The sequence below is a fragment of the Phaethon aethereus genome (genome assembly GCF_964289735.1).
Source record: "Phaethon aethereus genome assembly, chromosome: 6".
Classification (NCBI taxonomy): Eukaryota; Metazoa; Chordata; class Aves; order Phaethontiformes; family Phaethontidae; genus Phaethon; species Phaethon aethereus.
The window spans coordinates 3,227,678-3,299,766 of NC_138580.1; the positions used below are offsets into that span (position 1 = coordinate 3,227,678).

Consider the following 72,089-nt stretch of genomic DNA (forward strand, 5'->3'; position numbering starts at 1 on the left):
AATCAATCACTTCACGTGAGCTTGCATGGAGGACGGTGGCGTTACAGAAAAGACAAACGAACCTACCCCGCGGAAGGACGGGCTCCTGCCTCCAGGCCCCTGCAGCCAGCGTAGCCATCGCGGTCCCTCGGGCTGGGGGAAGGAGGGGGGAGAGCCGTTTTGCCAGACATGAGAGAGCCCAGGGGCGAGCCCAGAGGTAGTGCGGCGTGCGCTGGCACGCGAGAGCCCCGGCTGGGACAGCCGCCGGGTCCCGTCGTCCTCGGGGACGGCTGGTCTCGGTCATGTCCTTCAGAGAGAGGAGGCTGGGACTCGGGCAAGGCGGATGGGAAGAGGAGCAATGACCGGTGATCCCGGCGCCGAGCGCCGGCGCTCTGGAGCGCGGCGCTACCGCCGGCCTCCCGGGATGCTGATCGCTGCCAGTCCTTCGCTAGAGAGTGCGATTTGGGAACTCGGGGAGCGGGGGGAAAGGAAATCTGAGGTAAGTGGTGATCCCGGACGAAGAGGTAGGGGTTACAGGCTCCACCCCGGGACTGGGAATGGTGAACTGAGAGTTATTTCGGGAAGCTTTGAAGACAGAGGATGTCGTTGCTTCCATCACCATCACCACTATCCGTGTTAAAAAGAAAAATGAAATAGAATGGAAATAATGTTGTGCTACACTTCCGTTCGTTAGTTTTATAATGGCTCATAGCTTTAGACTTTTAAATCTGTAGTGTATTAATTTTTTCTACATATGTTTCACATTTCTCACTTAATATAACATAAATAATTTGGTTAATAGATTTAACCTGCACATTTCAGCCACATTAATATATATAAGAATCTGTTAATGGTATAAATAATTCTTTTTAAATAAAATAAATCTGATATGTTACATAATACTGATAAAAATTACTGTTGCTAATAGTTTTGTAAGCCACCCTTAATTTTTTTGTTTTATCACTGCGAGATGGATACTGGAATTACTTTTACGAACGCTGCGGAGCATGCCCTTTCATTCTACTGCAAAACCAAACCGTAATCAATACTGATCGCATTATTAAAGCAGGGCCTCTGCCCCCTTAAAAGTAAACACGATGGTTAATGACGTTAGATAATTTAAGCTAATAAATCTAGGGGGTTTGAGGGGTCAACGTTACGGGGAGTATAAACTGTTTAGTTTATCAGGTGGCTATGAAACTTTAACTACAGAAATGGCTGACTAAAATAGTCCATCTACTTTTTTTTCTTTTTAATAAAATCTACAGCATCCTACTTTAAAAGCTACGTAAATAAAAACGCAACCGATAGTTGCAGCCTTTGAATTATTAATTAGAGCTGTGATCCCACATCCCGTTAGGAATCTGCAAGGTTGCACTCTCCTACAGAGACCTGAAATGGAGTACAGTACTTCCAGGCAAGGTTCATTCCAAACAGACAGTATCAATGAACACTCAGTGGCGTGAAGTGTATGTCATAATTAAGGTATTACATAATCATGCCTTCTCTCTGCTGTTAAATACAAAAACAGCATCTTTTACATTATCATATAAAAGCATTTAGGCTGTATTTTTATTTATCACTTTACACTGGTAGTCTCTTGTATGTGTACTCAATAGAAACCAAAGAATTTTGTACACTATTTTTTGTACAATAAAAGATAAAGTGTGCATTAGGTACGCTTGTACATGACAATATTGTACAATATTTACATTTCAGATATCACCATGAAATTCTGTATTATCTATATACACAATGAAAATTTCTCAGAAACATTTGGACTATCTCTTATAATCACAACTTTAGTATTATAGAAAAAAATTTCCGTAATCATCTGACATTGTTACTGCAACCTTTCAAGATTTCTGATTGGCTTATCCAGCAACCGCTACCCCTCCTAATCATCAAAAATATTGTACCACTAATCCGCGTAGCACCCTGTGATGGTATCTATCTGTCTTCATATAAATATTGATATAACCGCGTCTATATCAATACCTACATATAGACTTATGTGCACGTTCATTTTGATAAGTACTGGACCAGTAACAAAGACATTCAATGTTATCTAGAGATCTTCCTCCTCTTGGGTTTTGGAGGCTTCACTTGTCTGTCTCCCTGGGGGATTTGGTGGACCTAAAAATAAGTATATTTAGAAGTTAGCAAAGAATATTGGTCAAAGTAACCAGCCAGTAATAAATAAGCTACAGGAGTGCTTGAGGTGCTCTTATGAAACCATTCTTATCAGTTCATGTCTACATGGAGTCTGAATTAAAAGGATCTTCGAGAACTTTAAGGCACCGGGGAGAAAAAGGCTGGTGCCGCACCCTGTGCGGCTCAGAGCTCTGCTACCTGGGAGAGAGGTACCAGCTACAGCAACTGTGAGACCCCATAATCGGGAAATGACCCCAAAACTGCGATGGTGTCAAATTCTCAGAGACGAACCTTTATACATCATCGTGAGCAATAACGTAGGAATTAGGTGGTGAGAAAATATTGCTAACAGGGCAAAAAAAAAAAAGTCAAATTCAGGTCTGCGGTAGCATTGTTAAGGAATAAGCTAAGTTTAGCAAACTCTGCCTTCGTTTATTTAAAAAAAAATTTTTTAAAAAAAATTTTTAAATATTTATTTTCCATCACCGACTGCTCAGGAAAAAACGCAGCAAAACTGGAGGAAGAGACGCGGCGGAAGGCGCTCGTGCCGAGCATGGAATGCCACCACCATCTGCCGGCGGAGGCTCGCTGCTGCTCTGGGGAGAGCAGCCGGCAGCCTCCGAGCAGCAGCCAGGCAGCTGCAACAAATCCTTCAGCAACGTGCGAAATTATTTCCTTGGGTCCTTCCCGAATTCCTTCAGACCGCTAACATTTACTGCGGATTTACTGGCTCTCACCAGCAGAAATAATTCTCTGAGCTAATTATCTTGTTTGCACATGCTTTTCATTTAACATGTAACTGATGTCTGAACAGTAGTAGCTGAAAAAAAACGCAAGTCACTAAAGAGAGAACTCTTGATTCCCTGTGAGTGTTTCCAGGAATCATAATCTTCATGGAAACAAACCCTGATCACAAATTTTGTGATCAGATCATTAGAAGATAAATCAAGACTAGGAAATGACACGCAGGCTGGGGCATCAGCTTGTCTGCGTTACAAAACAACCAGATCAGCAAATCCAAATCACAGCAGCTTCCCTTGAGCCAGTTGGCATCACGGTTCAAATGCACACAGTATACAGTTTTTAGTATTACTGGATTTAAAAATGAAGAAAAGGTATCAGCAGAATGGCCCAGCCCAAACATCTAAGTGGTGCTGTAACCGACACAGAAGATGTGTGTGCCAAACACATATTCCGTATTTATTCGTAACAGACCTACAATCAGATCCTGCTTTCCTTTTTTTTTCCAGAGACAGAGGAAAACACACATCGTTTTAAATCAAAACTCAATCTCCTTTTATAAAATTCAGAAGCTTAAACGAAAGATTTGATTTTGCAATAACTTGCAGCAGCCATTAAAAGCTCCTGAATAACTTGTTTAATATTTCTTGGTGGTTCTGAAATCAACTCTGAGCCTGCAGTTCTGTATACATTTCCTTTTATATACTCCAGAAGCTCCCCTGAAGTTTTACTGCTACTTCTAAATATGCACATGTACACGCATCTTCAGCACCGAATATCACGAAAAAGACTTTTTTTCTGTATTCAAATGTTTTATAACTAATAATTTGAATAATTACCAATGATAAGACATGGGAGGTTACATGTGCTGTGATTCGCATTCTGCATTCCTAAGTGTGCTCCAATGAAACTACAGCCACGTTTTAAATAAGAAGATGAATACATTATATAAAGCAAATTTTATATTAGAAAGATCCTGGGCTAACATCATAACAGTGTAATTATTTTAGAAAGAACACTGTTAGATTGGGTATTAGGAATACTCTTTTTTTTTAACTTACCTTTTGCAATAGTATCTTTCATTTGACATAAGGAAAACTTTTTCAATAAAGTTTTACATTCAAAAGAATGATGCTTTTAAATGTGGTTTCAATATCTTGCTACTCAAACCGGAAAACAAACGAGCCCGATTTTGTCAGAGAAAACCCACAGAATCTGAGCGGGACTGGAAGTGATCCAAAAATTATCAGGCTGCATGTGTAAAAGTATGTCCAGGAATCTCTCTTTATAAAAAATAATATAATTGGCAATGCAACTAAAATTCTACAACTTTTCACATTTTTCAGAATGATGTAACATTTGCAAACAGTGTTTAAAGCATGAGAAAAATTGAAAATTCCACAGTATTTAAGAAAATAGAAACAAAATTTATATTAGAAAGCAACCCAAACCAACACTCCCAGTCTTCACTTGACATACATGCAGAAACGTAGGAAAAGGAGAATATTATTGTGAACGTGAAAATTAACTTACATTCCCAGACATTTTGTCTAGTTCACTCATGGCCTCGTGTATAGCAGCTTCTAAATGGTTATTTAGCTTTCCACTTCTAGGAAGAAAAAAATTAATGGCATCAGTAAGTCTTAGTAACAGAAAAAAAACCTTAAAAAAAATTAATAATGAACATGTTAACTCATTGGACATATCCTACTGACTGTAGAGCTTCTCAGGTTGTTAGAGCACAAAGAGCAAGATCAGACCTATACGCAATATTATGCAAACTAAAGGCTGGTGTTATAATTACAGAAAAAAAATGAAAGGCAGCACTTTGGTTAGTTACAATATCCACAAGACAGATGACATCCATGAATAAAAAGCAAGAGACTTCATGGTAACACAGCATTTCGTGCAGCATAGCATTTTGTGCAATCTTTTTTCAAATCGTTAGCAGTTAAATATTCCTTCTACCTTCAAATAGCCAGAGGAAAAAAGTCATACTAATCCTCTAAAATGTTGCTAGTTTTACCCTGGAATGACAGCCCACCAAGGGCTATGGTAAAGGTAGGGTGAAGACTTTCTTCTTCCAAACCAAAAGTTACCCCAAGTCATTGGGTAGCCCCGTACACATCTAATTTTACAGTGACATTTTTCATTTCTGTATATTTCTTCTGTAAAGAAGTTCCCACTCGAACAGCGTGCTCTGCGTGACGGGTTGTACTTCTGTGGTTCCGTGTTCGCACCTCAAGAGTTTCAAGCGAGCAAGTCGTACTTGAGCACAAGTTACTACTGTATGTCGACGGCTTGTTGAGGGTCTGTACTTAAAGCGGGGGTATATATATATATATATATTTAGGTAGGCTGGTTCATTCGTGACTCCAACTGAACAGGTACATTTAGAAGAGTAATGAACCTGAAGACACATGGCTGAATATGAGATCAGAGAGAGATCACCCTGGAGATGAGAGGCAGCGTTATGAGCATCCATCACAATATCCTCAGGAAGTAAGAAAGTACTGTTATCCCCGCTCTGGAGATGGAGCAGTGAGGGGGGAGGAACAGAGCTGTCTGCTTCATGAGGGAGGATTACGGCAGAGACAAGTTACAGAGCACCTCGTCCCAAGCTGGCAGGGGTGGTGGGGTTGCTAGGACCATCCCTCACAGAAGGAGACACTTTCTAAAAAAACCCTTCCCTTTTAAGAAAGCAAGCAAGCTCATCATGTCAGCTGGGACGTTCTTCCCTGGGACTTAAAAGATTTATAGCAACTAAAAGCATTGGCAAAAGGCTGACAAGGAAGTAGCACAGATGGACCATATGACCAGCGTTGCTGGTCATTCCATCCCTCTACCTCAGCAAAATCATCTTCATACCCATCAGTACAGCAGGAGAGCGAATATAGGAGATCAGAGGGTCTGTAATTCATTATTCTAATCAGATCTTCCCTACCACCATTGTGCATCGGTCATCTGAGCTATACCAGGGCAGGAACTGCACAAAAAATTAAAAAAGCTAGAAACCTTACTGACCTGATTGCACAAAAGTAAAGTATAATAGGACCTCATGAATAGGACATGAAGTTTAATTAAGGCTTTGAATGAATTAGTTAAAAGTGGTAAAGGAGTTTTGTGCAACTTCAAAATTATGTATCCTGATGTGGTTTAAATCAACCAAAGAAATGGGAGGATAAACTGAAATAAACATTAGCATACGAAGCCTGACACATGCACCTGGGTTTTTGAACTGCTTGAGCTAGACTGCTTGCAAAAACAAATTTAAGTGATGCACCTTGGGCAAGTGAAGGCACCCTTAGATATTACAAATGACAAACAGAATATTGTTCAGTGGCAACATAACTTCCTATAAAGGTAATATGACTCTATTTATAATGCAGGTATCTTAATAACTGAGAACATTGCTGACTTGCACGTCACCTAGAAGCAGATTTCAGATGTCAAGTTACCTATAGGCGATGTAAAGTTATTTAATCAACATTATGCTCTATCAGCAACCCACCCTTATTACAGTATCTACGAAATTATTGCTCTTAGTCAAAACAAGCATTTGAAAGTATTTAAAATACAAATGATCATTTGAATTGTAGTCTTAAGAGATGGTTGTTATGTTCATTTTACTGTGAAGATGATCACAGAATCACAGAATCACTAGGTTGGAAAGGACCTTTAAGATCATCAAGTCCAACCATTAATCCAGTGCCACCATGTTCCCTAAACCATGTCCTGAAGCGCCACATCCACACGTTTTTTGAACACTTCCAGGGATGGCGACTCCACCACCTCCCTGGGCAGCCTGTTCCAATGCCTGACCACCCTCTCAGTGAAGAAATTTTTCCTAATATCCAATCTAAACCTCCCCTGGCGCAACTTGAGGCCATTTCCTCTTGTCCTATCACTAGTTACTTGGGAGAAGAGACCAACACCCTCATCGCCACAACCCCCTTTCAGGTAGTTGTAGAGAGCGATAAGGGCTCCCCTCAGCCTCCTCTTCTCCAGACTAAACAACCCCAGTTCCCTCAGCCGCTCCTCATCAGACTTGTGCTCCAGACCCCTCACCAGCTTCGTTGCCCTTCTCTGGACACGCTCCAGCACCTCAACATCCTTCTTGTAGTGAGGGGCCCAAAACTGAACACAGTATTCAAGGTGCGGCCTCACCAGTGCCGAGTACAGGGGCACAATCACTTCCCTACTCCTGCTGGCCACACTATTCCTGATACAGGCCAGGACGCTGTTGGCCACCTTGGCCACCTGGGCACACTGCCGGCTCATATTCAGCCGGCTGTCAACCAGCACCCCCAGGTCCCTTTCCGCCGGGCTGCTCTCCAGCCACTCCTCCCCAAGCCTGTAGCGTTGCGTGGGGTTGTTGTGGCCAAAGTGCAGGACCCTGCACTTGGCCTTATTAAACCTCATACAGTTGGCCTCTGCCCATCGATCCAGCCTGTCCAGATCCCTCTGCAGAGCTCTCCTACCCTCCAGCAGATCAACACTCCCACCCAGCTTGGTGTCATCTGCAAACTTACTGAAGGAGCACTCAATTCCCTCATCCAGATCATCAATAAAGATATTGAATAAGACCGGTCCCAGAACCGAGCCCTGGGGAACACCACTCGTGACCGGCCGCCAGCCGGATTTAACGCCGTTCACCACAACTCTCTGGGCTCGGCCATCCAGCCAGTTCCTTACCCAGCGAAGAGTAAACCCGTCTAAGCCACGAGCCGCCAGTTTCTCCAGGAGAATGCTGTGGGAGACGCTGTCAAAGGCTTTACTAAAGTCCAGGTAGACAACGTCCACTGCCTTTCCCTCATCCACTAGGCGGGTCACCTGGTCATAGAAGGAGATCAGGTTGGTCAAGCAGGACCTGCCTTTCATGAACCCATGATGGCTGGGCCTGATCCTTTGGCTGTCCTGCAGATGCCCTGTGAGCACTCTCAAGACCAACCGCTCCATAATCTTCCCTGGAACAGAGGTCAGGCTGACAGGCCTGTAGTTCCCAGGATCCTCCTTCCGGCCCTGAGCAAATCAAAGCCTCAGAAGTGCCCATCACCGAAATATCCATCCACTGCCGACAAAACTCTGCAGCTAAAAATCTGAGAATTTGAGATCAGATAAACATATGCATCAGGTCTCTAGTGATGCAAATCAACCTGTAGACATCACAATTTTTGTCAAATTACATTTAAAAGATTCTAGCAACAGTTTGATCCCCTCATTAAAAAGCAGCACATCATCTCTTGAAAAACCTTTCATGGCCAACAGCTTTGGAGAAGGATTTAAATTCCTTCCCTCGGGAAGGGAGGATAACCTTTTTGTCAGAAGCGTTCTTTTAATGCTCCTCCTCCCTGCTAGGGCCCATTAAAATTTTACCAAATTGTATCACCAAAATGAAGTCTGAGCATGTTTTGCGTTGAAGTTCCCTGCTATAGTGGACATATTCCAGTTTTCACCTGCAATAGCTGCCGCTTGTAGCGGTAATAGGGATGTCTGAGTGCGCCCACCTTGCTTGCCTCTAACAGTACGGGGCAAGCGGCTACTAGACTCGCACCTAGAGAAGACAAAGAGCCTGAGCCTGTGTGAGGATGGAGACCGATTGGAGCTGGACGGTGGAAGGGTGGTGGAAGAGATGCATTAGTTCTTCCCTTACTGGAGTCCTGAACACAGCACCTAGCCACTTGGACATCAGAGACGTAACTGTTCAACTCTAAGAAGCTGCTGCTCAAACTTCATTTCAAAATAACTCAGTATGGATGGTAGAGATGGTAATGGTAGGGATGGTAAACGGCACATTCCTGACAAAAGAGAAGCCTGGCGTGGGAAACACAACACAGTGGAACAAGAAACCACATGAGGAGACAACACTAGTATTGGGTGATGACCCTTGGAAGATGCTTTGTATGCGGTGGGACAGCAGAACGCTAGTGGACAGAGGAATACAGATAACTACAAAGCTTGGGAAGAACAAAGATTGGATCAGACAAGGCTTTGATAAGGGAAGACTGGGCCTCCAGCAGATAGTCTTCTGGAGACTACAACCAGAGAGGAACTTCTGTGAGGAAGCTGCTACATCATGACCTGCTGGAAACTAGAAGGGACATGGCTCAAATAAGAATGGAACAGCTGAGCCGAGTTGGAACTGAGAAAGGTTGGGATGCTCAACGATTTGTACTACAGTGCATCTTCCTACAAGGCCCGGAATAAATATGGCGGTTTAGGAGTCACACCATGCCTCTGAGATATCCCCAAGCAAACCACTTTTTTGCTACAGAAAATATTATTAGTTGAAGTTACAAAGCTATGTGCAGCAGAGCTAACACATCTGACGATGCTGATGAAATGTGCTACAATGACATTTTTTCCCGCTGTCTTGTTTAGAAACCTAAGAAACTGAACACATAACACATTTCCATTTGAAAAGCTAATACTAAGATTTACAATTGTAAGATTTACAATTCACAAATACTGGATTTAAGGTGTAACTTGAATTGCATCCTACTACATCCCTATTATAATACATTGTTTAGCTTTGCAGACATTTTTCATCTTTAATTTAGTTTCAATAATTTTATATTTATATATAATATCAATATATATCATTGGAGATTGAGTCAAGACTGCGCAGTGAAGGAAAAAATTGGAAAACACACTAGAGCTGAAACAAGAACTGTAGAAACATGAAGAACAATTTATGGAGTTAAGGTATCTGAATGTCCTTTTGAGGACCTGGATGCTAACCCCACTCTGCTAAACACACTGGACCTATGTGATGTTAGCCTGTGTTCTTTCAACACAGATTTATCCTGGGTTCCTTTACCTATGTCTTCTTTACTATAGAAGTGTTCAACTTGATACCAGTACGTGATATGCGTAAGTGCTGAGTAGTTACACAGGTAGGAAATAGAAATAGGATTATTCTATATGTAGCAATTATACAGCAAATAAAAAATCTGGACCTGTGTATAACAAGATACTACAGAGACATATACCAGAAAGAAGACCGTAAAGAGATGAATAACACTTTCATATAAATTTACAACAGTAAACATGAAAAAGAGGAAGGGTCCATGAAGAAATACCAAACGATTTGAACTATGAAATAAGTACAAACAGAAATACGTAGAAAAAACCTGTAAGGGCTGTAAAGCAACCCGATGAAAAGGGCAACCATGTGCCCCGGACTGGCTGGGATATTTGATACCTCCTGTTTCCTTCTGGGCAAGCAATGGGGCAGAACCAGACAACTGGTGGCCACAAAAGTGGCCACTGGATTCAGTGGAACTGCAGACAATCCCTGCAGTCTGCTAAATATACAAATGCAAATCAGAAGATGGGAGCTTTTCTTAAAATTCTACTGTTTATTTCGACTTTAACACCTCTTTAAATTTGCTCCTGGTGTCACCTTACTTGAGTCACGTATTTCGCTTCAGGGACATGAGCAAATAACTGGGGAGTTGCCAAAACCCCTTCTATGTTCTCACCACAAACTCACTTAAACTCCAGTAAGATATTTTGAGGATGATCTTGGAAAAAACAACCACTGACATTGTCTCATTGGCATAAAAACCATTTCTCTTAAGCACCGCGTGACATATAAATAGAAGAAAAGCTTACACCTTAAAAGGAGCTGAAGACAAATAATTATTTAATTCCTTCAAGCCTACGTGTATTGTGCTGAAGACAAGGATTGCAAACTGACTTTAAATTCTCACACAGATTCAAGGTAATATATTTTCACTGCAACAGTAAATAAGCAACAGCATCCTAGAACAAATCCAATCATAGTACAATTTCTGCTCTTCTTTTTATAGCTGTCTAGATTTTTTTTTCTTCTAAGTCAACCATTTTCCTCTTTCTGCCTATACTGACACTTCATGTCCTAGTACATATGTTTCATGGTCTTTCTATCCTTGTATATTTGTAAATAAAAGCTAAAAGGCAAGATAAAATCAAACAGCTCACACGTGTCTGACACGGAGCATAAGGAAAGCTCTGCACTGCGCCCCTTGCCTGGTTAAATACAGCCAGACCTCACAAATTCTGAAACGCTTCTCAGCAATGGGAAATAAACTGAATTTATCTGAATAAACCTGTGCCCTACCCGCAGCGGCAGCTGCCAGAGGGAGAGGGAAGAGATAAGAAGGACAGAGCTTGTTAAAAAGCGTATTTGGTCAGAACCGTTTTGATGTAGTAACTTTTTTTTTGCTGTAAATTAGAAATCCTACACATGAAAGCTCAAACAAGTAGGCTGACATTTTACAAAGGCTACTGTAAATATCAGAAGATGCAATAAAAACGCAGGTATCAAAGATCTCGGATGATTATCATAACCAACACAAGGAATTCAGAAAATTAACTCTTCAGTTTGGCCGATCTGCTAAGCTCCCCAAAATGAGTCTCAGGAAGCAAAAGAATTTAATTATTCCATTTCACTAGTAAATAAATGAGCATTTACTTACTTTCTGTTTCTTTTTCTGGCTCGGTTGTAAGCTTCTAGACCTTCTGTTAGTGTCTTCAACTTCTCTGGCTCCACCTGAGTGAAGGTATGAACACCAAACCACATTACCCAGACCTGCAATTATTAAACATCGCTTTTACTTTACTGCTAGACATGCATTATTATGGAGCCTAATTTTCACCGCATCCGTAAGACCAGTGTCTTCCCAGCAAAGAATAAATGAATGTCTGGCTTCTATACACCCCCTCATACATATATGTATATACTATAATTTCTCTAGATGTCCACACCACGAGCAACAGAAATACAAAAACCAAACCCACAATGCTTAGGAAAACAAAACTAAGAAGGAAAAGAATATTTTAAAAACCTTGTTTGTCTTTGTATTACCACTATGAACATCGTTGTTAAAGCCTCCTGTTCTGTACTCACATTTTACAAATGTATTTTACACCTTTGAGACCAGCCGGAACGCATTAAAATACCCGGTCGTCTAATACACACGATACCATTTTTACAGATGCCATCACCACAGAAGCGTTTCACCTCACCTCAGGCTCCTGGATAAAGTCTTTATGGCCTCAGTTCAACAACGCTGCTAACGGCACGGCCAAATTCAGTCCTATTTCAGAAGAGCCACACCACGCGCTTAAGTCAAAAGGCTTAAGACCGTAAAAGGGGGGCGGGCAGGGTGACAAGCTTTATTTGTGCATTGAGAATCTGTGAGTCTTAACTTTAAGTTAACTTAACTCGCTTTAGCCAGCTGATTTACTGGTCCTGAGAAACTTTTTTTACTTAAGCACATACGTCAGCGATCTGCTGAGTCAGGACTGAATCTGAGCACGTGCGCAAGAGGGCTGCTGAGCTGGTATTTACTGTAACTGGAAATTTAAGTTCTCCTGAAATCAGCCAGAATTATAATCTTTTAAGCAATCTGTATAGAAACCACTGCGGCTAATCACTGGAACCACTGCGCAGGTCCCAGTTAGTACTAGTATAAACAGTACAAACACTAAAGAAAATTAATTATATCATCTGTATCGTTTTATCATTTGCATTCTCAAAACATTAGTCCGCTTAACTGTGCATATTATTTTGATTTGGCTCAGTCATTTCTGCTTGTAAAAACAAAAAAAGGCATTTAAACACATCAATTTAAAGAAAATGAATGGATAAATCCCTTTTTGTCAGTATTGCTACATTTTGCTTGACTTATTTTTTAATCTTTGCGTAACTTAACAAGAACCTTATACAGCATGTTTCATTAAAAAGTACAGCTTGTATTCTGACACAAGGAAAATTAATTCTATAAATACAAATTTATTAAGCATGCCTATATACAATCCCAAAAAGAAATTAAAATGCAAATTCCCTCTCAACCCAGCCTTTCAATTACTGAATAATTTATATCCACAATGCAACTGAATTTTAGACGTGACAATGTGAAGTTAATGAGTGAGCAAGTTGTCAAAATCTCTAGAAATAAGGCCCAATATAATACATGTTTAGACCAAATTTCACACGTCTTGAATTTATGCATCTGATAATGAAATTGGGGAATACTGCCATTTCGGGAACTGACAAGACAAGAGTCATTATTGGTGGAATCTGCACGCGGGGAGGCAAGATTTTCATGAAACAGATTCAATTATGCCACAGATTGTAGCGCTTAAAACTCAGAACTCTGCTTACTTTTAACGTAAGACGACAAATACTTCAAATAATTCCTCCCCTCATCAGACTTTGGAAAGATACAAACACATACATGAGAAATAATATCCATTTCAAACCTGCGGAGCTTTTCTAAGGGTAAACACGAGAAGAAAAGGCACACAAGACTCAAGAACGAGCACGCCGGCTTCGCAAGCTTATACATTACATCTCCTACATTAAAACGGTGTTATTGGAGGCAGTGTTACTCTGTCTGCAAGACACTATAGCTCAAGCCTTCATTTATAGAATGTTTGAAAAACAGCTAAAGAAGAAACTTAAATTTTTCAAACTGAACAGAATTAAAGGGCAATAATATAATCACCTTGATCCTTTACCTTGGACACTTTACTATGTGACAGATTTCTCATGAATGCTAAATTGTACATTATCCATATCTATGATATATATGTGTATATAAGGAACAAACTCTGCACAGGGTTGTATACGTCTGCCATTAGATATATAAGAAAATTCAACGGTAAATAGGAATTCATCAATTCATGTAAATTTTCATGAAGAGCCAATATCGCGTTTGAGTCACAAGGGACTTAAGTAACAAAAAAAAATCAGTATCTTCATTATTGGTATTTTGTGATGGTAGAACAGTGAAAAACCTGCTAGCACTTTTTTGAAGAAGTAGTATCAAAGTGCTAACATAATACAGTATTGGAAGCAACTACAACAGATATATTTGAATTAATAGTATCATATGCCTTCATATACAACAAGCCGTTACAACACTAAATAATACATACAAATGGGATTTTCAGGACACTGATACATCACACCTATTATTATCTGCAGAACTATAAAAGCTGTTTAAAAAACCCTACTTTCACTGATGGAAAGTCCTACTAAGAATAATACTTGCCCCGTAAGAACCACTACGAAATGCACTTCCAACAAGCAACTACTGCTCACACAAACGCTTTGACTTTCACATTGTTGCTCTTGAAGCCTCGTTCTTGTTTAGGTGATTTGATTTGGATTATAATCAAATTAATTACTTAATGAAATACACATCCTCTGTTTTAGGATGCGTGTAGCTTCAGGCTTGCTTCTTTGCTTTTCAGGAACTTCTGCTGCTACTGCTGCACTTCCCTTGGGTTCCTCTCTAATTTTCAAATAGCCAAAAAGCAAGTGTTCATTAGGAAACACCGGTGCAACATTCCTCCCTTCTCCTGCTAGGGAAACACCATTCTAGCTGCTCTTCAAAGAGAAGCATTATTACATTTAATACCCGAAGCCTTTTAAATGGAAACAAAAATCTAATTATGTGTGATACAAAGAACAGAGAATATACAAAGTACCATGAAACCCCAACAGCATAAAAAACCTAATGTTACAATATAGGAGGTTAACATTTGATTATACAAATACTTTAAATGATGTTTTAAGAAAGCTCTGCAGGAAACACAATTTTCAGAACTGCTACTAGTGACTCCCACCATGAATTGTAACCTTTCAGGTTTTTCTGAAGCACAGAATTTCTGGAGACTATTTGATTTTTGAAGTTATTTCTTTTTGTTTTCAAGAAAGTTTTTTTTGGTTTGGTGCGGGGTTTTTTAATCTTTTTTTTTTTTTGTCTTCAGACCAGGCTGCCCAAACATCTGAAGAATGTAGCTGTACAACATGTTATGTTTGAACATGTGTACAGATTGCCACTGTGCACGGAGTTCCTGTCTTTTTTCAACTAGAACCAGAACTATTATACAGCACATGCACATTTTCACCTCTTTCATATTCCCCTGTATCCCACCTTGCAACCCCGACTTCTGACCTCTGGAATGGTCACTCACTCTGTACTTCTTGTTGGAGAAAATTAGACTTGCTTTTTTTTTTTTTTTTTTAAATTTAAAATTATTATTATTGCATTAAAGACCTTCTGATGTGAGAGGTGATCCATCGCGTGGGACTTCCTGATGAAGAACGTGAAACTGCCTCTCTTGCTGCCTCCACAAGTACCTCGGCAGTACTGCATGAGCAGCAATGTATGCATTTCCACAGTTTGCTTCCCTGTTGTTTGTGTTTCAGTATACTATAAAATCTGTGCCACTGAATATAATATTACACAATGCATATATAATGTACATAAGACACAAAATGAAGGAAGGCGGGTTTGTGCAAAAGCAACTGTACATTCTGGTATCCACAAACTGGGGAGCAAACTTATAAAATTGCTAAGGTATGCAAATGAAAAAAAATTTCACTTCTTTACAAAAGTTATAAAAAATAAGCTCTTCAAATATATCAAAACAGTCATAGACATATGGATACACAGTCATGGGAAGTTAATACATAAATGCATACGAGGAACAGTGTAATTGCTGTATTTGTAATTCATATGGGACAGTGTCGTTGGACACCTCCTAATTTTTCCAGTTTTGCTTAATCTTTTACAGTTTCTGGTCTGTCTCACTTGTCTATACTTTATGAACTGACCTGTAGCTTGGGCATCTAACTTTTATAAAGAACAAGCTCTTCAGCATTCAAATATTGTTTGTTTTCTCTACAAAGATTTATAAAAATCAACAAATATGTTGATTTCTCTATAAAGTAAATACTTTTGTTCAGCATACTCAGACGGGAGCTCTTTGAAACCTTTGTGACTAAGGAGACCAACAGAGAAGCCACCTGTAAAGAGAGACTGAAGTTCTCTTGAACTAGGGCTGAAGCTGTTCTGGCCAAGCATCACTCCAGTTATTTATAGCACCAGTTCATCAATGACCTGTTGGACTCTTTGGGGAAATTACAATTGCACATCAACCTCAGATAACACTACGATTATGAACTGCGGTGAGACCAGCAGTGGTTACGCTATAGGTACCGCAGTTCCAGCTCAAGAAGTTCCTGAGCTATGCACTGGTGGGACTCAGAGGCTGTTGGTGAAGAAGCACTCCTCAACGTGTTCTTGTTCTCTCTCCCCTCTGGATAGCTGCTGCTGGCCAAATTTCGAGGAAAGGAATACTTTGGTCCAAGCCACTATCACTGTTCTTATGACTGTTGTCGTGCAACGTAATAGGCAAAAAAAGTACGGGGAAAAAAGACATAATTTTTAAGTGGTTTGATTGCTTTGTGTCAGAGGCAAAATGTTGTTTCATCAGATCTTTCCCTTCTGCTTACATATTTTTAAAATTGGCATTTTATAAAGTGGCACTTAAAAATATTTATATATGAAAGACGTGAAATATTTTATAAAAACTACAAAAATATAATGTTTTACAAGTAGTGGAGACCAGAATATGAAGTATTTATCATAATAAAGTAACCAGTAACTCCTTGATAACTGTGTTTTCTATATATTCCCCAACAAGCATATGCTTTGTCAACAAAAGAAAATGGATTTTAGTATGAAAGAGCAAATTGGAATGCTTTCCTCACTATTAAAAGATGGTCAAAACCTGCTTTCAAGGTGAAAATGCGTGTGCATTTCCGCTTAAAGAGTGTATGTGTCAAACAGCAAGCTTTTACTTATTACAGACTCCTCAACCCGATTAGATCCGTTTTCCTTTTTGCAGCGTTCAACACTTTCAGATATCTCCTTATCGGTTTCTTCAGACACAGCCGGAAGTTCAACTAAATACACAATTTACTAAGTTAAGCAATCTTTCATTAAGAACATTTTTTGTGTTGCAAGTCTTTTGTGCACAAATTAGTAAGGCAGAATCAGGCCGACATATAATCTGTTGCGTGGCATTGGCAGAAGTTTCTCGTTAGATAACTATGGGAAAAACTCAGCTCTGCAAGCTATAGTTACGAAAAAAAGCAACTTGTACTACTAAAATAAGAGACAAAGAAAAAAATAAAGAATGGATCGAGATAGTTTTGATAAACATTTGTATGCGCATAGGTACATGTGTATATAGATAGATAGATATGTGCATATATATATAAATATACCTTCCCCTCCTCAGCGTTTTGTTGACATGAATTGTGAACTTCTTCCTCTCTTACTAGTTTCCCAGGCCATGAAGTCAGTCCTTTGATTTGGCCCCAGACCAAGTCGCCAACATTAAACGTCCTCGGCCTGTAATGTATCAGCTCATTTGAAGAAGGGGAGTCTGGGTTCCTTAGGTCATCTTCACTACTGATGCTTTTAGCATCTGAAGGGCTAGGCACACACCCATTAATGCTTTTGGCATTAAAATCTCCATTGTAATGGATATAGTCTTTAACTAACGAACTTTCCAAGCTATTTGAGGAACTTGGAGATTGCTCTTCCAGAATCAGGTCTTGTTTAGAAGTGTTCAGCAACTCCCCAAATCCTCTGTTCTGCTGAGGCCTATTTCCGTTTATGTGTGCACATCGTTCCACAGTGTTCTCCAGTCTTTCCTTAAAACTCATCATAGTTCTTTTGTAATTGTTATACCTGAAATTCTCCTCCAACATTTTATCACTTTGACAATTTCGCTGTGATAACAGTATCTGATGCTGCTCGCCTTGTAATAATGGCAGTGTGGAGATGTTATTGGGCCTTTCGTGACAAGGACTACTATGGATATGGGTAGAGTGGTCTAGAAACTCATCACATTTCCATCTATTTATCTCACCGACAGGACTTTGCTCCCCTTCCCACTGTTTTTTGGGTGTGTCACAACTTGTTGGTTTGTAATATTCATACCCATCCCCTTCACTTGAATTTTTACCGTGCTCTGAATTCTTCAGTATTCGTGTTCCTCTAGTGTTCCTTATCCTACCTTCATGATCAGAAACGGCAATGTTCCTTCCATGGATTACTGCACTGACAGCACTAGAAAGATTTAATGGGTCACCAATTGAGGCTGTGAAGGCACTCATGGCACTCAAAGCTGGAATGGGACTCATTTGCGTTGTACTGCTAACAGCAGTGGTGATTACTACTTGCATTCCCTTGCTTGCAGCATCTACAACTGCTTTGTAGATAGCGTCCACCGATGTATCACCCTGAGCAGCGACGTTGAGGTTATCCTTCGCCTGTTGTCCAAGAGATGGTTCAGTTCTTTGCTGCAAATCACAAGATGTTTCTTGGAAAGGAGGAAGCATAGTGCTGGAGCTCTCGGGAACTGGTGCCATTCCCATTTGAGTGATCATCCTTTTGTTTAGGACAGCAGCGTCTTCCTGCATTCTCACCTGGAAAAAGCAGAGAAGAAGATGGAAACTGCTATTCTGCTTAAAGTTTTGTCTGTTATAATAGATAATATAATAGACAAACTTTGTTTTATTTTAATAAAAAAATCAGGATGGTGGCCAGGGTGACTATTTGTTACAGTGCATATTTTTGTTTTGGCGATACATTAGTTACGAAGTTTAATGCTGAACAAGCTAGACAGAAAACAAAAGCAGCTTAATTTAGAGGAAAACAAAAACACTGGCTCTTAGACTTTGCCTCGTGGATCAAAACAGATGCTTTGCATGAAATGATACAACCTACCATGCATCGCTGAGACTACATTATCATCTCTTTCAGGGATTTCCTCTGCTGATTGAAGTACAGTACCCTTCTTTTTATCTCTCAAGTCCTAACCAACTCCACCAAGGTCAATATTTCTGTCCTCAACTATTCTCTTTCATTCCTTCACAGACCCTAATTTTGGTTCTTTCTTCCCTACCAACCATTCTTCTGGGCTCCTTCATTCAATTTCTGGAATGTAGGCCATCACTGTCCTTCTGGAGCTGGCTACCATTTCTGTTTTTTCCCTTTTGGTTATGTGCTTCTCTCGTGGGATCTCTTTTTACTTCACTCCCTTGTAAACCTTGCCTGCATCCCTTTGCATTGCAGCTGTAATGTCAGGCGCTGCCACAGTAAACTGTAACCTTCAGATTAAAGTAACTGTGCTTTTTATATTTCTTGTCACATATGTAGGCAGTGAAGATGATGTCAATAATAGTGCTATAACAAAAAACTGTAAAAACCAAGGGGAAAATATTTCCAAAAGCTCCTTTAAATACGTACCATTACTATTTATATAACTGAGCATCTGAAGCAAAAAATACTGAAATAAAGCTACCAAAATTCATACAAAAACAAAGAGAAGTAATAGGCAGTTGGAGGACTGTGATTTTGCAATAGCAGTGAAACATCTACACTGAGAAAATGACACGCCTTCTTTTTCCTTCTTAAAGGGTAAAAGCACTTTCTGGCACTATCTGCACGCTTCTGTCTTCACGCCTGGAGTTCTGCGGCAACCACGGTAATACTGAATAATAACAAACGTGTATTTTAACTCTGGCTTTATTACCTATCTTGGTTGCTAGCCTTCCTGTCAGTATGTTAGTTTGATAGTTCAATGTGCATTATGAGGAATTGTCTATTTAGGTGGATAGCAGAGAGGTATCATTTTTGCAGTTTGTCATTGTCTATTCATTCTCTGCTTTCTTCAGTTTATACAATCCACATCACAGCTAGCTCTTCCCTTCAACTTCGGTGGGAATATAAGAGGATTGGTACACACGGTCACCTATAATCATTCATTAAGTTTCTAATTACTGTAAAGTGGTATCAATATTTATTTCTCACATTAGAGTGGTCTAAATGGGAATTTATGATCATTTCTGTGGAATGGAAAATGGTTTTGCTAAAAACGTGTAGTAATTGTCAGAATACACATAGCATATTTTTTTCAATACCTGCAGCATAACTCTTTCCAAAGAAACTACACCCAATTTCTAAAGAAAAAAGTATAAAATTTCACTAACAAATGTTACTGATTTGCAAAATCCAAAAAACTACTGGAAGAGGCAAGCAATTGTATGTATCCTGTTGTCTTAATCAGCAAAAAAACCTCCAAACAACTACAGGGAATATGTTTTTACCAACGAGAGTTGCACATTTGTTTGAATATTGATTTCATTTTGCTTTCTACCTGGAAATTTTGGAACAGACATGCCATGGGGTTTGGGTTGTTAGCTGGGCCAGGAATTGGGGGCTGGCCTTGAAAGCCCTGCATGTTCTGATACCCCTGGAGAAGGTGCTGCTGCTGCTGATTTGAAGAAAACATCTGATTGTTGTTCAATAGCGACTGGAGATGACTCAGCTGATGGTTATTCAACGTAGTGTTTATAGATGACATGTCACCTGTAATTCAAACACAGGGAAACGTAAGTCAGTACAGTTTTCAACAGTCACGGAGGAATTTCCTTGACTCAAATTTTAACTGACTGCTAAGCAAATGTCTCTGTAAAACAACACTTTTCCCCTTCAACCTTCTATGGAACGGTCATCAAGGCATGTGTCTCCTACTCTTTATTCCTTTACTTCTTCCGTATTCCTTCTTTTGCATGTCACATCTATCTGGACTCTTTTCAAAGGTTTCTGACGTGACTGCCTTTGCCTTGGGAATAGTAGACAGCCGAGAACGGCAGAACGAGCTTCTGTGATACTCGGTGCCTTGGAATCTTACTCTTAGTTTCCAAAGAGTGACTGCTTCAAACAGTACTGGGGTGGTGAGGGGGAGGAGGAGTCGGGAGGGAGAGAGAGGTGAAGAGAAAATAATTTAATAAACCCAACAAAACTAGTCTTTCGTTAACTATGACAAAGTAACATGAGCTAACAGCAAATGAGCAAAGGCTTTTTGGCTCACAGACATGTGAGCCAACACCAAATCGTTTTTTTTTTTTACATTCTAGAGAAACAACTGTATTAACATTTTGTATTACACAAAAATCTCACTTTGCGTAATTATAGTTCTAATAAAATAAATACATTGTTGAACCTGGCTTTATGAAATAACAAAGCTTAAAATTGCATTAATTTCCTAGGGCTTTTGTTTGTTTTTTTAACTAAAAACTCATGTTCTTCTTAAAATTGTCATTTGCAGAATCATTGGTTAGTTGTATTTTACATAGGAAATGTAAAGTAGGGTTGAGTTCATGACAGCCAATTAGTAGGTAAGTATGAGGTATTGCATTAAAATGCTTATCAGCGCTTTGCCGCTATCTAATTCCTCCTCGTAGTCTATTTATTAGATTATGTAGACCAAACAACAGAGGAGTACTAACTATATTACATATTCTTGGTAAAAATCATCGAAGGACCCAGGAGGAAAAACTTGTATTTAAGGGTTTTTTAATCACTTGTTTTGGGATGTAGGTGTTTGTCAAGTGAGATACCCTGGGTTTCTAAACTACAAGCTAAAGTTAAAAAAAAAAAACAACACAGAGAAATGAGAAAATATAAATACACAATAAAGGGCTTGAAGGGCAACCTTCCACTTTGAACTTGTGCAAGGACCTACTTCGAGTGCTTTATGGATTACTTTACGGGGAGTGTGCTTACGGTTTTGGCACTTTTGATTCATCTGGAAAAACGCACTTGGCCATTTTTCATCTACCGCACAGCTACTCGTCCTAACCCTGTGATGCCACATGCACTTGAAGTGAAAGACTGCATCCCAGAGATGCAGCTGTGCTTTTACTACTTGAAAAATGAAACAAGTCCAATTGCTTACAGACTTTTCAGGTGTATATAGTAGGTCTAGGTGGCATCAGAATTAAGAATGGAACATAAAATAATTTCCAAAAACAGTATCAAATGTTACTGAATTATAATAGGTTGTATTTTAAATTTCTTACAAAAACAGTTATATTTTTCTCAATAGAAATAAACACGCTGTAACATACAAAAGCCTTACAAAAAAGTATGATAAATTGGAGTCTTTAAAAATAGAAACTAGATTCCAAAATTCCCCCTCCCCAACCCTCTTCCTTTTTTTTTTTCCTTTTATATCTGTGAAGAAATTGAACTTACCAAGCAGACCTGTCCCCAGTAGAGGGTTAAGTAGCTGTGGCACCACAGAGTTATTGTTGAGTTTAGCTGGACCAGATGTATTCCCAGCATTATTAGATATGTTCAGCAATGTTTCTGCCATTGACACCACTGCTGTCCCACCACCCAGGGTCGAGACAGACAGTGCTGCCACTGCTGATGATGTAGTGGTTGTGGTAGTGGTTGCTTGGGAGGAGGTGGCTATGGAAACCTCTGGATGATTAGCGGTGTTGCCCGATGCAGAGTTCAGGACACCTCCCACCAGCTGGGGATTCAAGGCCATTAATGCTGAGGCCCCAGAGACAGCTGGGAGGAGCAGGGGGTTAGAAGTAGTGTCAGTGCCTGAAAAGCTTGGTATAGGGTTGCCCAGGGGGTTGGTTAAAAGGGTCTCCACCCTGTTGCTTTCTGACTGATTGCTTGGCAAATGGTCAGGTGGGGCTGTCATCTGCGTTACTGAGGGTAAAGGGTTATTTTGCTGTTGCAACAGATCTGAGATGGTCAGATTGAAAGATGGTAGGGGAAGCATGGCAGCTGCTTGGGCTTGGTTCTGAAGGAGGGTTGCTAGAAGCTGAAAATGAACAGGTTGTAATACCTGCCCATCCACGTCACTGGAGAGAAAAGCTAAAGCAGCATTTACATTCGGGTTGAGAAAACCTAAAGGGTTGAGGTTGACCTCAGACTTGCCTTCTCCTGCTGAAGGCTGTAGTATATTTAATAGATTCTGGTTTAGGAGATGTTGCTGATTCACTGGCAAAGAGATAGGCAGAGAATTGAGGAGGTTTTGATTCAAAGAATGTGGAAGATTGTTGTTTGAAGAGCTGTTCTGCGGAAAATGAAGCGAGTGTTCGTGGCCAGCAAAAGGGAAATCGCTCCCAATGGGCAGCTGGCTCTGAAGTGGGTTTCCAGCTGCAGTAGTGACTATAACACCATCTTGAAGCACAGATGTTGTCTTTGTGATGGCAGGTTGGCTGGTGCCAGCTATGGCTATTGATGATGATGGTCCTGAACCCCCTGCAATGCAAAAGAACAAAACTATTAATAGAATACTGCCTGCTGCGAGACGATCACCGAAGTTGTAAAGCAACTAGGTTAATCCAAAACAGTAACGTTTGATACCCATGCACAGAAAAGAAAATGTTTTGAGCCTCCAGACTTGAGTACTTTTTAAATATGAATGAATCTGCCACGAGCTACTTCTAATACTATGTGCTGTGCCACATCTCATCAGAAATTATCTAACTATAAACGTGTGTATCTCTCAAACTTGAGCGGGGACATAACAGGATTTCATTCATTACTTATTTTGATCAGCATAAACCTGAAAGCAACCATAACTTAATATAGAAAGTCATGGACCAGTAAGAAATTAACTACTAGGAAGAAGGATCAATGAAAGACATCAATGATGCTGTGTGAAAGAGTGCGAGTACATCATCTAAATGTAGACATGAACCTTATGCTCTTCTATTTCCAGTTCTATTCCATTAATGGGGTTTTGGAGAATTATTATTTATAGCATTATTTTGGACTCTGGAAGAAAAAAATACAATGATGATGATTACATGTCACGATGCTGCCTATGATAAAATCTAATGAGTAAAATATATCATGGTTGTCCTGGTTTCAGCCAGGAGAGAGTTAATTTTCTTCACAGAAGCTGGTGTGAGGCTGTGTTTTGGATTTGGGATGAGAACATGTTGATAATGTGCTGATGTTTTGGGTTGTAGCTAAGTGGTCAAGGACAGTCCAGCTCCTCGTGCTGGGCTGCCAGCAAGCAGGCTGGGGGTGCGCGGGGAGCTGGGAGGGGGCACGGCCAGGACAGCTGACCCAGGCTGGCCAGAGGGATATTCCATACCATACGATGTCATGCTCAGTATAGAAAGCTGGGACGAAGAAGGAGGAAGGGGTGGAGGGACGTTCGGAGTGATGGCATCTGTCATCCCAATAAACCATTACGCGTGACGGAGCCCGGCTTCCCTGGGGATGGCTGAACCCCCGCCTGCCCGTGGGGAGCGGGGAATGGATTCCTTGTGTTGTTCTGCTTGTGTGCGCGGCTTTTGCTTTACCTGTTAAACTGTCCTAGTCTCAACCCATGACTTTCCTCACTTTTACTCTTCGATTCTCTCCCCTGTCCCACCGTGGGGGAGTGAGCGAGTGGCTGCCTGGGGCTTAGCTGCCGGCTGGGGCTAAGCCACGCCGATGGCCAAGGCAGGTCAGCAGACAAAAAAACCCAACAAGTTATAAAGAAAAACATGTACATTGGGGTGGCCTAGTCATATCCATCACTTGGCATGAAAAGAAACACCAAATGAGTATGAGTAGGCTTACTGTGAGGGGGTTACACAGAAAGAGTGAGAGAATAATGAAGTTTATTTGGCTATCGTTACACCCCTTTACCGAAGTTGAAGCATAAAATAAACTATTCATTGTCTTTCACTTAAGGCAGAGTCTTGAATTGACAGTAGTCATACACAAAAAAATACATAGGAGCAGACTAGGAGAAATAAAGCAAATGAAATTGCCTTGAACTACGCCTTTCTACTTTATTCATTGCGATTCACTGCAGAACAGACATTAAAAGTATGTATTAAAATTATATACTGCATGTGTATACATTATATACTACATGGTGTTGGGTTGATGGTTGGACTTGATGATCTTAAAGGTCTTTTCCAACCTTAATGATTCTGTGATTCTGTATATAAAACTGTATAATTATAAATGTGTTTAAGTATGGTTTTGATGCAATAAAATAATTTTCCATTCTCAACCGCCCTGCAAATATAGCTCACGTGACAGAGATCAGAAAGTATTGATTCTCAGAAAGTATCAATTACCATTTTTCTAAACCAGTACTATCTGAAAAGGGATGTGCAACTACGCTGTTAACTGGTAAGAACAGAATCAAATCTTTACATCATTTGTAATTTAAAATACCATTTTTCAAGTACTCTAACATTATGATGACTCAAAAATGTACAAAATTAACACAGTACATGAGGCACTGCATTGAATTCATGAGAAGAAAGATCACACCCTCTCTCCCAGGTACTGCTATCACATTTCAGTGCGGAAATTACATAATAAATTAACAAAAGATAAAGTAAGAACAAATTGTGATCATAAAGCAGAGGATATCCTATTCTGCCGTGATGAGAAATATGTTAAACAAAGCAATAAAAGCAGTTTCATGACAAGTACTTTTCTCCAGGCAGCAGTTTGGAGCAAAAAATCAGATATGCACTTGAGGAACAAAAACCCAACCACGCACTGAAAGTATATCCCATTGGATTTCCACTGACGGTTTTGTGTTTAACGTTTCAGATTAGGCAGGAATAGCAAATGCTCTCTATCTCGACACCCTCAGGCCTGGCAAATGCCTCACATGTACCTGAGAAATTGGCACCCACGCCTTCCCCGGCTTTCTAGCTCAGAAATACAGACTTCCAAATGACAGACACCTTCCCATTTAAAGTCAATGAAAAGCTACTAACCAGACAAGTTGCTCAGAAATTAGTCAAAACTACGATGAAGCTAGTAACAGCAAACCTATTGGTAGGGATGAATGAAAACCACAGCTATGGCAAGTAAGTTTGTTTTCCACCAACATACCTGTCCTACTACTGGCTACCTAAATCTGGAGAGAAGCCACCTCTGGCAACACCTTCAACATGGAACGTAACAGAAAAAAGAGATTCTCTCAAGCGCGTGTTTACTCATCAAGGTGTACGTGACCTACCGAGATGACATGTTAAAAAGATTTTCCATGTGTGCGCACCTTTTTTTCCTTTTAGTATTTTGCTATTTCAGTAAATAAGCCAATAGTAAAACAAACTTCATACCAATGAGGGGCATAACATAAAATCAAATTCAACAGGTATGTTAACTATTTATTTTTAACACGCAAGTGCAAACTCTGTCTACTCAAATTCAATTACACAAATCCCAAAACGAACCTAAGTTAAAATGTAACTGCACGTCCTCCCTTTTTTACTAATCCCTGAAATATTTTAAACTACATTTTTAGAAAAGTTATAGAAAAGTCTTTACAATCTTTGTAGCTAAAAGCAAATTCTTTTTGCTTCACTGGAGAGAAGAAAATACACTCACTTGAAGTAATTCCAAACCCTCATGCCAGGCTTGTAATGGATCAGCATGTTACAGAGCCCAAAGCAATACACTTTATTAACTACCAGGTACCTTTTGCTCACAAAAAAGGAAATTTTCAATTTGTTTTGTTTTGTTTAAATCAGTACCCAGAACTGACACTCCAAGGATTTAAATATTAGGAAAAGTCCCAAAGACCAAACTACAGATTTAAGTAATAGCACTGCAAAGTCATTCCTATGTGGTTTTAACAGAAGAATCAGCTGTACCACTCAAATGACACAAGATGGATGCCTACCGTACTTAAAAATACATAGGCTCTCTTAAATAACGTTGCTTGACAAATTGCTCACTGAAGTAAAACTCTGTCACTGCACTTCAAGACACACTTAACGTTAGTCTCTCTAGTTGTAATCTAGTTTAAGATGGACCAGGTAACACCCGAACATCTTCAGATGGCTATTCCTCCTGCGTGTAAATGACCTTCCACGTAAAATCTTACTGTCATATAGATAAAAACAGGCTACCATCAGCTTAGCCTGACGTGCAGGAATGGTCTGATATACTGGGTTTTCTAAGGCATGAGTTTGTTTCAAGCAATATTTTTTTGGAAACCCGTTACTCCTGCAATAAGGGAAAGACAGATATACAAGCTTTTTCCTCGGCGGCTAACGAAGGCTTCCCTAACTGGTAGAAATCACATCTGATGTGTTAAGCAGCACGTGGATAGATTTTTAATTCAGGCGTGAGGGAAGTATTCTATCTATAGAGCTCTCATGAATATGAAACCTACTTTTGGTATTTTCAAGTGGACCTAATCTCTGTTTCTCATTTATTTATGATCCTATTTTCCATTCTACTCAGGTAAATGACCACACGGAAGAGTATCTGGTGTGAAGCAAATCTCAAACTTGTAAAATTGTGGCTAGGTTTTTGTCAAACGCTGCTCTGATATCTATCCCCCATCAAACACCGCTTCTGGAGATCTAACCTGAGAGGTCTGGAGTGCATTCAATACTTGCCCTTTCTCCAGATTAATTATGCAATTAATTACTACTGGGGGGAAAAAAAAATCATGATGGATTCTGAGAAGGAGGAAGAAAATGTGTCCTTAATTCAATCCAGACTTGAGAAGTTTGGGAGTTGAAGAGGCGATGAGCAGCCAGACTTAATCAGGAAAGAAAAAAAATAGGCAAATATTCCCCCCCAGCTTCTGTTAAACCTGCCTCACAGAAAGACACAGTAGGAATCGGTATAGAAAAGTCCTGAATTAAGTAGTAGCTAATACAATATTTACAGCTGCATTCTGATACAAAGCCACCTCCAGCAACAGCAACTGAATTGCCACAATATGATTTCTGGATCTCTTCCAAAATACCATCTCCAGCAAGTCAATATTCTAGACGAAGAAACGCATGCACACTCATTCTCATTAAAATATAGTGCTGCTAGACATCTTCTGAATGTTTGGCCCCAATCCAAAAGACAAAATTTCAATAATTTATTTCTTCTTCTTTATAAAGCACGTGTACTTTCACACAATCATTAATTGTGATTGATATTGCAGCACCAACAAGCTGCAGAATTCCATCTTCCTCCAGGAGGACCACGGGAGCCCTCTGAACTGCCCTTCCCCAATTTCAAAGTGAAATCTCCAAGATCCAGGATGAACACGAGCAGTCCTGGTTTTTGACTCACATGAAGACCAGGTGCGATGAGAAGACAGCGATGCCCAACATCAGCCGCGTGAAGATGTGAAGCGGCCTGTGAAATAGCACGGAAAAACTGCAACATGCTTCATCAAAGCAACGGTATAAGCTACACTGCGAGTAGAAGAGAAGTCCTACTAAGAGGCCAGTCCTTCCAAATCAGGCAGCAGCCCCAAAGCGGAGGAGCAGCGATCTGGAACCGACTCTGGAATACCTTTGAGGCCTGTCTTTTATTCAAAGTGCCATCTAGACCCATACATTGTACTTACTAGAGTTTTCAAAGAGGGCTGGATGACAGTGGAAACCAGATGGTAGATGTCAGATAAAGAAAGATCCCTACGCAAACAAGCTGTCCTGGCCAGCAGTGCTGCAAGGAAAGCAGGACTGCAGTTCTGACCACCTGCATGTCCCTCAGGCTGGAGAAAGATGACAGCCAGAAGAAAAGAAGATGCAACACAGCACCAAAAAGTATCAACAGTGTGTTAGCTCACCCAAAACTCCACCATGAAACAGTTCATTATTACTGTATCCAGGCTCCAAGGTGACAGCTGGAAGGGTTTTGATGAGAAATGCGAATGGGAGTTGAAAGCTAAAGGGAAATCTCAAGTTTGACTCCAAGTTTCATAAAAACATGCTACTTTGAATCCTGGAAGCCCAAGGCATCGTACATGTCAGCTCAGTAAACAACAATCCTTAATAATCAGAAGCTCTTAAGAGTAAAAGCAGAATGAAAAAAGGATGAAGGAGTTAGACTAAAAGCCATAAAAGCCTAAGACGAAGGCTGGCTTCCAGCTCCTGCAGACGCAGACGTCTGCCAAAAGTTCTTTTGCCAGTTGCTGAGAAAAAGGAACTGTCTTTGTAGTGCAGTGAGAAGAAATATCCAGAGTGCCAAAAAATAGATCTATTGTTCTCTTAGGGGGACAAATAAATTATTTGGGAGTAAGTAAATGGAAACTGAACGGGATATAATTTTTAAAAAAATTATTACTTTGTGTGCTGTAGTATTTTATTTATGAACATTTTTATTTTGTTTTCTTTTGAAAACAGATTTCTTTTCCTGTGTGGATTTTACCTGCATTCCCTTTTTTTAAAGTCTTGCTTGACAGGTATTCTTAAGAAGATCCAATAAAATAATGGGTATTATGAAATCAGATTTACTCTTTCTGCTCATGTAAAATAAAGAAATTAGAGTGGAAGATATTTATCATTCGTATCTCAGCGTTGTCCTACCATGAAAGACAGGAACACACACTGCTGTTGGGATGCTAGGATATAGCCAGAGGTGTATCTTGTTTTAAGTCCTGGTTTTAAACAGTATTAAGATTGGAACAATACGAAGACTTGGACAGCAAGCTTGAATGGCTGTCCTCAGAAAGAGAAGGTGGCATATGAGCTACTGATTTCAAACTAAACAAAAGGAAAGAGTCAATCAAAACAAAGGAAAGATAACACTTTTGCAGCAGAGAACTGTGTCTGCATAAAAATATGTAGGAACAGTAATGACTTCACATACCGTGAATAATGCTCAGCCTCCTCATGAACCAAACAGTTCAAACTGAAGGCAAACTATTGTAGTCTTCACAGATCCGAAAAATACTACCCAACTAAAGAACGTTAACTGTATATGTATTCTCCTAAAAAATTACAGTTAAATATACCAATTAGAAAATTACAATGGAAATAATATTTTACAATGCATTTCTCTGTAAGAAACTATCCATCACGTATTCTAATATTTCAATAGTTTCAACGGTACATTGCTGGAATTTGTTGAATAAAAATAACCAATAAGGTGTATTACGTACTTAGGAAACTAAAAGTGCAGAACTTGCTCATTAGGCATTAATATCTAAAACATTTTAAGAGTTGAAAACAAATAGATGTTATGCATACCACTTTCTCAATTCTTACTTCTCTGCAAATTCAATAAAAATGCATCTAGCTCTATTTTATACTTTATATTTTCTTCATTGCTTTTTAAATTTCGAACATTCCAAGGTTTTGAAACCCTTGTCAGAAACTCACATTCAGCTCCTTGGTCATGTAATGAACTTCTTGCTAAAACCTCCACACTTCCATCCTCTCCTAGGGTAGAACTCAGTAGCTCTTGCAGAAGAAATCTGCAAGGTCCTTTCAAAAAGATCCGGCAAGAGTGGAGAGAGGAAAGTTTCACTGCATACCCTACCCTGAGATTATGAAGGCGTGAAAGTACAAAAGATCACTTTGGCGTTGTAATTACTACCATACCTCAAATGGTTCGTGCAACTTCTACCGCGTAGGGTCACCAATCCATGCTCCAGGCCTCTAGAAGCTACCGCAATACTACTATGAAATAAGAATTAATATCAACTTAGAGATACGAACGCATAGTTTGCATCAGTGGCAATGCTTTTAAATTAGTGATTTTAAGAGGCTTAACTTTCACCGAAGCGTAATCGCTGATAGAATTGATATGACCTCATATTCCTTAAAAATTTGTGACAACATGTTCCTGCTTTAACTACATATTCCATCACTTACCTATAAACTTAGAACCAAGAGCTATAAATTTTTATAATTATATTCTCTGTTTTCTTTTTGGAATGGAAAGCATTTACGATACTTATCTGGTATCACATTTATTATAGTGCTTTCATTTCCGAAGAAACCATAATTCAGCAGTTAACCACAAAGTACTGTCAGTTGTTCTCCTTATCGAGATCGTACGCTCCCTTGAGACAACAGAGAAATCACGAACAATGGACCAATAAATAAAACATCCCGCTCAGCCCAGCAGAACCAGTTAAAACCTGGACTCCCCTCATATACAATACTCCATCCGCACAGAATATGTTCTTCTGTAAAACAGATTTAACTGCCTATCCATACTATCACGCTTATCACTACAGCAGCTGAGCGTATTACTATGACTACCAATGGCATAATGCTGCATGATGATTTTTTTTTTTTTAACTTACAACAAAACAGCTGCAATGTTGGCCCCGTTCTTAATAGTGTTTTTCAAACTCCGGCTTTAACAGATTATTTTAAGAATGAAAAGAAGTGAGGACTACGGCATGCAGTCTCTGCATCTTCTGAAAAGTGACTCAGCCAAAAATGCGTCTCTCAAAATTTTGGGGAAAGGGCAAAAAGCCCAAAGCAGTTTCTTGGACAAGAGAAATCCTTACAATTAGGCTTTTTTTTAAAAAAAAAAAACCTGACTGAATTTCAGCCTTGGCTATTCTTGCCACCGTCTCTTCCGACCCCTGCATTTTACCATCACTGCTGTTTTTAAAATTACTTTGGGAGAACTATTCTTACATGCTTAGCTGTTAACAGAAAGCAGAAGCAGTTTTCTAGTAAAAAATTGTTCAAGACAACAGCATACCAATGAAGGAATAGTCTTTCAGCATTTACTCAGTGTTGGCACTTAGTCTGATCTCGTCCTGTAGCATTCCCTCATTCACAGATGTGGGAGAAGCATTGCCGATGAGGCAAAACATTTTATTGCAAATTCGGGAAACTAAAAATTCAAGAAAAAGCATTATTTTTTTCACTAGTCCCCACTCCACCTTCTAGCAAGTTTTGGAGTCACCCACTGGCTCTGCTTAAGCATATATTCAGAAGATGTGGAGAGCTAAATATGTATGGGAAATCTCATATAATTAATTCAGTGTTTCTTCAAAATCCCATCTTTAATAAAGGAAGGCTCATCTTTCTGCATTTTTTTAACTATTTTTTACAAATCCTCTAACTTTCATTAATACAAATTCCTAGAAAAATTATGGCAGTTAAAACATTAACCAGTCTGGTTAACTCAAGCCATGCACCTAAGCAAGCAATGTGCTTGGTTGGCAGAGCTCAGCAAAGCTGAACTTTTAATCTTGGTATTTATCTCGGAGGTAATGCCGCTGCGATTCACAAATTGGGTACGGCAGTGCCCGAAGGGCCCCAAACAGCAGGTGAAGTTAGAGTATAGCTAATACGCATTGATGGTATCAAGTTCAAAGACAAGGATGGAGGATGCAGTAGCAATGTTGAGGTCTACATAACTACACACCTTTCACGAAAGAGGCTCGCACTTGGAGCCAGGATGTGGGAGAAGCGGTATGTGATCCCACCACCATTAACCCTCAACAAGCCAGCGCTCAGTTAATATTACAATTTCTGGTCTTTACTCACCAAAACTCAACGAGCATAACGTGTCTGTTATAGTTATAAATAAATTATTCCTACGTTTCCTTTTTCCATTTCTACTAAAATTAGAGGCTTACTCATTTCAGCTCTCTGTACTAAACCACCCAGTTAACTAAGTAGAGATTGAGCTGATTCCTAAGTTTTTCTGACTTGTTAGCACTTGCTAACAATAAACATTCGTAAATAGAGGTAATTTGAAAAGCAAAAACTATTCTACTTCCAAATTCTTCCTCTATTGTAAACCTCATGGTAGCAAATACGTTTACACCAACTGTATAAAAGTCTATCATGTTACCAATTAAGTTTTACCTAATACGATTGCTGAAGCCTACTAAGTCACTAATTCCTTTATGCTCAGAGAATGAGAGTGGTTTTGTGCATAAATTTTCTATCAAGAGTTAGAAAGAGCAAGTAAATGAGAATATTCATTTCAATGGCAGGGTAGGGAGCAGACCTGACCTACCATACATGTCTCATACCTGGAAACCTTATTCTTCATGGAGAACATTTTCCCCATTCTTTACAGTTCTCATCTGAAGAGAAAAATAATCACTTTTTTCTCACCAAAATAATAACAAGGGAAAATAGGGTAGAATGTTGAAAAGTAGTTCCAGATTTAAATAAGTGATTCCTTATAATCACCCCCCACCGATGCAGAAAAGTCCCTCTGTACGTTTTTATAAATGCTGAAACCCAAAATCAATAGAACATTTCAACTGGCTTTATAATTAGAAGATCCTGTCTAGGGGTTATTTCAGTTTAATAAGAAACTTTTCTCAGATATAGCAAGCCCTATAAAGGATGGCAGCCAGATACTCTTCTGAATGTAAAGTCAAAAAGTTCTACTGATTTTCTAATTCTATGATAGATAAAAGCCATTTTGGGGAGCAAATCCAGAGATTCACATACTAGAACATGCCACTTCGTACAAGTTTAATATGATACGTTCTAAAATACCCCATCTTTGATGCACAGGAAAGACCATTTCCAGAGAAGCAAGCGACTGCATTATGTTGATGACTACCACTACATCCACTAGTACATTTAACCTTTTATTCATGTAACACTTTATGCTTTAGGTTCCTCACATGGTCAAAATACGGACGTGATTGCAGCATCATTCCATCTAAAGCATCTACATTCACAGCTCTCCCAGAAGATAAGGGAGAGAGCTTACCCCAGACTACCAAAACAACCCCCAGGTTCACAGAAAGTAAAATCTGAAGCGATACCGTTCATAGCACAGAGCAGCATTTTTCACCTAGATTAAGGACAAATCCTTTAGTTAGACTAAAGCAATTCATCCCTCAGGAGACGTAGCTTTGTGCTACAGGCCAAAAGCAAGAGAACACAAAACTTTACAAATGGCAGAGAAGTGGGACATGTCCTTCAGGTCAGAAGCGACCACCGTCGTCGTTCAGAACGATCCCATGCCCACTTGGGCTGCAAAATTTCTTTAAGACTCTTTCTGTTCATGTACTTAACATGTACTTCAATGTTTAGTGTTCTCACAAAAAGGAAACCACTTGTTTCTTTGAGGCTGAATTTACCAGCTTTCAGCCACTGGAAGTTGCCATCACACGTCTGCCCAACAAGACAAAAATAATTCAGCCCTCCACCTTTTTGGATACTGCCCAAGTATAAATACACAGAGGAAGAGATACTACTCCTTGGCTACTTCTTTGAAAGAGCAGATTCCAGGGCATTCCCAAGTGCTGGAATACCTTGCATCAAGCTCGACTCCCTGGCACCTGGTCTGTTGACAAGCTCGCAGTGTGGGAGGTGAGCCTGACCTCAGGATCTTCCGTAAAACAGGGTGCAGACACTGCCTCTATGCTTACACCCCGAGCTCTGATCGACAGCCATCTGTATCAGTTTTGTGGCCCTCCTTTGAAATCTCGAGTATTTCTGTACCTTTCCCCAGGAGCGACCACCAGCCGGAACACCACATCCTACCTCTGGCTTTCTCAAGTATACACAGAGCCAGGAGCATCCCCAGTTCCACCGCGTATTCCCACTTCTGTATTTCCAAGGATACGCCCAGCTTCTCTTTTTGTGTTCTGGGTTTGTTTTTTTTTGAGGTTGGTTTGTTTGTTTTTTCCAACATCGCTGATCTGACAGTTTGCACCATGTCGATTAAATCAGAGCCTCCTAAAACTCCTCCTTGAGTCCCAATTATATTACACTGTACTTGGCTGTATTAAATTATGTTTGAGTGGGATAGAAGCTCCTCATTGATTGGTATTGGTCCTGTGTGCTCCTCCCTATTTAATTATATTTTACTATCTTCTGTTCTGGAGATTTCACCAGTAAAAATTACTGTTCTGAGCCTATGGAAGGCATATAGCCTGTCTTTGCCAAATCTGTATTTGTCACTATTAAACTTCTAGACCCAGAGTTTCTCATATTTCTGATGTTCTGATATTTGAGACAGGTTACCATCTTTATTTCTGTTCGCTACGGTTATTGTATAAATTCCCTTGATTTCCCTTATCAGCTGTCTGTAGCTTTTACTCCCAAATATTTTTCACTTGTTTTCATCTATCCCATTATTTATGCATGTTGCATTCTTAGCAGGATTTACATGTTGAACGCTCAACACTCACACACAGATTTTCTACAGGGTGAACTTCTGGACTAATGGCACATTCTAACAGCAAGAAAAAAAGTAAATGAACTCGACTCTACAATAAAATACATCCCACGGTGATGCAGTGCCATTTTACAAATGGAACAGACAAATCCGAAGAGAGGCAAAGTGGTTTAATGAATAAATCTTCAAGCTGCCAAATTGGCAAACTGGATTCAATCCTCAGTTTGTACCAGAAATCTGAGGGCTTGATTAATGAGGAATACAGTGTCAAAGGTTAACAGAAACATTAACACCTCTCATTAGAAAAAAATGAGTCTAGAACCCAGTCTCCTGGCAGAAAATGGAATTTTCAAAGGAATAGCCCTAAATAATCTACATAGATAGAAGCTGCTAGCTTCTCCTGTAAAACAGCTGTTATTAAACAGTGTTTGCAACCCAAACACCATAGAACTGATAGACTGAAATTGTTAGTAAAAATTAACTGAGCAAAACTGGTTTTCAAGGGCTCAAACTTGAAAAACCACAAAAGCTTTCTACTGCATAAACAGAAATTTTGTATTTTTGTATTTATTAATTTTTAATTCCATCACACTCATGTTGAAAATCACCTGAAAACTAAAGATATTATCTGCAGAAGACGACAACAAAAGCTAGGATAAAACTTGGTCCATATCGTTAAAATATAATTAAAAGCTTAGGCAATAACCAGCTCTCTAACTATGGTGATTCTCAGTATTTTTTCTCTCAGGAACTATTTTCTGATTAGTAGCTATTGTGAATGCTGGCACAGAAACAGAAAACAAATTTAGCAATTAAAATACTTGAAAACAAAGAAAAAAAAAAAAAAAGGTGCCACAAACTCACATATGAACACAAGAGTTTCCTGAAGACATCTTACTCAGCTAAACTGCTCTCGAAACGCGTCTTTGGCACCGCTCGGCTCCATCCACTAAAACTAACAACTCTCTACGCCTCTGTACGGACTAATTCACAACACACCTCTTATCTCTTTGGTCTGAATGCAGGCTGGTAACTAACTTTTCTTTTAAAAGGTTATTATTAATGCAAAACACTCAACATTTCACACTTGTTGCACAGAAAGTACGCTTCCGTTCCCCTGCAAATACAACAAAATGCCCCTATCTGGATTTTCCCAGCTATGGATTAGATTTAAAGCTGTCACAACTCGGGCAGAAGGCTAGGTGAAGGTTTATGCACCTTTTTAGGGCCTTGCCCTCGGGAATAACACAAAGATAAGAGAATCTGAAATTTCATCTTAAAGAAGAAAACAGGACTCTAGGCTTCTAGCCACGGTGGATATTTAATAAAATAATTAAATACAGGTTGTATGTATTCTGCAAGCATCAAAACCAAAGAAAGAAACCCCTTCAGTAGTGAGGAACAGAACATATTCAAATCGTTCTAGTCTTTGCCTACACAGAACTCCCATTTATCATTTAGATAAGGAAAAAAAGTGTCAGTTTAAGGCCCTGTAATTATATTGCTATAATTCTACCCATTATCTCCAGGGTATTAGAAATACCATTCTGTAGAAATACCACAGCAGAACAGAAGAAGTTCCCAGGTGGGGTTATAAAAATAACACTATTCCTACACTGATGAGAACTGAATTGGCTGCTTGTGTTGAAACCCTTCTTCAAGGGGCTCTGACACATGCACAGATTTGTACTGTCGCATTCATCTTCTCGGGAAGAAATTCAGCCTGAAGACACGGACTGGCAACACAAGCAAAGGCTCTGGCCAACTAACGTAGGAATGCCTTCCCGAGTGGTCCCAGCTACCACCGCACCAAAGCAGGGCATGGCTATAGCATAAGGCTGGGTCAAAGTGATGGAGCAGGAACAAGAAGATGGGGAGGAACTTGGATTCTCGTTCTTAGAAGCCCACTCTAATAGTTGTTAAGCAACACTTTATTGATAACTTTTATGTCTTGTAAAATTTCTGTTAATCGGTTTGAGTCTGAATGTCGTGCAGGAATCTCAAACCTTTTCAACCCTTACCCCACACGGGGTGAATTACTACCGCTCAGCTTCTTAACAGTAACTGCTGTTGTATCTCACATAACATTGTCTTTTCTGTTCTCTGGAGGGCAAGTTAATGTAGGCCAACACTGAAAAAACTTCACAGCTTTCTTCAGCTATGTGGACAGTGACAATTCAGAAGAACCCATACATAACACTGGTCCCCACTGAACTCAACAGAGGAGGAAACCTAAAGAGTCCCTGCTAAAGGGATTTTGTAGCAAGCTTAGAGGGACAGGGAAGCAAGCTCCTAAGGCAAAACCAGACCTTTGTTCTGATCAGAAGACAGTACAAACTCTCAGAAGAGACACCGTATCAGGAAATACTCTTTGTCAGCATGACAAGGCAAAACAGCCATGCAAGGATTGATGGCTGCTTGCTTGCAACACAAACCACCAATATAGCGAAGAAAAAAACCCCCACACCTTTTTTCCCTATGAATGGAGAGAAATCCTTAAAAGTCATTAGAAACTGTCACCAGCATATTAGAATCATAGAAAAGTTTGGGTTGGAAGGGACTTTTAAAGATCATCTAGTTCAACCCCCCTGCAGTGAGCAGGGACATCCCCAACTTGATCAGGGTGCTCAGAGCCCCGTCCAGCCTGACCTGGGATGTTTCCAGGGATGGGGCATCTCCCACCTCTCTGGGCAACCTGGGCCAGGGGTTCACCACCCTCATTGTCAAAAATTTCTTCCTTAGATCTAGTTGAAATTTACCCTCCTTCAGTTTAAAACCATCACCCCTTGTTCTTTCACACCAAGCCCTGCTGAAAAGCTGTCCCCATCTTTCTCCTCAGCCCCTCTCAGCCCTGGCAGCTGCAGGAAGGTCTCCCCGGAGCCTTCTCTGCTCCAGGCTGAGCCCCCCCAGCTCTCCCAGCCTGTCCTCAGAGGAGAGGGGTTCCACCACACTGATGGATTAGAAAATTATTTTTATACAATTAATTTTTTGTATGATTCTGTTCTGTATTTTAAAGAATAAACAGCTCTTTTGGAGAAAGCTCAGGAATACGTATCAGTTTCTTTCTTGGGTTAATGAGAGAGACCACTGGCACGCTTACAGTCACTTCTGTTTGACCTGATACAGCTTAGCTATGATTGTACCAAACACACACTTGGAAAGTTAATCAAGCTGAAAGACTGAAATACCAAACTGAAGGCTTGCTTTCGGCTTTAGAAACTGATGTAGCATCACCCTTCAAAACTGCATACTTTGTTCAATCTGCAGTAGTTAAATGAAACACACATATTTGAGCTGTGTCCTTTTTATCTTTAAACAGCACGGAGATAGTACCAGCAGCATACCTGTTTCCTCTCCAAGTCTTCACTGATGAATAAACCAGGAAATCTCTCTCTACACTCTTCCAACTGAATATACAGTTTATTCAACCATTTAATTACCAGCTTAGTAAAATTATCACAATAAATGCAAACGCAGACTTGGCACTATCCCTGGAAAAGGTTATTTTGTAAACTTTTGTACTCCTAGTATCTGCTCCCATCTCTGATGGCACCAACTCTTTAATGCAAGCAGTAAAGAACGCATGTATAGGCGGGACATCCACTGCCCGGTTAGCCATAGCATTCTAGGGTTGAGGTGGTAGGGCATGCTGCAAAAACCCCCTCTATTTATTTGGGCAAGTGACAAAAGCTGAGGTCTGGGTATGTACAAAAGTGCATGGATTTTATTAATGCAGAGTGTGTGGAAGTAAATAAATGCAAGAGCTGTCACGGGAAGGAGGCCAAGGTGATTTTGATCAGGAAAAGGGAGGTATATTTTTAGTCTACCACTGTTTTTTTTCTTATTCATTTTATTTTTGAGTTTCTGGATATCAGCATGAAATAGGCAGACTTTTCATACTGTTAAACTCAAGTTTGAAAAGTAGATACGTATAAGGAACCCATTTAAAAACAGTAATCATATACTTCCAAGCAGTCAAACATAGGGGTATCCTTTTAGAAGGAAACGTACCTGCTTCAGGACTTGTTTGATTACAGCTGCTAACAATGCTGTTTGGTATCACTGGAGTGGAGGATGCCTGGATTCTCGACTGAGGTGGGTTCGGATGTAATGAATTTCCTAAAGCCATTCCTGACTGACTGAGCATCCCACAGTTCCCGCTAGCCTGCATCTGATTTATTAAACCTGCAAGATGGTTGGTTGTGCCCGGGCTAGTACCGTGGACAAAGTTAGTGTTTGTGTTCTGGCAGTGCACACCTTCCCCTCGCAAGGGTAAACTCTGTGCCAGCGAGTTCTGGAGACTGCCAGAGTTCATACTGGTGTCTGCAAAATGCATCTGGTTACCAGAGCAAGGTAAAGCAGTATTTGAGCTCCCACAACTGGTGGTACTATTGCTGCTCATGTGAGAGGTTTGACAACTCATGGACTGAAGTAGCTGGGACATAGAACTGATGGGAAAGGAGCTTTGACTTTGCTTTCTTATCAAATCAGATCCAGCTTTGGAAGCTCCAGAACTGTCCAACTGAGACTGTCTCAGCAAACTCAACACCGTGGCGGTCGGCTGCTTTCTTTTTCTCAGAGGATCTTTTTGCTGAGACATCAATTTATCTCTCAGTGCTGCTCGGCCACTTTGCCCTTCAGTTGTTGGTAGAAGCACACTGGCAGCAGGAGGGAACATGGTATTTAAAGTGCTATGTCCTTCGTTGTTGCCACCGCTGGCAACAGGTCCAGAATTGCTACTGCTGTTATTGTTGTTACCAGCAAGTTTATTTTGATTTGCTAGCTGTGCTTTGGCTGCTGCTGAGAGTAAACTACTTGCTGGAAAAGAGGCAGCATTGTGCTGGTTCAAGATCTGATTTAAAGGCATTCCCAGCAAACCAGGCTGACTCTTCAAAGAACCACTTCCAGCCGATGCAGTAGAAAAAACTGCATTGTTTGGAGGATTTAATACATTACTCATTCCAGCAATTAATGGGTTAGGGATGTCCTTGTATTGATTAAGTCCATCATGCTTGGTGGAAGGGCTAGATGGCATAGATGGTCTCGGTGACCCTATTGTTGACCTTGGGGACCTGGGAGGAACTTTAATACCACTACAGGATGACTGTGGTCCTACTGGAGGCAGCAGGAAATTTCCATGATCTGATGACGTGGAAGAAGAACGCGATCTTTGGGGAGAAGCCTCGATCCTTCCAATCCCGGATCCCATCATATGAACTGGGGATGTCACTGGTGAAGGAGAGAGGGAAGTTGAAGCAGAATGCTGAACTCTCTGAACATGACTTCCATGGTTCATGTGACCAGGTTTTACTGTTGGCAAAGGAAGATTACTTGGCAAAGGGACGACAGCAGGAGGCATGCTTACATTCATCACAGGTACCTGAGAGTGGACATTTGAATGGAAAGTAGTTGGGTTAATGATAACAGGATTCTGATTCACTGGTTTGCTAGGAATAGGGTCAAGTATGCCAAGTGGATCCTTTTCTGATGTTAATGGCTTTTTCTGAAGAGCACAAGAAGGCGGTGGAGGAGGTGGGGGTGGACCTTGGGGCGGTTTATGGTGAAACATTGCTCGTGGTATTTCCATACCAGTTGAAAAATTACACATGGGCTTTTTCATCACTGGGCTTTTTGTGGTCAAGGTTGGGGAAAGAGGTATATTAGTCCTTCCAGCCATTGCACAGGATGACTGTATGGGAGAACCATGTAGCATTACTGATGGTGGAGATAGAGGTGTCCTGTTCATGTGAATAGGACTAGAGTTGGGTGCTCCATGAAAATTGGGATTATTCCTTGTGAAAACATCAGGGCTTCCAAGTGGGTCAGTCCTAGGAGAGATTGAGCCATCTCCGTATATCTGTGATCCTGATGAAGCTGGACTGGGCATCCCACCATGACTGCCACGATACGGAGACTTCTGTCCAAGTTCATTACTACCCAATCTCTGCCTAGGATAGACAGAATGAAGTTCTTGTTGCTGGCTTCCAGCCATTTCTTGCACATAAAGCCTACCCATGGCATTAGATGCCCCTATCATCAACTTGAAAGGAGTCTTACATTCTGGCATCACAGAATTTGTAATTCCTTCATGTGATTTATTCCTCATTGATCTTGGAGTTGCTGCTCGAGTAGGAACTACTGGAGTTGCACCTGATATTAAAAACAGAACAGTTACTGTTTTGAAATCCGATATCACACATTTCAGTTCAAAACTACCGTGTGTGAAAATATTCCTAAAAAGCTTGAAAGCTTTTTGGCTAAACTTTTGCCTCAACAGAAAAAATACCTAAGTCACCAAGTAGTTGCTGGACTGGTGCACGCTACCCTACTACACAGTGCAGTTGTACAGACCTTAACTCCATATCCCATACAAAGACTGCATAAATATGGACAACTTTAAATCTTTTTCCTTCCTTTTTGTCTTTTCTTTCTAACCATCATCTCCGGTGTCCTAATCCTGAATCTCCAGCATCACCACTCTGGCTACCGCTAGCAGAGCTGGCAGGAGGAGCGGGCTATCACTGTCGCAGGGAAAAGGAGCCTCTGGCACCATCTATTGAGTACAGGAGGAACAAAGCCCAACAAGGCTTTAGACTAATTTCTCCACGCCCTACAGAGAAAAAGGTCCTGCCCCAAACGCTGTCCCTGATGAGGATGAACGGGGAGCTGTGCCATACGACTTTGGCCCAGATTTCCAGTCAGCCAAGGACTTAATTGCAGAGACCTAAGACCGTGGCTGCGCAAGGCAGGATGCCGCTTCCCCCGTTGCTCTGCATCGCTCGCTGGCACCAAGGGCGCCGAGTTCCAGTCCTCCGAGTTAACCTCTTCCTGGGAACTGTCCTCTGTCACCTTACTGAATTAAGGCTTTACCTGCAGCTTCTGCCACAAGCTTCGCTTGGGGTGCAGATGCTAAATTTAAGGGGCTCCACCTTACGTGGTGGTTTCAGGATAACGGCCCTGGGCGTATTTGCACGTGCACACATGTCAATCCCTCTACAATGAAAAAATTTCCTGTAAATCCCAGTTTTGAGACTAGACCTTCCTAGCAACACAAGACCACTTTCCTTTTCTGCCCACTGATATCAGTTTTATTTAAAAAGATTTTTTTTTCAAAGTTTTACTTGAAGAATACCATCACAAGCAGCTCTGACAATTCTGCCTTCATCCTATTTGCTACATCATGACAGAAACAAACATATGACCTTTCTCAAAATACAACCAAAGTCTCATTTAGGGGACAAATCTCAAGACTGAACTGCAAAACGAAATATGTACAAGAACCCTCACCTTGAATGCTGGACCTAAGCAAGTGGTCAAATGTAAGTGAGCATAAATGAAAAGAGATTTTGTTTACAAAGGTAATTTATTGGGCAATTTTCTTCTTTGCTTAGTGCACAAAATTCCGATCAACAGAGAAGGTAAGACCACATAAATGTGACCTGTGTCTTTAATATTTAGCTGTTTTTACCTCCTTCATTTTGCTATTTTTTTAAAAGGGAAATGTAATTTAAGTACTACTCATAAAGAATTAATACGTTTTTAAAGGAAAACGCATAGTAATTTGGGAAGTTGCACTGTTCGTTTTAAAAACATAAATTACATTTCAAAAAAACAATTTGAACAAAGCTTTGAAATCATAGATAGGAATTTGAAAATGCAAAAGCACATCAGTACCTTAGCACTGTCTACCTATCTGAAATTTATTATTTATTTTTATATCCTTAAAATTTTCCACTTTGAAGTCAGGCTGCAGAGGGCTTAGCAATTAGCCAGCTACTATTACAGCAATATAGGGGTGCGAAACATCTCCCAGAAGTTGCACGCATCACAGTATATAACCATAAATTTACTGAGCTCTTTCTTAAAAAGTAACTTCACTCCTTTGCCCTAAGCATTTGGATTTGTAAAACTACTTGAGAACCTTTTCTTGTAACCCTTAGAAAGCACCTAATTTTCAGTTCAAGTTTCCGTGCAACTCTGTTTTTGTAGCTGTTTCACTGTTAACTTTGTCCTTTCGCTTAAGCAGCTTCATTTTCCGGAGCTGCCTTCTCCTCATGCCTTTATTGATGGCAGTTGTGTCTCCCTTCAGCCACCATTTTGCTAGGCAGAGCAAGCCAAACGCTTTTAGATGACTTTCATAGCACAGGTTTTGCAGCTCGCTAAGAGAAAAACCTCTGCTCCGTTCCAGCCTAAGCGCCGCTAGCGAGCACGGCGGCGCAGGAAGGCGGTACGCGTACTACGGCATTTGTACTTCTCCCTCTTCGAGTCCCATTGATCTGCACCACACTGCCATCTGCTACTGCTCACAGGCGTCTTTGATCAGCTACTATATCTAGGTCTTCTTTCTCAATAATTTACAGCTAATAGCTTTTTTTCACTAGTCCCCAGGTGAATAACCTTACAATTAACAGGATTTGTTGCTATACCTTTTCTTTCACTCAATGATCCCCCAGTTTTTCAACATGTTTTGATCTTCTGTTTTGATAATACCTGCCAACTTCACCCATCAACAAATTACCTCATTTTTTTTGTTGATATGGATAATTAAAATGCTAATCCAGGTTGGTCCCCAAAAATAATCCTTGAGAAATTACAGTGGAGATCTTCCCTTGCTGTATATTCTGCCTTGCAATACAATTTCCCATTTAGCCAAGTCCTTAGCCACATTCTAATCCCTTTATAATCACTTTATTCTGCTTCTCTAATTTCCCATGTGACAGAATATCAGACATATTACTACAGTTCCAAAAGATGAGAGCTAATGTATTTTCTTCGTCTAGAACAATCTGATATCTTTTCCAAGCAAATCATGTTCATAGTCTGGGATGACCTGCTTTTTAGACTCTATCTACCTACACCTCTCTAATTACTACCTCCATTTTCTCTTGATTCTGTTTACTATCGCACTTACAGATACATTAAAGTTTTGGGGGTGTTTTTGCATTGTAATTATACATCTTTAAAATTAGGTAATGAAATGATTCTGCATGATTTTACTCACTTGTTCCACCACCAGGACTAGTTAGAACTAGTGAAGGATGTGGTGCTTCCATGCTTTTATGAAGTGTAGCCACAGCAATAATTTTCCTTTTATGTATGCATAGTTTGGTGACATCTTCGTCCGCTTTAACATCTTCAGCAGTTCTCTGCTTCACAGCAGCTCCAGGGTCAAAATTAAAGACCTGACAGTAAAAATGCCAACGTTTAAAATAATGATTATAGGCAGCATACTCACCAAATATACCTAAACCAGAAGTTTTACATAGAATTAAACTTGCCTCTGTTCCTTAGAGCTATCTGACTGCTGCTACATTGCCCAAGAGATACCTTTACAGTACGTTTCGAAATGACAAATAAAAAGTGAATATATTAAGTAAACAGAGTCATGGAAGTTGTCATCTAACAACAGAACTTTAACACTCCTCAGCACAAAGCATAGGGAGAAAAAAAGGAGAAAGGACCACGTGTGTCTGAGACTGCCCTGCGATTAAGAAGAAAAGTTTGCAATTTTTGTGTAAACGATAAAATAGTGAAGCTGATACCGAAGCTATCACGTTAAGTCAGTGTCTCGCTCTGATTCTCACATGTTAACATGACGCTGTCGATGGCAGGTTTCCAGTTTCACAGGAAAATGTTCAAACACCACAAAAAACGAGTCAGATCTTTTCCATGAGGGGGGAAGACCAGAGGGGAGGTTCATTTTGTATTTTATCTTTGGGTGTATGCCACTTATCTCATTTTACATACACGATCTGAACAGAGGTTAAGTCATGGCATAGCACATCAGCTGACATAGCTCGTAAGGATTATAGCACAGAGATCCAAAATGATGCTTTTCTTTACCTTGGGAAGAACAAGAGGACATTCTAGGCCACACTTGCACGTTCCATCAGTCAGCAAGTAAGTCTTCACCTGCTCCAAGCAGGATAATAAAGACCCACTGGGACTGTAAAGGAACAGAAATGATGAACACAAGCGATTTGATAGGTCATGACTTCTATCTACCCTTCTAACAGCTCACATAGAGTGTTTAAAATAACACAGCTAAGATTTCATATTTTGTTTTTGTTTCATAGTACTTCTTGCTTGTAGTCAAGAACGGAGATGATACTTATGAAAAACAGCCCTCCTCCAAATTTAAAGGAAGATTTTACTATAGGAAAACAAACACAGCAAATGCAGAGAAAAGAAAGTAACTGAGATTACTGATATTTACTATTCACATCACAGTCCTGCTTGAAAGCCTTAACAACACACCAAGATTATTCTTCTCCCTCCTCTCTCCTGTAAGTGTAAGACACAAGCAGAGCACAGTCCCCACGGACCTCCTCCCCCTCCATCACATCACTGCAGTTCCATGCAGGCGTGACACTCCTCTGTACTTTTTAAGTCTGGGACATAATTTAAAAAGGAAAAACACAAAAGTGTGTTTCAAGAAGGATAAGAAAATCCATGCAAAAGGGGCCACAGTAACAGAACTGTTGCAGCTGGGTCTCTCTGTTGCATAAACCGTTTGGTTTCATTCAGCTAAAATTTCAATTCTCTCACTGAAAGTGAGAAATATTACACCAAGAAGCCAGTCCAGTGAGTTTCTGATAAACTGCACTTGGATTTCTCTAACTCCCACCAGAAAATCATTATCTCCATATCCAAAAATAGGACACTGGAAATTCTGTTACGGCAAAATCACTAATTCATAAGACGAAAAAAGTTCTCATGTCACAAGCTTCTAACTTCCAGATTGCTCTTTATTACTTAGCCATCTAAACTGTTTATCAGGGAAAGAATACAGTAATTTATGAGGCCTGGCTCAAACACTCGTTCTTAATGGCAGCTGTAAATAGCCCTTATTTTAACAATAACAACTTAAGTGGAATAGTTTGGATCATGAAAACAGTCAAGAGTCAAAATTCCAAACTATGACGAACTTTCATACTTAAACCCCAATGTATAAACACCTAATTCTGCACAAGAACTAAGCCACATATAAAGCAACATCTGCAAGTGACATTTAAAGTTATGCTGATGGTTTAAATAAGTAATTTATTTGCCAGACTTGCCCTGAAATAGTTATTTTAGAGACAACTCTAACAATTTTAGAGTTATTTAGTCGAGTATGTGTAACAGCAACAGTTCTGAGGGTAAGCAACATAAAAGAGAAATTTAAAAATAATGGTGCAGGTATGAGTAGATAGGTCAGAAACTCAAACCTTCCCTGTCTTAAATTGAAACACTTGGGGAGCAGGGGGAAATTACTCTTTATTTATTTTAATTTCAGCTATAGGCTGGTTACACCATGACGCTACCATGATCACATTTTAACTCATAGACTCATAGAAGAGTTTGGGTTGGAAGGGACCTTTCAAGGCCATCCAGTCCAACCCCCCTGCAATGAGCAGGGACATCTTCAACTAGCGCAGGTTGCTCAGAGCCCCGTCCAGCCTGACCTGGGATGTTTCCAGGGATGGGGCATCTACCACCTCTCGGGGCAACTCGTGCCAGTGTTTCACCACCCTCATTGTGAAAAACGTCCTCCTATAAGGAAGTCAAAATCTAGTCAAAATCTACCTTCTTTTAGTTTAAAACCATTAACCGTTGTCCTATTGCAACAGGCCCTGCTAAAAATACAGTCCCCAAACTCAGCGAGTACCACTTATCCTCTACTTTGGCTCTGCATCTCCAGCGCTGGCCGATCGCTTTGGCCTTTCCCAACCTGTCCTGACTACGCACATAGGAGCGACCGCTCACCCCAGGCAAGGTCCACGCTTGGAGATGTAACCGCTTCTCACAGGAGAAACTCAAACGGACGTTTGCTCTACACTATCCCATCTACAGGCGCCATCTCCACAGACACCTTCTGTGATACTTAAAAACTGACATTAAAAAGCATCCCCGCGACTACGCTCCAGAGTCAGGATGCCATTTTATTTGCACTGGTGAAAAAGGCCTCCTGAGCAGTAGGAGTAAAGCTACGCCATCAGAGTTATTTTTTTTTCCTATTTCTAGAATAAAGCAGTTTTAAATAACCTTCCTTGGCATGCAGTTTGCCTGGGAAATCTGGGCACACATCTCTAGTTCAAGCACAAGGAGATTCTGGAGCCTGGAAACAACAGACCTGTAAGGCACATACGTACTGCACCGACAATCGGTGGGTGTAAGTAAGGCCTGGACACTCACCATACCAGACTGCACAGGTCAGTCCACCGAATCTGTGGCATGTGGGATTCAGCATCCCTACTGCATGTATTATGCTTGGTTATTTTTCCACAAGAAACTACAAAATTTTAAAAAGGCCCAGTTTTTCTGTTTCTGCCTCGTTCCTGGGCAGACCTGTGTAATTGCAAAGCATCTTTTGCGTGCACAAATTTCCTCAAACTTCTGTACTTGCAAAGGATAATCCACAGCTTCCTTTGTAAGGAACCAGCAGGCTTTTTCCAGCACTGAGGTCATCCAGAAGTTTCAGGCCTCCCAAAGAAACAAGAGCGAGCAAATTATAAAATATTTTAGGATCTGCTACTGTCAGTTGTGAAATCTGTTCCTGTCATTAAAGAGCATATTTTATTTATTCCTCATATATTCAGTTTATTCCACTGATGACTATTCACGAATGGTAAGCTGAAGAAGCGATTTAGGTCTTACTTTAAGGCAGCAGCATTGTTTTACTAAGAAAAGCACTGAGACTCAACTCAGTGCTTTTACCAGGTAATAAAAGCTAGTTAATTAATGGATTTAATCCAGAGCAACTGTTGACAGTTGATAGAAGAGCGTGCATGGTTTATAAGGAAGCATAAATAGAATGAGTCCTTATTCAGCTGGGATCATCAATTCTAGTTAAATCATGTCAGATCTTAATATATACACTAATTTTCCCTTGGATAGCTTTTGAGTCAATATTGTTTGACCTTTCATTCTCTCGATAAATGCTGTGTGTATTTTCAGGGTGGCTGTTCTTTCAGAAGGGCAGTGCAGCACTAGAGCAGGTTACCCAGAGAGGCTGTGGAAACTCAATCCTTGAAGATGCAGCTGGCGAAGCCAAGGGCTATCCTGACCGAGCGCTGTGGACGCTTCCACGTCAAGCAGGAGGTTGGACTATTTGACTTGCAACCTTTCCAACCAACGTGGCCTACTCTGTGCCTTTCACCAAATAAGAATATAAGAGCTGTGGACCACACTAAGCATCTTTCCTTAATCAGAATGGCTTACAGAAGGCAACCAGAAAATTAACCATTGGTTAAAGAGAAAAAAAATACATGGGCAAAACTTGGGAAGAGGGCAGAAATAATACAAGCTTCCCAAGCTGAAAAAGGCAACTGGTAAACTTGATTAACAGGGTCAGCTAGAATAAAAACAGTGTTTTGCGTAAGGCAATTCAGAACAGAAATATTAAGAATGTTCCCCTGAACAAAGAGAGCATATAAAAAAAAGACGACAGAAAAGTAAATAACTGTCATAATTATACCAACATTTACTAGTTTATAAACATGTAAGACACGTGCTTGAAGAAGCAGGACAAGCTTTGTGGCCTGCTTCATACAGCTGTGGAAAATTAAGTTCAAAAGCAGGTAGGAACATCGGGTATATAAAAATACCAAAGCATTATACATCTTGATGCCTGGATATAGAGATGATGATGGGAAAAAAAAAAACCCAACCCACAACTTTTTCTTTCTCATTGATTTTTAACTAAGGCAGAGGCCCAGTAAATTATAGCTGTAATGAGAAATACAAGGGGAAGGCAATTTATCTTTGACATGCGTATCACTGACACAGGTTTTGTTTGATTCTGCTAATTGAGAATATAAACAAGAAATCCTGGAATGCATTTGAGCTTTTATGGTAGTTTAGCGTAAAACTGGAGTATGCTTTGACTCATTAAAGAATTTTTTATTGGTAATACATAAGCTGTTGTGAAGAATTGGTTATTTTAATCACAGAATAGTGGAATAAGATTAAGCAAAAACCAGAGTGATAATCATTTAGACTTCAGTGATGTAAACCTGATGTACCCATATTTTGTTAAAACTAACTTTGATCCTTCTTCCAATAACATTTAATTTGTAGTCTGTTTGTCTGAACGCATTCATTTAATAGCAATTTCAATGCATTTCTTTGTGAATGTTCCACGGTGAAGCAAAAAAATCCAATAAGCTAACAAAATAAACAAATAAAATACCTAAAACTTTGGATTTAGGCTTGTGTTCCTGTTTCTTCTACATGAGAAATGTGGGGAATCCATAGAATTACATCTGGCTGGAGAACTTCAGTGATGCTGAACACTTTCACAGGGCATATAAAACCTGATGCTTTCTGCAGCTACTGAGTAGTTACACCACTTAAATTCCCTTTCAAAAGAGGTTAAGTAAAACACAAAAGGACAATGGAGACCTGGAACATAAACCCAGAAAAGACTTCGGGAAGAAGAGTTACAGGTCAGGATAAAGTTGCACGGCACTGCACGAGCTGAGCCGAAGGCTTGCTGCTGACAGAAGAAAGTCCCACTCTACCTTAGCTGCCGCGAACGGTTTGCATGCCGGAGCACCGCTTTGAACTCGAGCAGCAAAGGCTCTTATAAAAAGCCAGTGCTGGTGCAAGGAACAGGCAATGCCTACACATCTGGGCATAGGCAAAAGACTGCAGAGATCTCTCATCATCTCAGGTGCGGCATGTAACTAAACCTCTGGTTAGCTGCATTGGAAAAAGGTTTGAATAATGTCAGCAGAAAAAAATGCTCTCGCACTTCCAAAAGAACAAGCCCCTGAAGTTTGTGTAGAGAAGATCAGCTGAGTCACTAATTTACCAGACGTTCTGACGTCTACAACAAAAACAATCACAATACAATAACCAGTAACCACCTCAGAGAAGCTTACCTGATATAGAGCACTCCACTTTGGTCCACCCGTCGCTGCCAACCAACAGGAACTTGCACTGCAGGTGGCCCTCCATCCGTGTCCCCTCCGTCACACTCCTTTCCACCATTCATTTTTCTGATTCTGTTTACGAGTCTTCAAAGATATCAACAGTAAGATGATATCCTTTTACTACATGTCATCATGGCCTCCCAAAGAAGGCCATTCAGTATACCTTTCCCCAAATTGTACAAAGTGCATTGGGAGGCTCCAGCTCAGTTTGAAACCAAGTCCTTAAAAGTGGCCATTTTTGTTAATGAGTCAGTTTCCCATTATAATCCACATTAAATATGCAATGTTTAACTCCTTACATATTCATAAGGATGAACTATATAGATAAAAATTAGTGCTTCCAACTTGGGAAAATCATAATTCACCAATCCTTTGTTACCTGTCAGAAAGGAGAATAGGGAAAAAGAGAATTTCTAGTTCAACAGCATGGCTCCAAGCTTGATGACTGTCTAAGATAACTTGTATTTTGTGAAAGCTCGTCTCATTTTTATAAATATGAGTCAGATCGAATACCTCCAGGTATTATACCCTTTATATGCCACATTCTTTTTGTTTTCTTTTTATCTTCCGTTCATTATCCAAGTTGTCGTCTTGAGTTTCTTTCATGACTCCCTGGCTCCAATAAAACAGCCTGAAAAACACAGATATAGAAAACACATGAGCCATTTTCCGAAGTCTTTCAGCCCAGTTCAGTAACTCCTGAAGATGTATACAGCTGCATCCATTTAAAGAGCTTAGAATCAAAATTTTAAATGTCAATGGAACCATCAAAATAAGGCTTAGGGTAAATATAATCCTGCTAGCATATTCTATTTATATGTGGATGCAACGGAGATACGTCTTAAAAGCTAAGAGAGTGCAACTGTTATTAAATAGTTAATGTACAGTTTGGGTGAATAAGGGATGTATCTTTTAACTGAATAGTTTCACATATGCTTCTATTCAGAATTATCAACAGATGACTAGCTCAATTAATGCCCTTTAAAATTATTTATAGAACTGAATGAATTTAGTATGAAGGAAGCTGCTTCTAGGGTTGATAATATCCATAAAAATGGAAAAACCTTGCATTTAGACTAAATTAAAATAATTACTTCTTACAGGAAAATTGTGTAATAAAGAGGGAAAAGCCAGCATCGATGCATTGATCTCAGAATACCTATGAAACAATCTGAATATCAGAAGCAACAATTTCTCCCCATATGATTATACTGTATGAGCAAATCTTCACAAAAGAAGTTCAGAATAACTGTGCTATTCCCCCAAAATAGTTTTTCAAGTTGACGAGGTGACACTTAACTCTTGTGATTGGATGTTTTTATTAAGGTGAGACAAACATAGAATATGCAATTCAAATAAGTAAACATGTCAGAAAAACCAACAAACCTAGAACTCAAATGTAAGATGGCACTGATGTCTATTGTAGTAATGATGCTAACAGGTTTTATTTGGAATTGCAGGTCAATTCTGCCTTATTCCTAATACTGATGTCATGCTAATATTTTAAAACATAGTAAGCCTATCGATCTGACTGATTTTAGTAAGAAAAGGTTTTTTGAGATAGAAATGGAACATAAAGACTTAGGATCTCACAACACTTCTGCAACAGCAGTACCAACAACACATTACATCTATATTTAACAGTAACAACAGCTCCTCCTTCAAGACCACTAAAGGAGGACTACAGAGGCATAAATATAGTCCTCGCAAATATTCCCTTAAGTACACTCAGGCAGTACATTCCCTTTAGACGTGCTAGTTATAAATGTAAAATTCAAAATGCTACGTAAAGAAAAAAAATAGCCATGGGATTTACAAGAAGTATGTGGACTAGAAAGGAGCCGGCTGGACATACTCCATTGACTAAGGAGCTGAAATCTGAAGAAGAGAGTGCAATTTTCTGCAGGACGAAGCCTTCTAGAATAGCCTGGCACTGTTTTGCAGGGATCTGTTTCAACTTTCCCAAACTTTGGAGCACTGCAGTAGGGTGTAATCTTTGGCCAGCCAAAGGGGTCACGGGGACGGGGTGAGGAGACTATGATGAGATCCTGCTCACTGACAGTGGCGAGGTGACCGCGTACCAGCTAGCGAAGGTTAGAGTGACTGTCACATCACACACCTTGCCACATCTCATATGAAAACAACCCTCCCTTTAATCTCTAAACCTAGTACGTAGGATTTGGAAAGTACTTGGCAACAGTTCAGGACTCTCAAGTCCTCTCAGGTTTTCAGTTTAGAAGTTTCGGTGTTTGGTTTCATCCTGATTAAGGAGGTAGCCGATGATGTCTCATCAAAACCAAGGCCCAATTTACCCTCAAGTTCCAGCATTAATGCTGAATGCTGCATCAGCATTTTTATCGTAGGTCCCACCTAAGGCTAGACTAGGTAAATAATTTCCATATAATTTTTGATGAGAATTAATATTCTGTGATACAGTAAAATCCGGATTTAAAATACGGGAAGCACATAGTGCGGAGAAGGTTGCTCATCTCTTAGCCCAGTCTTGCTGTGGCTCGTGATGCTATTTAGGGCAATTGCACTGGATCCATTACAAGAACATAATAGCCATTAATTTCTTTTTTGCACAAGCAGCAAGAGACACTTTGAAGTAACCTTGTATTTCTACTGGTTCTGCAATGCCCTGCCTCAGCTAACGTCCCATTCCATCACCACCATAATACTTATCATCATCTAATCAGATAAACCATTTTTCTGTACTGCACAGAGCTTGAAATAGTACTACAAGAAGCAAAAGAATTCACTTAACTGCTTCTTATGTGGAAAATATTTAAATATTTTCATTCAGTACAGTGAATTGGAATAAAATGGCTGCTTCAATCATATACCTTCAGTCAAAGTTTATTATTTCTGTGAATTTTCTTGAGAAGTACTAGAGGCTAAAGAACTGTAAACTAATACAAGGATTTGAGTGACGTAAAAAATAAAAATGAATCAGAGCACAGGTATGATGATCCATTTTGCATTCTACAAAAATACTTCTAGCACCACACTCACCCTAAGCAGAAAACAGGGACCAGTGGTATTCGCGCCATCGAAGTTTGACCTTTTTTTTTGGTAATTTACTGTGCTCATATGCAAGCTGGGGTCTGCGAGGACACACCAATGTGCCTGTGTGCAATGAATTACAGAAAAGAGGGCTAAGGCTCCCTGGAAGCTTCTTAGTACACGGCTAATCAGTGTGTAACTAGCCATGTTTTATGTGTTTATAGGAAAACGCTCTCATGGAAGGGAGATTTTTTTCACTAAACTCCAGCACAGTTCTGTGCAGATTTCCACAAACTGCAGGCAATACAATATTGAGTATATATTGGAACCATTGCGTATTTCTATTGGGCACGAACGGCAAAAGTAAGAGGTTACCATCGATGTTCTGGTACAGAAATCCTTCACTAAACTGCACGTGCGGAGTTGATATGTGTTACTTTATTTAACCACATAACACCATAGAAAAAGTTAAGTGTAGTACAGGTCTCTCCAAGAAGACTTAAACCTCCCAAATCTGCTTCCACAGAGAACACCCTGTGCATCCTCCCAATAAGCGGCTATCGGCCAAACAACGCAAACGGAGCTGAGGAGGATGGACAGCAGAGAAGAAGAGGATGAGAGTCACTGAAGCCAGGCTGGCTCTGGCTCGCTCTCACCCGGTTAGCCGCTGCTACAACACGTTTCATACGACAGGGCAGCCTAGGCGAGAAGCTGCAAGTTTAACGGGACAACGGGGGGGGACAGTGGCATCGCTCTATTAGGTTTGGCAAACCATTCTGTGATTGAAAAAAGATGTGTAAATCCCAGCAGGGACCAGCCTGACCGTGAACGCTCTGACATACAGAGCATCTGTTGGACTACTCAAACCTCTACGTTTCTTAACAGTCCAGAATCTTCCAACTCGATGGCAGAAAAATGCCGTCCCTTTTGATGTACCATTTTCCCTTTCTCCATCAAAGTATTCTAAGTGAAGTACTTTGGATTGGGTTAGAAAGTATTTGGATTTTGGACCAAATCCAAAGTATTTTGGACACTGGATTCTATCCAAAGGCCTGATTTTCATCAACCCATGTAATAAATACCTCTTCTCTGCAATCTCATAACAACTCCAGACAACTCATGTTATCTCACCACGAGTAACACAACTTTCCACATCTAAATCAATTACTTCTTTTTTCTATGTGCCAAGACATGCCGTTTAGATTTGTTTTGCAGTCCAGTTTCATTACAATATGCTTAAAAATATTTCATTGGACAACTATGCAAAACTACACTGAATTGTTTCCCCCCTTTAGCCCCCTCAAACCCCTCCCTCCATGGAAAATGTCTCCTTAATTTTCTTATGCTGAAAGTATGTTTTCAATTTTTAATGCAACTGTCTCACTTTTTGAAATGTTGCATTTTAGGAAGCTTCTTTGCACACTCAGCTGTTAATGTTTATTGCAACAATTTTTTAGTCAAGGGGTGAAATAGAAAACTTGGTACAAAGTAAAAAGAAACTTAAATTAGATACCAATAGTCTGGATTCAGATCTATCATATTTTATATAAATACCAATATAACATTTATTTTATTAATAAGTGGACATAAAGCCACTTAAGACAAATTTTGACACTCTAATATTGCAAAGATGCTCCGTTACTTTTTTCTTACATGAACTTTAAAGTGTGCCTAACAATTCCATGTATTACAGACAAAGGCTACTTAGAGCCTATGGTCAATGACTGCCTCTCTGGTGCACAAAACCCAGTGCTTACTTATGGAAAGACCAGATTTTGGGTATAAGGTTTTGCAAACACTCAGAAGGTACACAAAACACTGCTTACACATACGTATTGCAATCTCCAATCCGAGGCTTTCCTTTCTATCACAGAAAAACCTACAAAATACATTCAGAAATAGAAATGCCCTCAAATCACCATCTTGGCGTTTTAGAAGTAACAGGCAGTTCTAGCTTCTTAAAAAGCATTACTTTCAAACCACGCAGAGTTAAAATGAGTATTTATTTAGTCATCGCTTGCACATTATTAATCTGTTTAAGTCTTTCAAAGCAATTAGGTAGGATTCTCCTGTATCATCTAATTAGATACCAATGTTGCATCACTTTTTGGGAATGCTTTTCCATTTTGAAAAGAAGCATTCTCTTGACTAATTAGATCGGTATTGAATACTTTATGAAGCCCTATTTTTAGGCAAGTGATTCAACAAACAAATGTGCCTAAAGTATAAAGGAAACCTTTCTTCCTTCCATCTTACCTCATTGTATTGGTATCCAGGACTATATAACACAGCTGTATACATGATATACTCTGGCCTTTGGTTTGAGAAAGACATCTTCATCTTACTCGTAAATACAGAGGATTAAGAATACATTGCAACAATGAGAAAATTGATCTGCACTGAATGACTTAATTAAAATGATACACTTTAAATTGCCCTGGTGTCGAATCAGTTTATACCAGTCCAACTACCTTTGGTATTACATTATTTTGAACCGTATAAAGGACAGTTTTACTATGTTCTATAACAAGGCTTATGTATTCTTAATTTATACAACTTTTGATGCTGTAGAACTTTCTAGGATCGGAAGACTCCAATTTAACCACTCTATAAAATGATAGCTATTTGGATTAATTCACTCATAAATAGCAAAAATTTCAAGAGTCCAGGCCACTTTACCTATCTCTACAGTCAATGACCTTTACCAGCAGCCCACTGGACATGCCCCAGCTCAGCCAGCCTTGCTCACCTGCTTGTGGATGGACAGAACCCTACAGTATTTGGCTTCCTATGCTGCCAGACTACACAGTCAAAGCAGCCACTTTGGACTTACTACTTGGGAATCTACACTAATAAAACAATTCTCAGCCATGTCATGGGTAGATCAAGAAAAGATTCTCACAGAGAAAGACTGACTTGTGTTCATGGATTCCAGCTGGTCATTAAGAACCCACAATATGAATCTCTTCTCTTGGAGAATTTTGGACCTACATGCCGTTAACTAATCAGAAGTTGTAACCTTACCTCCGATATCCTTCCTACCAATGCTCATAATGCAGGTAAAAAGTAGAGTTCATTGAGTTGCAATGTATCCTCAATTTAGGAGGATTAACTGTGTCAAGCATTGGCACAGGCTGCCCAGGGAGGTGGTGGAGTCACCATTTCTGGAAGTGTTCAAAAAACGTGAGGATGTGGTGCTTCAGGACATGGTGGTGCTGGATTGATGGTTGGACTTGATGACCTTGAAGGTCCTTTCCAACCTTAGTGATTCTGTGATTCTGTGATTACAGTTGTCCAAGGCAACAGCTGAACTGGGAAGGAACATGATTCTTTTAGCATCCCTAATTTTGTGTATGGATAGTACCCAAAGCTGAAACTTTCTAAGAGTATGACTGCCTTTGTCCGCATCTATCTGTGTAACTCACAGAGTTGGGAGCAATTGAGGTTTTCACTTCCAGTGAAAGAAAGGAGAAAGTACATCCTTTCTGCACACACGTGTCCGTATACATACACATAGCATCTCTGAAAATGTTTTGCCAAAAAGCAAAACTGAGCTACATGACAATCAAAAAAGATGGCAGGAAACAAAAGGATTTTCTTTTTACATGCCAGCTCTGTCTACTCAATAAGAATTTAATATATACAATGGTCACCCAACAGAGTCCCTAAGAGAACACAAGAGAGTCATAATGTTCTTTCAGGCCTTCAACCACATTAATTTAATTGAATCTTGCTTCCTCTTTTCAAAAGCCGTGTGGCCAGCGGGGCGAGGGAGGGGGTTCTGCCCCTCTGCCCCGCTCTGGGGAGACCCCCCTGCAGGGCTGCGTCCAGCTCCGGAGCCCTCGGCACAGGAGAGACACGGACCTGCTGGAGCGGGGCCAGAGGAGGCCCCAGCAACGCTCCGAGGGCTGGAACAGCTCTGCTGGGAGGACAGGCCGGGAGAGCTGGGGGGGCTCAGCCTGGAGCAGAGAAGGCTCCGGGGAGACCTTCCTGCAGCTGCCAGGGCTGAGAGGGGCTGAGGAGAAAGATGGGGACAGGCTTTTCAGCAGGGCCTGTAGCGATAGGACAAGGGCAAATGGTTTTAAACCAAAAAAGGACAGATCTAGACTAGATCTAAGGAAGACATTTTTGACTATGAGGGTGGTGAACCCCTGGCACAGGTTGTCCAGAGAGGTGGTCGATGCCCCATCCCTGGAAACGTCCCAGGTCAGGCTGGACGGGGCTCTGAGCAACCTGGTCGAGTTGGGGATGTCCCTGCTCATGGCGGCGGGTTGGACTAGATGGCCTTGAAAGGCCCCTTCCAACCCAAAGCTTCTAGGATTCTATGAAATGGGTCAAAACTGTGTGAATGTGAGATAGACCTACTTTACTGTCAAAATAATATACGCACTTAGATTTAAAAAAAAAAAAGACTAATATCTGGTATGCAATTTAAATCAACCAAGTTATTCTTTAGATAAGAATCATGTCACCGTTATCAAAACCTTTCTTAGGGAATACTGTGAAATAGAATATTACTAACCTATAGGTTAATAAGCAGTGAAGAAACATTTTTACATCCACTTTGTCACTTTAGGGGAATTCGTATAAAGAAATGAAGAATTTGTATAATATACGATGTCCATCTTCAGCAACCTTCAACTCTTGGAAAAACAAACCTGGACTTGGATGTTCTCCCTGTTTTTTGTTGGGTTTGTTTTTTTTTTTTAATGGCCAAAAGCCATTCACACATTTACTTTTCAATGGTCTTGTTTCAATCTGCAGACATAAAGCTATAACAATCTTATACAAACTGGTTATTTTTTATTTTCTGAATCAAGAAAGCAAGTAAAAGAATTACATAGCAGAGAAGAGTCACACAGTGAGGTTCCTAGCTGAGGATTCAAAAGGACTAAGCTTTCTATAATATAAAGAGAAATTATACTTGAACTCTTTCTGAACAGCTTTTCTGCAGTTCTTCTTTCTTCATCATGCAGTGATGATACATCATCAGTTCTGCAGCTGGGAAGGCCACTTTTTTGGGGCTTCCTTTGAATAGGAATTTCTGTCTCTTCCAAAACCTATCTTGCTATAAGAAAGCCACAATTCTTAAAGTATTTTGATTTTGCTGATGTAATGCTTCTCCAGAATTTACTACTTTGGAACAAACATGAGTAGAACTTAATTCTTTGTGGCTTTCAGTATCTTTCATGGTTATAACACTGAAACTTTTCTATACCAATTGAGATTCTGTGAGCTCTATAAGGAATTATCAAGCTCTAGAAGAGTCTATCAGGGAAAGCTACCATGACTTCATGTCAAGAAAAAAAGATGACTGCAAAATGTGGAAGAAAAAAGGCAATCTGTGCCTACAAGAGAGAGAATTCAGACCTTCCAAGACCAACTGCTACAACAGAAAATGATATTAAAATAGAATAATCTGCTTTAGAACAGTGGGATCACTCTCACTAACATAACACACAGATTTATTAGAAAATGACCACTGCAGACATTCACGTTTGTCAGAAAAAGTGATAAGGAAGTTAAAATTAACATAAGCTTAAAACTCTAATAGCAACACACTGATTATTATGAAACGATTTAACTATAAATATTTTAAAGTTTCAGACCAAAGTTAAAATGAGTTCAAAAGGAGATCCAAGCACATCAATACACAAATAACAAACTACTACTTTCAATTCTCATGTTTCAGGCTTCCAAAAATCTGAAATTATTAAATATATTTTTGTAATGGTTTTATAATGAAGATTACATGAATTTCAGGAACATCTCATACAGAATGTTCTTAAGGTATCTCATAAATAGATGCAGAAAATAAATAGGTAATAACTATTTGTAAGCGTACAGTTCCAGTTGACAGCTTTGCTGTATGTTATTGATTAGGGACTATTGACTCGTTACCAGGGAAAAACAAATTTGTGAAAACAAAAAATTAATGTTAAAAGAAAAGAATATCTAAATGTAACTATTTCAAAACCTGAACATGAACACTTAATTAGATTTTAGATATGCAGTTAAAAAAAGGAAAAAGTCAGATGGCTGGAAATACGTTGAAAGGCTCCAAGCTGCCAGCATAATAATTACCAGATTAGCCCCAGATCTCCGTTGACTGTGCACTGTGAGATCAAAAATTAAGCAATAAATGGTAAAAATTAAAATCATACTCTCATATCTTAAATGCAGAAGCCTCAATAAACTATGTAAACCTCCTTTGTATTAGACACCTGAAGTTCAGGACACAGCAATATTTAAATCATTTGAATAATTGAGTTTCAGCTTCTGTGCAAGAGAATGTCAGAAACACAGTAGGATTGCAAATTAAACCTGTAGGTTATGCTTCTGTGACTATACTATTTTTAGACACAGGGAATTTTTTCTCCAAGTGCTATTTTTTAAATTGTTTACCAAATTATGTATCTCTGCTCAGCAATCTCCCTCATGAAAATACTCTTAAGATATTAAAAAAAAAAGGTAACATAAGAATCAGCTATTCAGACACATTAATGCAAACTCTACAGCATTATCTGGCATAAATGTAATAGTGCTTGAGAGTTTGGGCTGCCTCTTGAAATCTGGTATGCTACAAATCTGTAAAATACGATAGGTGTATCTCTAGCATTAGTAGATTACTACTTGCTGTCTTTCAGCGATATACTAATTGAATGTGTAAGCATTTGGAGAATTTGGTCCTGCTGTTTTATTTGAGACAGACAGTTCTCTCTGTTTTCTAGAACAGGACTCAGAAGTTCAAGGATATTTAAAGAAAAAAAAAAACCAAACAAACAACTGGGTGATTTTAATCCTTTTAAATGCTTTCACTCCATGAAAATTATGACAAATATTTTTCTTGATATACAAGAGGTCCATTAATTGTAAGTTTAATAATTTTTAAATGACTCTCTATGAAGATTTGTATACATGACCTTTCCTTCTACAGCTTCTCTTTCTACTTACACTGGTCTGAGTCAGCTGTTTTATGAATATACCATTCAATTTAAAAATAACTTTCCTCACCCTCATATTAGAACTTCACATTTGGTTTGTTATTTAAGATACATGAAACAAGTAATGCAAATATAAAGTACTTTTTAATATATTAATTAACAGTAGGGCACAGGATTAAAAAACAAAAAGAAAGCCTGACCTTTTTCCTCATTAAGCATTAGATCGGAGGTGGATATGTTCATCTTGTTCATTCCAAGCTGAAAAACAAAGAATCACTTGAAACAGAAGATAAGCAATAGTAAGCAATACAGTCCACTTACAAAGTTAAGAGTTCAATATTAAATGATTCTTAATTATTTCTTCATGTTTATAAACACTTAATCAGAGAGGTTTCTTAGAATATTTCTCCTTTGAAACTCTGAAAGAAGTACCTGTTTCCACTTTTCATATTGTACACACTTACTTCCATAAAACATCACGAGCACAAAAAAAGATCTAATATTTAAGAAAATGCTAATGTATAACTTCTTTTCAAAAACTCTACTAAAGTTTAATCTGCATTCCAGCAAGAGAGATGACAAAGTTCTCAACTGTATGCATGCCACTAGTTTCAAGTAAGATTTTGTGCTTCGTGAGTGAAAAACCTTTTTCCTGTGTGGCTGCCTCATTTCCTTCACTCAGAGATTTACTTTTAGGAAAGCCAAGGTATTTTTAGCTTACTAAAATGAGCAAAGTACCTAAATGTTAGTGTCTGTGTATTTTTGGGTTGAATTTTTATATGACAATTATCAGACGTATTCACACTGACACCTTATTAAGGATAAATTTCATTGTCCAATAAACTGTGAAGACTGCAGTCTGGCTCCTAGAAAATGAAACATTTGTTTTTATGATAATAAAAAGTATTCTATTCTCTACTTCAACACAGGGCTTGTGAACCTCTCCTTGGAGGTGTTTTGCCATCCAAACATGACGTCGTTAGGTTTAATGTAGAGCAAGATGGTACCTGGTAACGATGCTCAACTCTGCCCTGCCAGGTATCCATGGCTTTGCTCACTTGATGCACTATAAAACCTGATTTTACTGCATGTGCGATAGACTGCACATACCCTAAGCTAGACAAAAACGGTTTGATTCTCTTCAGAAGGAACTAAACAAAAGGGTGAATCACATTCAAGCTTGACAAGTAAAAGAGAATTACACCAGCTAGTCAAAGCAGAGAAAAGAAAAATGAGAGTAAGGACCACAGGCACCCAGAAATTAAAACCATGTGTCCCTTTTAAGGATGCAGTACATCCAAGAGTTTAAGAATAAAGCTCCCAAAAAGATGAGAACCTAGAAAATGCACTACTTCATCCCAATCAAAGGACAATGTGTTGTGCCAGATACTAAGTTAAAACTCAAACAGTCCTTTATTCTCTGAATAGGCTTGAAAAATGTCTCTGGAAATGCAGACGGTAGGTACGTCACGCAGATATTTAGCGTGTTCTGGCACCATACTCTAAAAAGCCAGCTATTGGAAAAAATGTAGGCAAAGAATCATTTAGTCAGCTCTTCATCACAACATATTTAAAGCTTGATCAAAAGAAATTCATTTAGTAACACAATTGTATTCTGTCACAAAGAAACCTCCATAAATAAAGCCATTAGTGTCATGAACAAATGCCATAAACCGATGGCAGAAAAATCTAAGAAATATGAATTCAAGCTACAGACAGGTACAATAGTTTCCCATATTTGTTTTGCACATATATATTTCTTATGTTACACTTCAGCATACCATCTCAATGGAAATCTGAATTCAAGGAAATCAGTGGCAAACTTCCAAAGGCTGCTGAACCTGAATTTGACTCCGTTTTAAATAAGAACTTTTCAAAGCATTTCAAAGCATTTTAGTTAAGAAAAAAGCTCCTTTGGTTCATTGTGTTGTAATGAAAACTGCCTTCGGTAAGGACTTTAAATACCATATACCTCAAACTGAAGTATATTATCAGTAATGGAAAAAGTTTGCAGGGAAATAAAACAAAGCTGATCCCACAATTAAGTCGACAGAATTAGAGAAACTGAGGATCTGAAGAGGGATCTCAGGAGAGGAATCTGCTCAGCCCACTGCCAGTGGCGGAAGGTCAAAATCACCAAGATCATCTCTGAAAGCTGCTTCTTTATGCATTTTTTTTTAAATTTCCTATCATAGATTTCATGAGTTACAGGTAAAATATCCCAGGTTTTTATCCATATTTGCAGTCAGATATGAGGTAAAAGAAAAAAGTTGGCACTGTTTCCTCTTTACATCTATCCTAAATTATCCTTTGTGCAAATTGAAGGTTTTGGTTTTTTTTTTAATCTACAGAGCAACTGCCACCATTGCTTTTATAAAAACCTCTTATCTTTTTAAAGCCCTATGCCCATCCTACAGTGTTCTCTTTTTTCCTAGGATAAACAAACCCAATCCTTTCAGCTGTTCTTTAACAGTCCTGCCTTCTAAATCTGTCACCAGTTTGTTGCTCTGCTTTGCCTTCTTCCGCCTAATACAAATTTTCTTTAAAGGGCAGTGTCCAGTGCTGCAAAATACATTCTACCTAAGGTCTCGCTGACAACAAACACATGCTGAGCCTCGTGTCAGACACCGGTACTATATGCTGGTTTTAAATATTTCCAGCACTCTAGGAATGAAGATTTGTGATTTTTTTTTTTAAAAAAAGCTCACCAATCGTCTTCCTCTTACAGAGGGAACATGCAATGGAAATGCAGAAGTTTCTGAAAGAGGTATTATTTTTAATGTGTTTTTTCAAGCAAAACATTAGTGCAGAAAGTTGAGAGACATTTTTAAGGAGTGAAGACAACCCTGTGGAAGGAGAAGCTTAAGAAGAGACGGTTTAGGGGAGATCTTACTGCTGTCTCCAACTAGCTAACATGTGGTTAAGGAGAAGATGGAGCCAGAATCTCCTCTGACGTCCACAGTTAAAGGACAAACAGCAGACACGTGTGCAACATGGAACGTTTTGAATACATACTAGGAAAATGAAGGCTCTGGGGGTATCTTCTCAATGCGTATGTACACCTGAAGGAAGGGTGCAAAGAAGATGGGGCCAGGCTGTTCTCAGTGGTGCCCAGTGACAGGACACAGGTAATGGGCACAGACGGAAACACAGGAGGTTCTGTATGAACATCAGGAAACACTTTTTTTACTGTGAGGGTGACAGAGCACTGGCACAGGTTGCCCGGAGAGATGGTGGAGTCTCCATCCATGGAGGTATCAAACAACCGAACATGATCCTGGGCAATCTGCTCTAGGTGACCCTGCTTGACTGGGGGCTTATTCAAGATGACCTCCAGAAGTCCCTTCCAACCCCAGCCATCCTGTGTGACCGCCAGATATCCCTTCCAACTGGTAACACTCTTTGGTTACATGATAATTCTGTCTCATGACATCCACAGCTACCTGTTTTGCTAACTTTAGTAGGAAATGTTACACAGTGCTTCAGTAACCCAAGTATATAGATCTTTTCATCCAACGTTATGGACAAAAGAATCCTTCCACTTACACACTCATCAATTCACCTATCTCACAATCCAGGTTTTTGTACATACACTTGTCTCGGAACCCGTTCACATCGCAGATTCAGCAAATTCAGTTACAACACAAGAGTAACGTCCTCCTTGGAATGCCATGAAATCTGAAAGCCTGCTCTCAGGAATTTAGAATATGACGTGTGAAGCCAGAAAAACAAATATTCCTCAATATAGCCACAATGTTAGGTTCCACAGGTACAATTTACAAATGTAAAGGACAAAAAATATCAAAAGATCTTCCAAATTTTCATAAAATCCTATCAAAGAAGATTGCTCTTCTGTTAACTCTCTCTACTGAAAGGGACAGCTTTCTAAACAATAGATTCAAAATGAGTTGTGACCATCAAGTATTCTGTACGAATACTATACATATCAGCTCAGAGGTGATCAGAGAGAATTCTGTATTTTCTCTGAAGAAGAAAGTACCGATAAGAATGAAAATGTACCAATCTGTTTAAAAACCTTATTCTGAAGCAACAGATATAGCACAGATACTACTCTGACTCATTAAGATGTCCAATCTTTTGTAGACTAATATAATTTTATTTAAAAATAAAAAAGTACACATCTCTTCAACTGGGGCACTTCAGATTAGGGATCTCTTCAGTCTTTTCTGGAGGGATTTAAAAAAGCTTTGGAGAAATCTTAAAGCTATGGAATTAGCCTGGTATTTATAGCTAAGTTTCCTAGTGTGTTCTTTGAGCTTCCTAGGACGTTCTTTTTCTCCATCTGCTGGTTGTTGACATGGTATAACCTTATATTTTGATTATGAAAATGTGTAAGAATAAAAGCATTCCATTTCACATTTTACTGTAAAGTTCTGGCTTCATCTCAGGGCAAAGCAGCTACACCTTGCTACTACAATATAATCTAGGTCAAGAATGGTGCTGCATATTTTCAGATACAGATAACTGGAGTTCTATTGTTTAATTTTGTCAAAATATATTACTACCAATTATGACTAATACTTCATATGAATCACACTGTCACAAAACGGTAATTTTCTTACCATTAAAATATTGTGCTTCATATGCTGTTTCAATACAATCTGTTAAATCTAGGTCAAGAATGCTTGTTTCCTTCTTTGTTCTGTTATCAAAAAGGTCCACGTATGGGTGCACTGTCTGTCTTGTACAAAGATATGAATTGCTAAATTGTTTACTTCTCTGCTTCAGCACCATTAAATGTCGAAGATGTCTCCTGTTCTTCTGATTAGTTTTTTTAAATTTGCTTGAATCTTTTGTATTGTACTACTTGAAATCCATTTTGTAACAAACTTTATTAACCACAGCATAAAACTATCAAAATAAAATCAAAAGTTTCTCAGCTTAGTAAGTGCATTGATTTACTTGTGAATACTTACCTACATTACTCCTCATGGTCTTGCTTCTAGTTACCTCGGGGATCTTTAGGCTTCTTAAAATTCTTGGTGCACTTTCAGCTTCGTTTTAGACAGTCTCCTGTTTAGATCTCGATAATGGGTTATGTCCATTGAGGCTGGTTCCTTGTCTTACTGCACCCCTCATCTGAGGAACTCTTGCACCCCACGTTACATCTGTTGAGACAGTTGCATTATTTAAATTAAAGAATGAGCCAAATGTTTTTATTTCGCTTTTCTTGATTGCTTTCTCAGCCCTTACCCAATTACTTTTTAGTATAAACTGTAATAATATTTGCTTTTAAAGATGGGTAGGATGGCTCCGACTGGAACTGATAGAAAAAAAGGGGGACGTTTTACTACATTATGGTGGTTGACTGTCCGGAAGAATGAGTAGTTTTCTATAAAAATGAATATATGGGCTTTTATGATGGAACTAATACGCATACAAAAAAGGTCACACCTTCAGACAACCCGAGTTGTACTGATGTGTGCTAAAAATCTTCAACTACAAAGGCAAGAAGTCTAGGCTTTAAAGAGTACAGTGCTGCAAATGGCCTTGGTTATGTAAAAGGTTCCACCAGTATCGCTGATGAGCAAATTAGTTTTTGCACATGTATACAGACCCACGTGAACCCCCAGTTGAAACAGAACCTGGGTTATTCCATAACATCTGCCTGTTTGTGAGCCATTTCCTCCGGAATCACCACCAAAATGTACCTGCAGTCCTCCACTGGCTCAGGCTTAGTTAGGCTTTGCCTGTGCCAGTTTCAATTCCTCCGCCGCTGAAAGGAGTTAACAGCCTTTGCAGGACCTGAAGTCAATTAATTAGTTCTTTCAGAGGTGAAATGGATTGGAGCTCATCAGGTTAAAGGCATATCCAAAAGAGTTAATGTAGGCCTTTAAAGCTTTGTACCTGAAAGCCTGAGGACCCAGGAAGGGCACAGTTAGGGATTAGAAATACACATTTAATTCAGAGTTATTGGGGATTTTGCATTTTTTTAAAATTACATCTTTGATTAAACTAGATGCCATCAACGCTTTTTGAATCCTACAGAAAGCCTAATGAATTCGTTGCGATTTATAGATCATGTAGTTGGAATCTCTTTTAAAGCCATTTGTCATCATAGTAAAGGTCTCTGTTGTTGTTAAAACCTTCTCCCCTAACAGAAAAACTGTTGACACAAAATGGGAACGAAAAATTTCAGGTAAGCCAAACAAACAGGGTAGAGGCACCTAAGTCACATAAAATACATTGGCTGCAAATATGCAATACAGTATTTACTATGATTATTAAACTATCTTAGTTAACTTTATAAGCAAAACCTATTTGCTTTCTTGGTGATGACCTGCTGTTTGGCTTTCACTGACTTTATTAGTACCACTCATCAGTTGATCAGCACCTTCTCAACTTAAGGGCAAAACTGGAGCACAGCATTTTGTAAAAATGGGTACCAAAGTCTTGGTTGTTTCAGACTGCATTTGCCAACCCAGTAGAGTCTTTCAGCAAACAGTTTTTCACATGCAAACTACTCAGAAGAAAAATTATTCACTCGCTAAAGTTCTTCCCCAACCAATATCACTTTGAAAATTACGCCCCTATAAAATTATGAATATGTTTAGGTTTTCTTAAAGACTGGGACACTAGACAGCTTCCATGTTTAAGCACTGTATGTTTAATGCTTCTGAACACTGCAGGGCTTACCTGTTCTTAACACTGGATGTTTTTATGTACCCAGAATACACAAGGTATATCCAGTTGATAGATATTAAAATGAGTAAAATAAAACAATAAAAAAACCCCGTACACAACAACAAAATTAGTACTATTGCTACTAGTAAAATAAAACCTCTTCACCTTAGTTGAAAGGGTTAAACAACTTTGTTGAACAAACAAAACTGAGAGTTTATAAATGCAGGGAGTCATAGGGCTGTAAATACTGAATATATATATGACTGAAAAAAATCACTGCACTTTAGCAGGTGAAAAATTGGGGTATTCAATGGACAGAGTGGCAGTAAAGGTTACTCCCAGCAAAGTCAGCCGTACTGTGAAAGGAGAACGACACAAAATCTCATGGCGTCTGAGAGCCACTGAACTTCCTCCTGCGAAGCATCCAGATTCACAAGGTTGGGCTCTTACCAATGGGCCTTAGCTACTAGCTTCAGCTTACCGAGAACCTCAATGCCAACGTTTTCTAAATTACTCCAGAAATTCTAAATCTGAAAATCTATCATATAAATGGTATAATTTAAACATAAGAATTTCTTCTTCAATTGTGGAAACGACAGAAACTTTTAACTTGTTTCCGCTGTATATAAACGGCATAAAATATTTCAAAGAAAGAACATTTTAATATAGATTATTCATAAAATCATAGATAAATAAGAATCCATGGCTTCACAACATAGCTTATCTTTACAGTAAACAAACAGAAACATGATATAACCTACTGTTAAAGAATTTACATACAAATATATTTTAGAACGCAATTTCACTATGGATATTACATTCTTCAGATAAAATTATTTATTAATGTTTAAACACATTGAAAGGTATTGATAAGAGACATTTTTATGAAGAACTTCCCTTGAGCTTATAATGCTAATCACAGCAAACACTGTAAAACTAATTTACTGGAAACAATTTCAATAGATGGATGCAATAGCCCAAGAATGAATCCTAGGTCATACTATGGCTTAAAATAACTAGGTCATGTGGACAGTGCTAAAGATTGAAGTAGCATCAGTAAAAGAAGCTTCTAATAAAAGCCTCGAGAAATCGCAGAACAGCGTCATTAAAATGAATTCAAATAAATAACCTGATTTTTAACTTACAACATCTAAATAAAATATTTAGCAACAATAAATTAATGATAAAAATGGTCCATACCGTGCATATGGAAATGGAAACGCCTAAGCAAAGATGTAATAAAAGTTTCTGCTGAAAAAAACAGACATTACCTTAATTATGCATATGCCATTTACAAACTTACTAGCATCAAAATACTAGCACCATAGAGGCAGATGAGCAGCTACAGAATGCGGTTTTATAACTACGAAGCATAAAGTAATGGTGATAATGAAAAGGCTCCTACGTAGTGAGCCAAGAGAATTTTTGTGGCTAATTCAATAGGCTTTGCATTACTTTTCCCCTCCTGAAAGTCCTGTTCTCATTCTCTTTTTAACCAGCCTTCCTGCCTTTCCTTGCCTATTAGGAACTACCAATTTTTGTGATAAAGAATTAAAAATAAGTATTTGTAAAAAAAGTGCAGAGGATTTTTTTTCAAATTTTTTTTCAAAAAAGTGGACACTTGACATTGAAAAAAGCACTTGTACTTCTGAAGTCTGCTATTTAATGTAAGCAGGTGACTGTCACAGACCGTCCTAGCTGGTATTAAATAGCACTGCCCCATGCACAAGAAGACCAGCTCATCACTCGGAGATAAGGACAGGACTTACACAGTGACTACAATATGTTTATTTTTCCATCGCACACACATCCACAACAATAAACTTCCCAACGAGTTCTCATCAAGTCGCAGGAATCTACTGGTGAATGTATTTCTGGGGAAAAGACATCTGTTTTTTCAGTGCATGTGCTGTCTCATTCGCTTTGTGAGCTTTCTATTTACATAACAAGTCTGTGCTAACAGATTAAAAAAATCCTGTCCCCATCTAATCTCTTAAGATACATACAATATTCTTACAACTATGGTATTTGATGTATCTAAAATTAAAGATACTCTATTTTTCCTAAGAAAAAAAGAAAAAAACCAAAACAATGATCTTCCAGTAACAGAAACAATAACTTTTCAATTGTGTGCTGTCACAAAGGACTAGTGAAAGAGAATGGCAGTCAGCCAGCCCTCTTTTTTATTCAAGTAGGTTTTAAATTTATTTCTTCTAAACCAATCAACGTGATTATTGGCTGTTTCTCAGGTTGTTCTTCGCATTTACCCCGTGGCATACCTGAAAAACACTCCTCCAAAAGAGTTAATTCAAAATCAGAGCTATGGGCTCCATGCTGGACAGTATTGGCAAAAGCTCAGAGACCTGTTTACAAGCATCCGGTCTGATTTTGTCTAATTTTATTTTCAATAAATGCTATTTTTATTTTGTTAGGTGGAAAAGTCACCCAAAGCGTTATTTAGTAACTGCATCATCCTCTATAATACTAAAACCAAACACAGTATAATTAATTTCTAGTGGTGGCACTACATTACCACCAGATAAACAACACTGCCTGTCAACACCAGCCTACTGAAAGCCCACCATTATCTTCTGACGCATCAAAGAAAATACAAAAAATTATTTTAAAATTTGAAATCAATGTGTTTACTATCCATATAATGTGACAGGAAGAGAAAGAGTGGCAAAGAGAGAAGTCACTTACCTCAAATCAGGAAGACTGGTGGAGGTAATCCACCAGGTTTTGGTGGGTCTCTGAACGTTTGGAAAGAATTGGAGAAGTGCTGTTTCTTCAAGTCTTTATGTTTCTTTGCCTGTTCTGTTGTGATAAAGCCTCTTCTTCCTGCAATAAAATACATGCTGTACTAAAACAAGATTTGCAGAAAGAGAAGTTATCACGTAAGCTGCACGGCTTCTCTAACAGACTGCTTCTCTACAAAAAACCATGGGCGCGTTCAGAAAAGCAAACATGGAACAAAACTGGCGAGTTTACCTAGGCGCTGTCAGTAGTCAGAAACAAGGTAGAGTCCAAAGTGTGATTTAAAATAAATTAAACTAATCTGATTCTCAATACAGCTGTATTGTGACCTGCCCTCTAGAAGGATCTCTCTTTCTCCATTGACCATAAATGCAAAATCAGAAGAATATCCTAGCGCCCCAGGGTCTGGTCCAGCTCTGGCTCCACTGCTTCACACTTCCACAGAACTGAAGGCTCCACACAGCTGGATAATGCATACAAAGACGTTTTAATGGGATATTACTGAGATCTACCATAAAACTTCAGAGAACTAAAACTGTAAAAAAGATGACCAGTTTTGCTTAGTTGTATTTTACTTATATATACACCCCTCTATATACACATATGCATACACATAGATATAAATTAACATAAAAACCTGAAAGTAGCTTAGAAACCACTGAAAGTAGATTTTAGATGTGTAGGCATTTTTACCTAAAATGCATTGTAGATTTTTTTTGCCCAAAACAGACAGATACAACTAATTCTGTGACTTGAACATGTGATGGAGAATCATGAACTCAGACTAACCAGAGCCTTGTATTTGATTTTATTCTTATAACTAGCATAAACAGTTGATGAAAGCATCTTTGCATAATTATGCTTGGACTAACTAAAGGCATCACAGGATTTTCAGGGTTCCCCAATGTAGACCTGGAACCTCAATCAAGCCAGAAGACCTGGCTTAAATCAGGGCTCTGTTAGGTGCTCAGCAGAAAGCTTGAGAACTATGGGGACACTGGACTTTTTCCCTTACTTCTTCATTTTCCTGGAACTTGGGGACTGTTCTGGAGGAGGAAAGCCCCAAGGTGTAGCCCCTGACTGAGGTTAGAGGGCACAACTCAACCTTCTGCTAAAAGGCTCCTGCTCCAGGCCAGGCGCTGCGGTCCGGTGCTGCTCCCTCTCCTCCGCAGAGGCTAACGCTGCTCCAGTGAAGCAGATAAGGGAGCAGATTTGTGTATTTCTGCTGGATTAGTCTTAACCTAGATCGGTTCCCTAATCTCCGTGGCTGGAGGAATGCTTGTGCTGGACTAGACGCTTAGGAAGGAGCGGCACGTGTACAGGAATGAGTAACTCAAAGTGGAGAGAGCAGAAGTGAATTTGGCTCATGCCAGTCCAAAGTGCTTGGGGGAATTCATTATATTTGCTCATTTGCTTTATTTTAGAACACTGCAATATTGAGAATATCTTCTCATCCCCTGTTCTCATAGAGTATACTTCGGTATATTTCATTGTTTAAATAAAAGTAATATTTAGCCTTCCACATATTCAAAATGTACGATGCTAATTCTAAATTTTAATTGTTGTAACACCAAAGAGCAGATAGGCATGCCTAAAAAAATCCATTTTGAGTACCTGGCTGAAGTAATCATAAAGCTGTTTGAAATAATAACCTTACTTCCTTACTGATTAGAATTCATATCTATTATTTGAGTATTTGCTAGACATGGTATCTGGAAAAAATGAAGTTAAAACGTAACAGATGACATAAGAAAACAAGGAGCAAATATCCAACCTTCCAAGACTGTCTTTTCATGAACACACGGCTTTTTCCAAGTGTGCCGTTCTTCTGTATGACACCAAGTTGGCCATATTAATATAACTTCAAAAATGCGTTTTAACTGCCTAACACCACCGATACACCAAGTGAAAACTAATTTAAAGCTAGAGGAAATACAATAACAATAGGCAGGTCTTTCAGAGAAGCTAACTTAAAAATTAGCTATAGCTGTAAGGCTAACATACTAACGCATTTGTTATATTTACGTGATATATAGCTATAAGGCCAACACGAACATGTTTGTTTTACGTATGTGATATATAGCTATAAGGCTAACATACTAACATTTTTCACAGATTTGGCAATGGTGCCATTTGAGTGGCTGTAGCTTTGAACAGAAAAGATGTAAGAAGGGCTATTATCTGTTTTTCTGTCTCCAGTTACAGGAATAAAAAAAATAGAAATTTGCAAGAGGAGAAAATCAGAGCCATCAATTTAATCAATAGCCTCAATCCTATAAATCCTGCATATCTGATACTTTCATAAAGAAAGTGACAAGTCCTAATAATATATCTTACAACCATGAAAAGACTTTTATTTTACAAAAAGCCTCAGTTTTGACAGGGAAGGTGCACACTACTATTCAGAAACGGCACACATGCAATCTTCACCCGGCAATTTAAAAACGGAACGAAAACAATCAAATTGACAAATAGATCCGTTTCCGACTATAAAGAAAATCACTCCCATGTACAACCCTGGGTAATAAAGAGGTAAGCACAGTGCAGGCCCATGTGCCACAGCACTCCTCTTACCTAACTGCTGGTTGCTATGGCAAGCATTTGCCTGTATTTTGTACATTAAACAGTAATATGTTTTCTGCTTCCTTGTTCTTGATATTTTGATGTTGCAGTTAATACTCCAGATTTGGACCTGTAAGGTGTGGAAACTAAAGGGCCTCTCAAATAATCACGCATTCTTTTTTTTTTTTTTTTTGTGAAAACATCTTAGAATTAAAAATTAATGAATAACTTAAAATTCTTTTCATTCATCTGTAACACAGCATTTAAAAAACTTGTGATTTATTTCCGTTAGCTACTTTGCATACCTGCTGTGCATGTATTTCTATCTTCTAGATCACAATGGAAATGTAATCTACTTTTCTCCTTCACTGATCTTTAATTTAATATAGAGATAACTGTGAAACTGATGAGAACCGAGATGATAAACAAATAATTTTAGGTCTGTATAATATCAATTTGTCTCTTCCCCTCCTTTTTTTCCTAAATAAATGTTGTTAGCAGTACAAAAGAGTGAATTAGTGAAAAAATTTATTTAGTCATTACTACTGTAAACTAACAAATAAGTGAATTTCCTTCTGCAGTTGTCTCTACCTGAAACACGGTGGTATTTCACAAGGTGCGGAAGAGCCAGCTATCATTACAAGAGCCATTCTAATGAGGAAAAGATGATGTTAATCCATTTTCTTCTTGATTTCTATGGCTAACACAAAGCCTTAACACAGAAAATACTAATACTGAAAAATGAACGTATTTGATAGAATAACCCCAACAGGAGAGAGAAACAATCCTCTTCCCACCCCAGGGTCCCCACCAGAGCAACTGCAGACTCAGATGTCATCCACTGACAGAAAGATCCACGATAAAGCTCGGCACTAGTCATA

The 72,089-nt window shown here is 39.3% G+C and overlaps 1 protein-coding gene across 2 annotated transcripts; it reads right to left on the minus strand.

Moving 5' to 3' along the window:
• Positions 1 to 2,043: 2,043 nt before the first annotated feature.
• MBD5 (methyl-CpG binding domain protein 5) lies at positions 2,044 to 49,356 on the minus strand (the record flags this gene model as incomplete). 2 transcript variants are annotated; one of them, XM_082001804.1, is made up of 10 exons in its annotated part: positions 2,044 to 2,115; positions 4,408 to 4,483; positions 11,337 to 11,410; positions 16,949 to 18,157; positions 19,891 to 20,102; positions 22,476 to 22,802; positions 38,388 to 40,526; positions 43,378 to 43,558; positions 44,220 to 44,322; positions 49,244 to 49,356. In XM_082001804.1, 10 exons carry the CDS (start codon positions 49,354 to 49,356, stop codon positions 2,044 to 2,046), a joined length of 4,506 nt encoding a protein of 1,501 aa, XP_081857930.1. The 2 variants fall into 2 exon arrangements, with proteins under 2 accessions (XP_081857930.1, XP_081857929.1); XM_082001803.1 differs by having other exon boundaries at positions 21,774 to 22,802.
• Positions 49,357 to 72,089: the final 22,733 nt, after the last annotated feature.